The sequence below is a fragment of the Suncus etruscus genome, chromosome 6 (assembly GCF_024139225.1).
Source record: "Suncus etruscus isolate mSunEtr1 chromosome 6, mSunEtr1.pri.cur, whole genome shotgun sequence".
Classification (NCBI taxonomy): Eukaryota; Metazoa; Chordata; class Mammalia; order Eulipotyphla; family Soricidae; genus Suncus; species Suncus etruscus.
The window spans coordinates 58,337,603-58,409,691 of record NC_064853.1 but is presented as its reverse complement, the minus strand read 5'-3'; the positions used below and the strand labels follow the sequence as shown (position 1 = coordinate 58,409,691).

Sequence of the window (72,089 nt, the reverse complement as noted above, 5' to 3'; positions counted from 1 at the left end):
CCACACCCAGCGGTGCTTAGGGGCTACTCCTGGCTGTCTGCTCAGAAATAGATCCTGGTAGGCACGGGGGACCATATGGGACACCGGGATTCGAACCAACCACCTTAGGTCCTGGATCGGCTGCTTGCAAGGCAAACGCCGCTGTGCTATCTCTCCGGGCCCGAACGTGTGTTTCTTAACAAGAGATTGTGGAGGTTTCCACAAGAGCAATGTGGAGAATTCTTTGCTGACAATGTCCCTTCACTCTGCCTGAGCATAGATAGTTAACAGTGAGTGGGCTGGGGAGGAAATAGTTGTGGAACTGCGCATCTTGGAAAACCCTAGTCCTGGAAGCTGTCATACAGGTGCACTGAAGTTTTGAGACTCACCACCATGCACATCTGCTTTTTCCAGATCAGAATATGTTGAGTCTTTCCTCACACAGGTGGTGTGCCCAATGCATATTCATTCTCTCTTTTTGGGGTGGTTTGCTGCTTTGCTTATAACATCATGATGTCAGTGCAAGGGGTTGGGTATGGTCTTTGGTTGTTAGGGTCTAAACTAGTCTTATCTGACCCAGCTATCAAAGCTGAGATTATCAAATGAATGGTGTACTTAATGTGTGCCCCCCCCCCAAGTCCCGTCTCCATCCTGGTGGGGAACACCTGCTTCTCTGGCATGGCTAGGAAAGCATCCTCTGACTTCACTCTCAGATGCTGCTTCACACAGAAGTTGCTGTTGCTGCTAGTTCCTTTGCTTTTAATTTTCTACTATTGTTTATTTACTTGGGAGGAGTTTGGGCCATACTGGTGATACTTAGAGGCCACTCCTTGCTTTATACTAGTGGATGTTGAGGAGACCATGCAGTGCCAGGAAAGGAACAAAGGCTTCACACATGCCAAACTTGTATTCATTTTTTTGCATTCTCCCTCTGGTCCTTATTTATTTTTGCAGCATCAGGTATAAAATATAATTTTTTCTGTAGAGTAAAAATTTTGCCAAGTATAAATTGTCCAGTAAAGTAAAATAGTCCTATAAAGTAAGTTTAGTCGCATGATTCAAGAGGGTTTATAGTGAATATGTTTCACCTAGCCTATAAGTGCCTTCCTGGAGCAAGTGAATGTGTACATATATTCTTGCTCCTTCTTTCTATGCAAATGTTGATATACTATGTTGAGGAGGATTTTATTTAAAGAAGTATTACACTGTTGGGGCTGGAGAAATAGCATGGAGGTAAGACGTTTGCCTTGCATGCAGAAGGACGGTGGTTCGAATCACGGCATCTCATATGTTAGCTTCATAAAACTATTTGGGAGTAATTCAGTTTCTTCAAATTCCTGGAAGAGACTATAAAGGATTGGTAGTAGTACCTCTTGAAAGTTTTGAAAGAATTCATTATAATCAATCTGGGCTTTTGTTTTGGGAAAGACTTTTGATTACCATTTTAATTTACTCAATGGTGATGTGTCTGTTTAGATATGCTAGATCATTCTGGTTTAACCATGAAAGATTATAGAAGTCCAAGAACTTATCCATTTCTTCCAGATTCTCTTGTTTTGTGGCATAGTTTCTAAAGTAGTCTCTGATTACCTTTGAATCTCTGTAATATCTGTAGTGATCTCTCCCTTTTCATTTCAAATTTTGTTTATTAAGTTTCTCTTTCCCTTTTTTTTTGAGGGGGGAGGACACACCCGGCAGTGCTCAGGGGTTACTCCTGGCTCCACGCTCAGAAATCACTCCTGGCAGGCTCAGGAGACCATATGGGGTGCCGGGATTCAACCAATGACCTTTTGCATGAAAGGCAAAAGCCTTACCTGCATGCTAAAACTCTGGCCCCCTCTTTCCCTTTCTTTGTGAGTTTTGCTAGTGGTTCATTGATTTTGTTTATTATTTCAAAGAACCAACTTTTGCTTTCATTTATCTTTAGGTTTGTTCTTTGGACTTCCACTTCATTAATTTCTGCTTCAAGCTTGTTATTTCCTTCTGCTTATCTATTTTGTTCATTTTGTTGATCACTTTCTAATTTTATAAGCTGTATCATTAAGTTATTTATATATGACCTTTCTTCCTTTCTTCCTTCCTGATATGTGCTTGCAAAGCTATAAATTTTCCTCCTAGTACCTCTTTTGCTGTGTCCCACATATTCTATAATTTGTGTCCTCGTCTCCTTTGTTTCCAGAAATTTTTTGATTTCCTCTTTGATTTTATCTCTGACAAACTGGTTGTTCAGTAGTGAGCTATTTAATTTCCAGCTTTTAAAGTTTTTCCTCATGTCTGTAGTTCACTTCTAATTTCAGTGCATTATAATCTGAGAAGGTAGTTCGTACAATTTCTATCCTCTTGATTTTATGGAGATCTGTTTCTTGGGCCAGCATGTGGTCAGTTTTGGACACTGACCCATGTGCATTGGAGAAGAATGTGTATTCAGTTTTCTGGGAGTGGTGAGCCATATACATATGGCTACTATATATATACACATATGTATATGTATACACACACACGGCCACTTCCTTCCATTTCTCCTTTTAGAGCTAATATATTCTTGTTATGTTTTACCTATCAAGGTATGACAGGGCTGTATTAAGGTCTCCTACTATTACTGTGTTGCTATTGATGTCTTCTTTCAGATTTGTCAGCAATTGTTTAAATATTTTGCTGGTACCTCATTGTGTGCATATATGTTTTGGAGTATGATTTCTTTCTCTTGTACAATATCTCTTGATTAATATAAAATGTCCATCTTTGTCCCTTATAACTTTTTTAAATCTAAGGTTGTGTCATTACCTATTAATATGGCCACTCCAGCATTTTTTAGACAATTATTTGCTTGCATAATTGTTCTCAAACCTTTGATTTTAAGGCTATGCTTTTTTGACTATTCAGATGTGTTTCTTGTATTCAGCAGAATGTGGAATTCAGCTCTTTGATCCATGTTGACATTCTATATCTCTTAACTGGTGCATTTAGTCCACTGATGTAGGTTCTGGTGCCAGGTCCTCCGATGAGGCCAATACAAAAGTGTGTAAGGGTCTCTTTCAGCCCGTGGCCTCAAGGACGAACTCAGGAAAGAGAGGGAAGATTATGAGCCACAGACCACTCATAGGGAAGCATTGTCAGAGCATTAGACTTCATTTATTGAAGGTGGGGACAAGGCTTTTAAGGGTAAACTTTAGGTGGGAAACAGAATGTGGATAATACAGTTTAGACATTACAGCGACAAGATGGTATGCAGAGACAACAGTCACAAGATACATGGCATCATTGATTTGGATGGTATGCAAAGAGAGCAGTTTACAATGCCCATGGCATCATTAAATCAGGAAGTATGTAAATATAGTGGTTGCAATGCTTGTGGCACTATTAGCCTAGACTGTTTGTTTGACCTGGATGACTTTCTCCTGCACTCAAAATAGCAGGGACACAAGTCTCTAAACAGAAACTTTTTTTTACATTCATTTTTATTTATATTTTTATTTGTTTGTTTGTTTGTTTGTTTTTGGGTCTCTACGCTCAGAAATCGCCCCTGGCAGGCTAGGGGGGCCATATGGGATGCTGGGATTCGAACCACCGTCTTTCTGCAGGCAAGGCAAATGCCTTACTGCTGCGCTATCTCTCGGCCCCCATTTATATTTTTATAAGGATAAAAATGAAAGGAGGCGGCGAGGTGGTGCTAGAGGTAAGGTGTCTGCCTTGCAAGCACTAGCAAAGGAAGGACCGCAGTTCGATCCCCCAGCTTCCCATATGGTCCCCTCAAGCCAGGGGCAATTTCTGAGTGCTTAGCCAGGAGTAACCCTGAGCATCATATGGGTGTGACCCCCCCCCCAAAAAAAAGAATAAAAATAAGAAAAAATGCATGAAGTCAGGGAGTTTATAGTTTTGTGCCTGTTCCACTGTCCTTTATGTTCAATATTTATTGTTTACATGTCAAAAACCATTACAGGAGGAAAACAACATTCTTTGATATGCCTAACTATTTCTAAAGGTGTAAAACCCATTACTTATCAGAGGGTGTACTGGGAGAAACATCTTTGTTGTGTGCTAGTCTAAGGGGATTTTTTTTTTTTTTCAGGAAAAAACAGAGATAAGTAGTCACCAGGATCCTTGTTTACAATAAACCTTTAGAAAAGGCTTTCTCCCCCCACCCACCCACTTTTTTTTTTGTTTGTTTGTTTTGGGTCACACCTGGCAGTGTTCAGGGGTTACTCCTGGCTCTACGCTCAGAAATCGATCCTGGCAGGCTTAGGGGACCATATGGGATGCTGATATTCCAACCACTGGGATTTGAACCACAAATGCCCTACCTCCATGCTATCTCTCTGGCCCCTCTTCCTTTGATTAAGGGAAAATGCATCTTGAGGTTGCATTTAACTGAACATTGTTATCCCCAAACAAACTCATTTAGCTGGTGAAATAACTGGTCACTTATTTTCTAATCCATAAGGTTTTCTGTATACTGTTTTTTTCTTTTCTTTTCAGAGATCTGCATTATCAAATTAATACTTATAAACATTGTCCAACAGTGCCTCAGGCCAATGTAAGAAAAAAAAAAAGCAATAGAATTTTCTCTCCACCTCTGTATGAGGTCCAGATCTGGAAACTCTGAAGTGAGCCTATATTCTTTCCCCTTGTCATTCCTGTTTTCTCCCAGATAGATGCTATTTGCACAGAAAACTATTCTAGATAAGGTACTATGACCTTGAATTGCTTTTCTTTATCCAAAATATCTAATCTGGGAACTTAAGCATAGCTAAAGTTTCTATTCCCTTTCAAATTTCTGAGTTGGTGAGAGGTTGAAAGAGGAGGTTTTCAAGTATCTTTGTTCTTAAGTAAGCCTACACTTAAGGAAACGTGGAAAACTAATTTATAGTTGTTTTCTTGAAAAATGAAGTATTTCTTCAACCTCTAGAAAATTTTCTCTATGATGAAGGCCTTAGGATATATTGAGAACTTCTCAATATAATTTGATCTGCCTTTTTCGTTAGTTTGTTTTTGGTTTTTGGATCACATCTGGTGACACTCAGGAGTTACTCCTGGCTATGTGCTCAGAAATCGCTCCTGGCTAAGGGGACCTTACGGGATGCTGAGGATCAAATCAGGTTTGTCCTGGATCTGCCGCATGCAAGGCAAACACCCTACTGCTGTATTATTGCTCCGGTTCCTTGATCTGCTTTTTAGATATATTATTCTTGTTTATGAATGTTTGAGATACAGGAAAAAATATGTCATTTGTGCCACTCTTTAGTCACTCTGTTAACATCCATTGACTGAGCCAGGCATAGGACTCAACATTGAGAAAAGTGAATTATATCCCACTTGAAAATTTCATGGTCTGGTAAAAAAATAAAACAAGTTACCATGTAAATTAATATACTCTGGCTGTGACTGTGCAAATGGTTTTGTTTTATGACTATGTATAGCCCATAAAACTTGTGGAACTGGTGCAGTTTAAAATTGTGCCTGCTGAAAAGAAAATTCAAGGAAGGTTTCACAGAAAAGGTCACGTTACCTGATTCATAAAGATAAAATCAAGTAGGAAGGGAAAAAATAGGAAATGTGTGCATGACAGGGCCTGTGGTGGAATGGAGGAGCAGAAGTGTGGTCTCACAGTGCTCAAAAAAAGCAAGAAAGTAGGATGATTAAAGAAGACAAGCTTTGGCTATGGTCAACTGGCACACAGCAGAGAAGGGAGATCTAAAGTCTTTACTTCTCAGATTCCCTTTTGAGAGTTCAATTCTAATTCAGTTCCCTGTGAAGGTATTAGGAGAATGTGTGTGGTGAGAGACCATTTTTCAGCCTCTCACAATTAAGCTCATGCAGACACAGGGATTTTCTATGGCAGGGTTTCTATGTCCATCCTGAAGATAGGAGTTAGAAATCAGCTTGTAGCAGTGCTAGAAACAACTTCTGATCCTGGCTTCCTGACAGATGAAACCCCCCCCCCCCCATTATCCTGGTACTTTTCTGAATTCAGTGTTGCAGTTGTAGACTCCTGGATCCTCAAAAGTAGAGATAGAAAGAAATATTCAGGGGCCGAAGTGGTGGAGCAAGCAGTAAGGTGTTTGCCTTGCACATACTAGCCTAGGATTGACTGCAGTTCTATCCCCCGCCATCCCATATGGTCCCCCAAGCCAGGAGCAATTTCTGAGCGCAAAACCAAGTGTAACTCCTGAGTGTCACCAGGTGTGACCCAAAAACCAAAAAATATAAAATAAAATAAAGAAATATTCAGGGGCCAGAGCAATAGCACAGTGGTAGGGTGTTTGCCTTGCACGCGGCCAACCCAGGACAGACCCAGGTTCAATCCTCAGCATCGCAAATAGTCCCCCAAGCCTGGCAGGAGAGATTTCTGAATGCAGAGCCAGGAGTAACCCTGAGTGCTGCAGGATGTGGCCTAAAAACAAAACAAAATTTTTTAATTAATCAGTTAATAAAAATTTTCAATGGTGAAAACAAACATAAAAGCAAACCAATTTGCAAATAAAATTAGGCTTTATGAGACTAAATTTATTTGTCATTGTGGTGAATATTTTATCCACCCCTCCACTCCTCTATGTCTTCATTCCTCCCCTCCAACATGCCATCTCTTCTACTGATATTTTGTTGTGTTTCCTGGGTTTGTTGTGATAACTAAGATTTTCAGAAGGTCTGGTTGCAGTCATCACACAATGGCTGCAATCCTCACTAGGGATCATGTTCTATAGCTGTGGAGCCCAGCAGCTGCTCATGCGTGAGTTTGTTGGGGTGTTGCATGCCTGGTCACAGCGCTTACTCATCTTTTAAGTTGCAGTGCTTTGCACACATCTGAATATGGTGCAACAAGAAAAATTCTGGGATCATGCTTAGTGTGTACAGACAGGATTGTGAATTGACTTGAAGGCATGAACTTTAACTTTTGTGTCATCTTTTGGTTCACTCTGTGGTAACAGCTTTATGACATTGTTGAATGTCCATAGAAATATTTTTAAAGCTCAACCCCCTACATAGCCTGGTCATTATTCACTATTCTTCTCTGTATTTTTGTTTTGTTTTGTTTCGGGGCCACACACTTCCTGGCTCTGTGCTCATTGCTCCTGGCAGGCTTGGGGGATGCCAGGGATCAAACCTGGGTCCTTCCCAGGTAGTCCAGTGCAAGACAAATGCCCTACCGCTGTGCTATCATTCCAGACTGTATTTTTTTCCTTTTAATTTAGTCAAACACATATACGGCATATAATGTACATCTAGAGAAAGTGTTATCGAAAACAAAAAATGAATGCATCACTTTTCAGTGGAAATAATTTACACTATAATCCTCCATATGAATAAGAGCCAACCTAGAAAATTAAAATTTTCAAGTTCCTATGTATTTGTTAGTTGTCTAGAGAGGAGAGCCAGACTGGAAACCTTTGTTTACCAAAACATATTAATAAGTTTTTTTAAGTATATTCCCAGAGAAATCCAGTAAAATAAAGTTAAAAAGTCATTCTTGAGGCCGGAGAGAGCGCAGTGGTAAGATATTTTCCTTGCATGTGGCCAACCCAGAGAGACCCGATTCGATTCCTGGCATCCCATATACTCCCCCAGCCTGCCAGGGGTGATTTCTGAGTGTAGAGCCAGGAGTGACCCCTGAGCACTACTAGGTGTGGCCCCCAACCCCCAAAAAACAACCAATCAAATCAATCAATAAATAAAGTTTAAAAAAAAGTCAATTCTTTATAAAATAAGAGTTGTGGGGCCAGAGTGATAGTACAATAGGGATAGTACAGTGGGTATGGAGTTTGCTTTGCAAACAGCTGACCTAGGTTTGATCCCCAAATCCTATATGGTCCCCCAAGGTGGCCAGGGGTTACTCCTGAGTGCAGAGCCAGAAGTAAACCCTGAGCACCACATATTGAGCACCCCCCAAAAAGTAAAACAAGAATTCTAAATCTCAGAGGCAGATGGGAAACTGACAGAGTCCTGAAAAGAAGAGTTCTTTTTTTTTTCTTTTTGCTTTTTGGCCATACCCAGTGACACTCAGGAGTTACTCCTGGCAATGCGCTCAGAAATCACTCCTGGCTTGGCGGACCATATGAGATGCCAAGGGATTGAACTGCAGTCCATTCTAGGTTAGCATGTGCAAGGCAAAGGCCTTACCGCTTGCCACTTGCAACACCGCTCCGCTCCCCAAGAAAAGTTCTTTTTTGATTAAAAATAAAAAAGGATTCTCCTTATTTGAGAAAGACTAAAGAATACATGTGAGTTTGCAAATTCAATAGGAAATCATTTTATAAAGAGGCTAGAAGTTCTCCACTACCACTATCAAAGTTATAAATGGCATGCTGAGTTTCAGTCATAAAAAACTACATAAAAAGAAACCCAACTACAAAATGTTTGTAACATGGTGCTTAAATAAAGATATTTATAAAAAAATAAATAGGGGCCAGAGTGGTGACGCAAGCAGTAGGGCATTTGCCTTGCATGTGCTGACCAAGGACTGACCGCGATTCAATCCCCTGGCACCCCATATGATCACCCAAGAGAGATTTCTGAGTGCATTGCCTGGAGTAACCCTTGAGCATCACTGGGTATGGCCCAAAAAACAAACACAAAAAAGATATTAATAGAAATGCCATAGTGAGCTATTTTTATATGAATGCTATATATAAAGTTATTTTATGTCTTTATTAAATGGAAGAAGGATCCAAACCTGACAGGTTACTGAGGAAAAATACATAATTTTCAGTGTTAAACTGTGTTGAATGGTGTGTTGTGCATTCCACAATCCATAGAGAGGGAGAGAGATCCCCATGCTCCCTGTCCAGATAGAACAAGAGACGCAGGTCTGGCAACAATTCGATACAGGAAATAATCCACACACAGCTGGGAAGGAATAGCAGGCCAGAAATCACACTGCAAGCTGTTCACCCACAAGCCAGTTGCTCCACCACGTAGAACCACAAGCCAAGATGGCAGCTCCTCCTCTAGGCCTCCAATGCAGCCTTTATTGAGAAAACAAAGCCACCCTAAAGAAGAGGAGAAAAAGCCAGATGAGGAGGCAATAGGGAAACATCTTTTTAACATGTAAACCAAAGGAACCAGTTGAGAGACATCTAATTAGAAGGCAATCTGAGGACCAGTCCAAAGGCCTCTACCAATAACACTCAACTTAGGACAAATGCAGTGGAGGGTGTTAAGAGCATAAAGGGTGATCTAGTCAAAGTCAGAACATTAGGGCTGATGAAGAAGAGAAGGATTCCAAACATCTCAGTTGTAGAATTAATAAAATTAATTACTGATTGGCAGAGCTGCATGGTTGGGATACTTCAAAGATATTTCTAGCATGAGAAACTAAGTGACAAATGATGCTGTTATCAGTTTAAAATACTGTAAAAGAGACAGGACTAATGGGGGAAATAGTGACTTTAGTTGAATACTCCATGGAACCATCTAAACAAACAGCTGGAAATAATAATTTGTGCTGCTGTTTTGGAAACAAACTGTTAGCAGGGATAAGAATTCCCCCCAAATGCTTATAGAATGTTAATGAGCTAAACTCAGATGCAGGTGGATAGAAGTGTTTTAGAAAGCATATTTGAGAAGTGACAGAAGGACAGAATGATAGACATGGGCACTTTGGTGTGATAAAGATGCAAGTAAGTTTGCACATCTAACCCATAAATGTTAATACTATTGTCATCATATTATCTGCTCAATTATAAAAACTTAAAACAATTATAAAAAGTTAAAATTGAACTTTAAAAATAAGGAGGAATCAGAGATATCAGAATGAAGAAAGAAGTATCATCAATGCCAAAGGAGAAGAATAAGTGAATAGTTTAAGGCTCCACCCTTACACCAATCACACCCACTTTCATCCCTAAATATTGCTTCCATCCATGAATACCTGGTGCCTGTAATCCCTGTAACCAAATGACCTGGCCTGCCTACTTAGAGGAGAATCTTCTGGATGTCCCTTGGGAGACTCACTTCCGAAAAAAGAACTGGCTCATCAATTTTAGCATCAAATAAGATGCTGAAAATAAATTACTGGATTTTATGAGTTATGAATGAAGTAGAAGCAGCAGCCAAATTATTGTAATCAAAGAAAAAAAAGCTGGTAAGAATATATGGACAGTAAATTAAAGTGGCTTAGAGGGAGTTACTGTTACAAAGAATTTTCAGTTCCTGTCATAGGTCTAGTTTAGCGTTTTTTACATAGCATTCACTATTATGTGCAAAAATATTCTCATTTGTGCTAAGAGATAGTATAGCAGGTACTTGCTTTGCACATAGTTGACCTCCTGAGCACCACATGCAGTCCCCTAGATGGCCAGAATGACCCCTGAGCACAAATTCAGTAGTAATCCCTGAGCACAGCAGGGTGCAGGTTTCCTCTCCCCCGCAAAAAAAAAAATAAAAAAAAAATGGGGGAGGTGATGTTTTAATGTCCAACTCTCTCATAAAAAGAATTCAGTATTCTTTTTGTTTGTTTGTTTTGTTTTGGGACCACACCCAACAGCGCTCAAGGGTTACTCTTGGCTGTATCTCAGAAATAGCTCCTGGCAGGCTTTGGACCAGATGGGCTGCCAGGGATCCAACGCATAAGCCGAGTACACCCTAACCGCTGTGCAATCACTTAGGCCCCTGAACTGTGCTCTTGAAAGAAAACAGTGCAAAACAAGTCAATCTCTATTTGGAATGAAAAGATGGGAAATACATTTCATGTTCTTTGGGGTTGTTAAGAATCATCTTTTTTATCATCTTCTGACCACACAAACCCTAACTAAAGGTAATGAGATAAAATAAATAGCTTACTGATTTTGCCCCTCACTTCAGAGCAAAACAGCATAGCAAAAAAAAAAATAATAAAGTAGCTTATCTTTATTAAAATTAGGGATTAGGATGCCTCAATTTATGTTCTTTTAACTGTAATTAGGCTATATACGGGAACTCAAAGAATATTTAATATACAATAAATATCAACCTAGTTTCAAGTGAAAAAAGTGACTGTTAGAGTATGATCTTTTTTTTTTTTTGGTGGTGGTTTTTGGGTCACACCCGGCAGTGCTCAGGGGTTATTCCTGGCTCCACGCTCAGAAGTTTCTCCTGGCAGGCTTGGGGGACCATATGGGACGCCGGGATTCAAACCGATGACCTCCTGCATGAAAGGCAAACGCCTTACCTCCATGCTATCTCTCCGGCCCCTTAGAGTATGATCATATTTAAGAAAGAGGATCATGTCTGAATGTACAAACACACAAGATAGATTAGGGGGGGAAATTAAGATGGTAACAGCTCTTTGGATTATAAAAAATGTGGTCTTTCATGTCTCCCTAATTTTGTAGCACTAAAATGTTTTGAAGTCTCCAGGAAAGCACCTTTTTATTCAAAACACACTGGCCATCTAAATGGATTCTTTTTTGGTCTAAGTGGGTCTGAGCTAAGGGAAGTAAATTCACTGGACCTAGAAACTTCCAGCTTCTTAGAAAACACAAATGTGTATTTCTCTTGTTTACATGTCCTCGTTGCTCCTCTTTCCTTTGCATTCTGCCTGTCTGTCTCCCAATGTGAGCTGTGCGAGATGCAGCAGGCAAGACCCGCAGCTTAGACAGAGCAGCTCTGCAGCCCCCTACGTGGCGTGGCAACAGCCCATAGTACAGCCAGCTCATGTACTCCGCCGCATCCTGCGCGGGTCCGAGCTGTCCGTACATCTTTCGAACGGGGGTGGACCAGAAATCCGACGAGTGTCACGGGCCAAAGTCGGAAACGTCTAGAACCCGTCCGTCGGAGTCAGGCCCCGCCCCCAAACACGTCGCCTCGGAGAGTGGAGGAGAGAAGAGGCGGGGCCCGGGAATCGGTATTTCATCCAGGGGCATCCGAACGCTCGGTCAAGTTGGGACTAAACAAACCTTCCTGGACGACCCTTCGCCTCTCGACCTTCTACTGGAGAGAAGCTCGGCGAAATCCAGCAGCCATTTCCCATCCCGGCTCCCCCAACAGCGGCAGCGACTCAGGCCCACCCTCTCTGTCTCTCTGGTGCCGCTGCAAGAGTGGTCGGAGCCAGCCGGCGGGTTACATAACATAACGGGCCCCGCGGCGAGTTCTCGCGAGATTTCCGCCGCGAGATTTCCTCCGCTCAGCCCCCGTCTCCCCCCGCCCCCCCGCGCGGTCCACGTCAGAGAGAGCCGGGCTCAGCGGCCAACATGGCGGAACGCAGGCGGCACAAGAAGCGGATCCAGGTAGCCCAGCAGCCGAGCCCCGAGGGTTGGGGTGAAGCGGGGGGGTATTGAGGGTTCTCGAGAGGTGGAGAAGAAGGTGGAACTGGACGTGCTGGGCGGCGTGTGTGTGTGGGTTTGGAGGCGGCCGGGGCGGCGGTGGCGTGAGGAGGGGGGCCGCGGCGGGGGCCGCGCCCGGGGCTGCACCGTGCAATGTTCCGCGTTCCTTGCTCGGCTCCACTTCCCTCCCCGGGGCTCCCGGGGCCTCTCGCCCACCCTCGAGCCGAGGCGATGCAGCCTCGAAGGCAGTTGCAGCCGGCTGTGGAGCGGGACCCACCCGAGCCGCCTCCGTGCGTCCGGACGGCCTTTGTGCTGTGTCTGGCAGCGCCGACCCCGCGGGGAGCTAGCCCGCCTGTCTCTTGGTCTGGGGGTCTCTTCTCCGCGGAGATCTGGGGAGCCCGACGTTCCAGCCTCCTCGTCCTCCTCCTCCTCCTCTCCTTGCAGTTGCATTAACTTCATGTCCGGTGGATGCAGGCCCCAGCTTGGCTTTGCTTGGCTTTGCTTTGCTTTGCTTTCCTTCCAGCCACTCCGGGTAAATAAACAAACAAAACATCAGCCTCCCTTGGTGCTGCTGCTGCTGATGATGCTGCGAGGAGGAGGAGGAGGAGGTGGAGGAGGATCTATCCCTCTGGTCGCGCCCAGAAACATTTCACACACGCCAGTGTGTCATCCTCATAACCTACTTAACTGCCCGCCCTCCCTCCTTCCCTCCCTCATTCCACCACCATACGTGTCATCTCGGCACTGTGGGGCATCTTCTTGGGCGCGAGAAGATCCCATTTAAGATGCCACAGCCCAGATGCTAGATGGGCTCTAGAAAGCCCCCCGCTGCTTCTTTGCTTCTTAGCTGTCAGCCCCGACCCGGGTTTAGAACCCTGCAAACTGGGCATTCCCGATCATGGAACAGGTTGTGTGTGAGTGGTTACTAAAGCCCTGCATGGTTACAGGTTGTTTATTCTTTTGTTTCTGACCATAGCAGAACTCGGGATATGTTTGTTTATTTGTTTTGGGGAATGTTTTAGCCCCGCCTTTCACATTGAAAACAATAACGTAATTCACTCAGTTGACTTTCCCCACTGGCGCTTTTGAACTATGCAAGATAGAAAAATTTCTTGAAGCATTTGAAACACTAAAGAGGGATTTTGAGCTTTATAAATACGTAGTTGTTTTGTAGTTGTTAACAATTCGCAGCAGGCTGTCTGAAGACTGATACTCTCAAATTCTGACAGGTCAAAATTAGGGCATTCTGGAAGAAGTTTTTTGTTTTGGGACCACACCTGGCCATGCTCAGGATTCACTCCTGGCAGTGGCCAGGAATCCAGATGGGGTGCTGAGGATGGAACCTGGATAGGCCCTGTGCAAAGCAAGTGCCTTACCCACTGTACTATCCAGCTCCAGCTCCTGGATGAAGTTTTAATAATGCTGTTAGCAGTCTTTCAAGTTTTTGTTTTACTGATCGGGCTAGATATGTAAAACTTCTATTTCAGAATGTATTGAACTTACAGTCCCCTGAGCACATCTGGCACTTCCTTGATCTTCAGATCCAGGATTAAACCCTCTTCCTGAGGTGTTCCGGTTCATATCTTAGAAGTTGGCAAAGTTGTACTTTCTGCGTTCATACTTACACTTGTCATATTTTTTTATATTAAATACACATGCTTATAGCTATTTCAGCTGTTCTTTAGAAAGGTGAAGGTGAACATAAATCACCTTTTGAATAACTGCTTTTCTTTTAATTATGGTCTTATATTAAACAAAGTTAGAATTAGAGGCATGCTGTATAGTATTATTGGCATTATTATGTCATTATTGGGAGCTAAGACTTGTGACAGAGACTTCCTGTTTGTACTGTTTCACTAATTACTGGTTGTGTAACTTTGGACAAGTTACTTTTTACCACAATTTCTGAATCTGTAAAAAAGGATGTCTATTTCAAATAACAAACAGCAATTCACCCATGTAGGTTTTCAAAATGTAGGTGAGTCAGTAACTTTAAAGTTATTAAAACAGCACGTGGCATAAAATTTCTTTTTCTGCTTCTCAAGGATGAAGGATTTAAGCATGGGGGGGGACTGTAATGTACAGAAGAAAAATTGCTATTCAGTAAATATCAGGTGTAGTTATTTTTGAGTCTCACATAAATGTATGTGGATTTGATTGCTTAAAAATCAGTTTGGGGGTTGGAGAGAGTGCAGTGGATAGGGTTCTTGCCCTGCATTCAGAGTCCTATCTCTGGCATCCCATATGGTCGCCCCAAGCACTGCCAGGAATAATTCCTGAGTGCAGTGCCAGGAGTAATCCCTGAGCATTGCCAGGCATAGCTCCAAAACACAAATAAAAATAAATAAAAATCAGCTTGGATGAGGGCTAGAGCAATAGAACAGCAGAGTGGGCATTTGCATACCAGCCTACCAGGTTCATTCTCCGGAGTCTCATCAGGACGCCATCAGGAGTAATTCCTGAGCTCAGAGTCAGGAGTAAGCCCTGTGATACAGGGTTGGTGATACATTACCCTACAAAATTAGCTGGGGTGCTTTAAATAAAAATAAACAATTTTCATTTTCTATATCCTCTGCTTTTTATTGCAGTATATATTGAATGAAGGTTTTGGGAGTGTACTGTCACACAGTCTTAACCCAAATTCATAATATCTTGTTAATGTTTTAATTATCTTAAAATTTCTTGTGCCCCTCCTGGAATCAGAGACTATAATATTGGCACCACTTTAGAGAGAGAAAAAAATGAAATGTTCAGACTTTTTAAAAGAACAGAAGCATTCTATTGTAAAAGTTGTGGGCACAAATGTCTAATATCAACTGAGTTTCCTATTATTTGTTACTTGATGTTTCATGTTTCTAAAAGGTTTCTTTGTTTAATAGATCAAATCCCTTGAACTATACTTGAGAGAAATGCCTGATAAAAAACAAGTTTAGGTTTTTAATAGCTCATTCATTTACTTTAGTTTCTAGTGTAGCATACTTTCAGATTATGGTAGTCCATCAAAGTTGAGAACAAGAGGACTGTTTTGCCACATTTCCTTTTGAACTAATTTTACTGGACACTAAAAACCAAAAATTCTTAACATTATGTTTAAATATTTTTTATTTAAGAAGCATAATCATGTCAATTTTCAAAAACATCCAGAGGTTAATAAAGGGCATTTTACCAAAGAAAGGTTTAGAATCCTTGTTTCCTAACATTTTATAAGTAGGCAGAGTTTTAAGATAATTAGGTTTGCTTAGATTTCTTTTTAACAAATGGCAATTCTTGGGTGAAAAAAATGATTGGCCTGGGGCAGAGCCACAGTACAGTGAGTAGAGTAGAGCATTTTCCTTGCAGGTGGCTGCCTCAAGTTCAATCCCTAGTATCCCATAGGGTGCCCTCAGCTCAGAAGGGTCTCACTCAGCACTCCCCCTCAAAACTTGATTGGCCCACTACCTTATCCTTATCCCACTACTGCACTACATCCCATAGTTCTTTAGGTTTTTAGGACAGTATTATTCGCAGTCCACAGTGGTGCTGTGTATAGCCTGTTCACCTTATCTGTCATTTGGTACTCCTCCTCCCCACAGTACCTCTGGGTTCAAGCAGCACTATTGGGTCCTAGCATTGAGCCATTAGACCTACACAGCCAGGCCATCATGTATCACCATGAAAAATGACCTTGGATACTCAAATACTGCTAGAAATGACCCCTCAAATGTATGTATTACTAGTTTTAAAACTATCTAAATCATCACCCTCATTTTCCAGAGTCTTGATTCTCTAAGTAAAACGATCTTTTGACACAATCTTATTCCTAGCAAAATGTTTTTAATGTCACCATTGATGAGATTTAAAAAAAATCACCAAAATCTTGTTCTGATTTACTTTAATCCTACAAGTTTTATATTGTCAAGATTTAATATGACTTGCCCTGCCAAAGAAATTAGGCTGGGAGTGTGGAACAATAGTGTAGTATTTTTCTCCTGTGTGTGGGCAGGCGAAATAATAAAGAAAAAACAAAGAAAGAAAAAGGAAATACACAGAAACATTTCTTTTTTTTTAAATATATTTTTTATTTAAGTAACATGATCATAGTTGGGTTACAGTCATAACCAGAACACCCCCTCTTCACCAGTGTAACATGACCCCCTTCCCCCTTCCCATCCCCTACCTGTATTCGAGACAGGCATTCTACTACAGTTATTTGTTAGAAACATTTAAGTTTCCGTTTAAAGTCCAGTTGAAATTTAGGGCATTTAAAATGTTTTTTCTTGGAACTTCTGTAAACTATCCTGGATAATTTTGTTTCACCCATCTGTCTCCTGGCAATGAAATCCTGACACATCATAGGACTATATGTTTAGTGGGAAGAAATTAGAATGTTTGAGATTATACAGTTGAACTCTCTAGAGTCTAGGGCCTTCTGAAGAAAAGACAAAAGGAACCCAGAAAACCTAAACCTGATAGCTCCCCTCAGAAGCTTTCATGGAAGGTATGCAGTAGGCATGAAGTAGGGAGCAAGATAGCCACAGCTCTGGGTAAGATCCAGAATCCTTTAAAGTTTCTCAGTAACAATCTATGCAGCTTTAAGCATTGAATCTAATTAAGAGCGCTTCAGCTTCAATTCTGGTAATGTGCAGTTTTATAAATAAGTTATACTACTTCCATAAAGTTATAACATTCCCTCCCCTTTTTATCAATTGACAGATTAGGCTTATTTCTATGAAAAATAATAATTTTTCTAATTCTTCAGTTCTCTAAAGTAGCTTACTGATTCTAATTATTTTTTCAAAAAGATTATCTCAAGTATCATCCCAAATGTTATTTAATAATAACCCTATTTTGTTGTATTTTGAGTGTTAATATGTTTTAAAACATCTTTTTAAAGTAGTGGTTTTCACCCTTTTTCACACCTGAGGATCAGACCAGCAATTGTAAACCACTATTGCAAATAAAAGTGGTATTTGTTTTATCATTTTTCTATTGAAAATTTAAATAAATTTAAATAAGCTTGGGTTGTGAGTGCTGTAGCCAACACACTGAAATTTGGGTGCAACGATATTAGTTTAGCTTCATAATTTTTTGGTTCTTGCTTCCTCTTTCTGAAGCATTTGACATAATTCAATGAGCTGTTAAGCTTTTTTTATTTGAGGGTTGATTAGATAGCTTTTCTTTATTACTGAGTAGTAATTATTCTCATCCATTTTTGTTTAGATGTTTTAGGTAAAAATATGAATATATTCTAAAAAGTTGTTGACATCAAAAGGAATAAAGAGAGTGAGATACTATAGTTTTATTTATAAACAGGAAGAGAATAAGACTGTTCTATGATTTTTATTTTTTTTTTTTAGGTTGCAACAGGTAAGCAATGAGAATGAAGACTTCGTGGCAGGATTTTTAAATAATCAACTTCCTATGATCATGCTCTTTTGGTTCTCTTCAGCAGTCTTTCTGATGTCAAAGCCTCAGGAGATAACATAAATTAGAAAATTTTCCATTGAAAGTGATATACAGTATACTCACTCCATATCTACTTAAATGAACATTTCTCAATTTTAACAAAGAAAAATGAACACCTTTTAAGGATTTGTACTGAAATGGGGACAGTGAAGTTATATCTGTAATAGAATTCACTAATTTTCTAATCACAATTTCAAGGGAAGTAACCAATAAAGAAGATGTTATACTGGTTCTAGTTGAAAGAGATATCCAAGCACCTGTTTATCACGTGTCTTCTATGCATTGTTGCTTAGTAGTGCCCTTAACAAGGGAAATGACTGATCCAGATTGCATTAATCTATTTTGTAGTTGTAGAAAGAAAAACGTAGCCTTCATTTTTTAATATGCAGTGGACTAATATCAAATTTCCTATTGTGTAGTAAAGTGAACTTTTTAGATTTTTTTCCAATATTTTACATATGATTCATCTATCAGTGTTAGTACATTTATGCCTAAATGTAAATGGTTTGTTTGAATGTTAGTGTGGGTGTCAACTTGTCATCTAAAGTTAATATGATTGATTGTTTTCCCTCCAGAATCACTGTTCTTTCAAAAGTGGTTATTTCTGTTATTGAAAAATGATCAGTTGATCATATTCAAAGGTTGATTTTACTCATGCTTTGTGATTAATTTCTTTTTTTTTTTTTTTTTTTTTTGGTTTTTTTGGGTTTTTTGGGGCCACACCTGGCGTTGCTCAGGGGTCACTCCTGGCTGTCTGCTCAGAAATAGCTCCTGGCAGGCACGGGGGACCATATGGGACACCGGGATTCGAACCAACCATCTTTGGTCCTGAATCGGCTGCTTGCAAGGCAAACGCCGCTGTGCTATCTCTCCGGGCCCATTGTCATTAATTTCTAATTGTTCTACATTTAACACATTTTCAGATACGCAGATAATTCCAATCCTGATCCAATATCATATCATGTCTTCCTTGAATACTAGAGTAGTCTTCTAATTACTTTCTTGGCTCGTATTGATTCTGTTCCCGGTATCAAAATAGTATGTCAGGATAATTTCTTACAGCAATATCTGTTAGAGACAATTGTCTTTTTTGTTGTAGGACAGAGGTAGAAGAAGGAAAACAGGAGAAATAAAAGCAGTCTTTTTATCTGCCACTTCTTCAAATAAAATTGTATCTAGGATTTGTAACTGCAAAGGGAATTGAAATACAACAAATCTATATCTCAGAGTAGTTTTTATGATTGCCACACTGGGTCAGCTCTCTGAGAATTCCTCCTGTAGTCTATTGTCCATTATTCCTTATACATAGCTTTGGCTATTATTTAAGATATATTTATGGGTTCCGTTTCTATTTAATTTAACATTTGGGTTCTTATTATTGGCAAGCCTCTTTACTTACATTGATTACTGCTTTATGGTTTACTTAGAGAGTGTGCCAAAAGTGAAGATACAATGATAGAAATTTGTTGCTGGACTGGAAAAGCAGTTCAATATTTATTAAATATGAACTGAATATTAAATATTAATATTTAATAAGTTATTTATCTTATTAATAACTTATCAGTGTTTATTAAATAATCATTAATATCAGGGGCCGGAGAGGTGGTGCAAGCCATAAGGCATCTGCCTTGCGCATGCTAGCCTAGGACAGACCACAGTTCAATACCCCAGCGTCCCATATGGTCCCCCAAGCCAGCAGCAATTTCTGAGATTTCTGGGCACGTAGCCCAGCATAACCCCTGAGTATCATCGGCTGTGGCCGAAAAACCAAAAATAAATAAATAATCATTAATATCAACCTTGTAGCTGAGACCAAGAGGTCAGCAGGATTTGACCCTGTTAACTTGTATTTTAAAGTCATTTTTTAAAAATCTATTCTCTCTTGTATGCATTATCTGATCTGCTTAGAGAAAGTTCAAAAGACCCAAGATCACATAAAATAATATGTAAAAAATTACTTTTAATTATATGAACACTTTCTTTGTTTTTAGTTGTTTTTTACTTGTATATGAACATTATTACTAACTGATCACATTGATAATTTTACTTTGCAGGAAGTTGGTGAACCGTCTAAAGAAGAAAAAGCTGTAGCCAAATATCTTCGATTCAACTGTCCAACAAAGTCCACCAATATGATGGGTCACCGGGTTGATTATTTTATAGGTAAAATGATCAGTAAAATATTTATCTATCTTATAATAGTATCTACATTTAAACTGTAGCCCTTTAAAAAGTAATTTCCAGGGGCCAGAGCAGTGGCACGGAGTAGTAAGGAATTTGTCTGCCTTGCGGGTGCTAGCCTAGGACTGACCGTGGTTTGATGCCCTCGCATCCCATATGGTCCCCCAAGCCAGGAGCGATTTCTGAGCACATAGCCAGGAGTAACCTCTGAGCGTCACCAAGTGTGGCCCAAAACAAGCAGACAAACAAACAAAAAAAAAGTAGTTTCCAGTTGTTATTGATGAAACTAGGTTTAGGATACATAGAAATTATCTTACTCTTATATTTGTGCAGCTGTTAATAACAAAGGAATAAAAGTACTTTATAATAACTTTGTTAGAAATTTTATTTTATTTTATTTTATTTTGGTTTTTGGGCCACACCCTGTGACGCTAGGGGTTACTCCTGGCTATGCGCTCAGAAGTTGTTCCTGGCTTCTTGGGGGGACCATATGGGATGCCGGGGGATCGAACCGCGGTCCGTCCTAGGCTAGCGCAGGCAAGGCAGGCACCTTACCTCCAGCGCCACCGCCCGGCCCCAGAAATTTTTTAAATAGACTTTTTCAGTACTTTTACCACATGTTCAGGTAGTATACATACATACATACAGATAACCTTTTTTTGTAAAGCTCTGGACTAAAATTCAGTGTAAGCCAGGTGTTAGAACCAGCTCAGGGACTCTGGTTCTTTACATAATGCAGTCTCATCATATTTAAAGTCATCTATCACCTCGAGCTTACGGTGATTAAGATTACCTATCATCAGTTAAGATTGAATTGGCATTTGAGAAGAAATTTTTAACTTCTCTTTAATGTTATAATTTATGATTTCTAACTTTCACTAAAAATTTTTAAAATGCAGATATGAAAAAAATAAAGATATACTGTTTTCTTCAGAGGTAACATATATAGCTTCTTCCAGCGAAAGCAGCAGAATACATTATGCTTATTTGGTGGGTTACAAAAAGTCTTTTTTCCTTGTGATTCACCAAATAAGCATAATGTAACCCTTCATCTTATGTGCACAAAACATGTTCTTTTTGAGCTTTGTCCTTAGCCTTTATAATATAGTAATAGTTGATAAAAATTCTGTTACCCCGGTAGGAAGGAAGAGTTTGGCGGTTTGTATTACTACATCTAAATTGTGTTATCTTGATAAGAGTGATATTTACGTTGTAGTTTTAGAATACTTTTTGCATTAATTTCTCTTGCTTGAGTAAATGTTTTTAATGCCATTTATTTGCTAGCATTATATCACAGACCTAGTGTTTGTTGAAATTGATATTTTCATGTGAGAATATTAAAATTTGCCTTCTAAGATACTGTTTATAGATAGAAATCCCATGTATACTAACTTTAAATAACAAATTTCTTCTTTAGCTTCAAAAGCAGTGGATTGCCTTTTGGATTCAAAGTGGGCAAAGGCCAAGAAAGGAGAGGAAGCTTTATTTACAACAAGAGAGTCTGTGGTTGACTACTGCAACAGGTAGTATTTTAATTTTTTGTTTGTTTTTTAGTGAAGGGCATCATAAATAGGAAAAAAAAATTTTTTTGTTTTTGGGCCACACGCGGTGACACTTAGGGGTTACTCCTGGCTATGCGCTCAGAAATCGCTCCTGGCTTAGGGGACCATACGGGAGACCACAGGATTGAACTGCTGTCCATCCTAGGTTAGTGCATGCAAGGCAAATTCCTTACATCTTATGCCACTGCTCCGGCTCTCATAAATAGAAATAAATATTCTTGGTTTTGGTTTTGGTTTTGGTTTTTGGGTCACACCCGGCAGCACTCAGGGGTTACTCCTGGCTCCACGCTCAGAAATCGCTCCTGGCAGGCGCGGGGACCATATGGGATGCTGGGCTTTGAACCAATGACCTTCTGCATGAAAGGCAAACGCCTTACCTCCATATGTTATCTCTCTGGCCCCAGAAATTTTTAAATATTCTTAACAGTTCTAACCTTCTTACCCACTTTCATCATTAAATGTAGTGCTGTTACATCTTGGGTCAAATGTAGCTTTTATATGCAACCTGGCTTATTTGTCTCTGGACATAAGAATACCTTTTTTTTTTTTTATAGATTTCTTGTTTCTATTACATTGATACATTTCCCAGGCTAGTGATGGTTCAATAATAAACGCCATTTACTAAAAACTTATAGTGAGCAAAAAAAAAATTCATTCTTGTTCAAATATCTAGGGAGTCTTTTCCAAAGTTTTGCAGGGTTTCCTAAAATCCTGAGTTTTGTTTATTTTCCTTTGGATTTGCATTTGTACTAAGCCTTTAGCCTGGAATCCTTCCCTGTTTTATGTAGTGATTGCTAATAAATTCTTTACAATGTCAAGGCAGCAACTGTAATGTCTCTATTTTTTAATTCAAAGATGAAGTGTAGACAGTTCAGTAACATTTATATTTTTTCATGATAGGTACTTCATTTTTGGAAAAGCAGTGGTGGGTAGTGTTCAGAAATTTCTTTTTTTTTTGGGAAGTATTTCCATACTTTCTTTTGGTTTACTTATTACTTGAGTATATTAAGATATTTAATGAGTTTTTTAAACTAAATTTTGGTTTATGACACTACAGTTTAGTCAGAATTGTACGTTTGATGGTTTTTTATTTGATAGGAACAAATACTTAGCATTTGCTAATATATTGTTTAAATATGAGTTTAAAATATCAATCATGGGGCCGGTGAGGTGGCGCTAGAGGTAAGGTGTCTGCCTTGCAAGCACCAGCCAAGGAAGGACCGAGGTTCGATCCCCCGACGTCCCATATGTTTCCCCCAAGCCAGGGGCAATTTCTGAGCCCTTAGCCAGGAGTAATCCCTGAGCATCAAACGGGTGTGGCCCAAAAAAAAAACAAAAGAAAAAAAAGAAAAAAAATCAATCACATGAAATCCCTTTCAAAAACTATAATTTCATAACCTACGATTTTCTAAAGCTAAAGTTAGAGTCTTTTTTTCAGTTGTCCATTATGAGTGTCACTAGCATTATAGAAGCAATGAAAATTTCATTATTTAAAAGAGATGGTATGGGCTACCTTGTAGCTGGCTAACTGTTCAAATTTCTGGCACCACATATAATTTAACACCAGGAGTCCTGAGCACAGAATCAGGAATAGCCCCAGAGCATTACTATTGTGACCCAACCCCAAACCCCTTATGCCTCCCAAAAGAAAAACTTCGTTAGGGCAAGGATAATTAAACAGTGGTAAAGTAGGTACTTGCCTTAAAGTAAGTATTTGTGATTTTACTCCAAAGTGCAAATTTCCCTCCCTGACACAAAATGAAGTATACAAAAAAATTAGAGATGCTGTAAATTTCAAGGTCACTTTTTGACAAGTATTAGTCAATATTCTCCCTGATCTCCTGAGCCATGCTTTATTCTTAATTCTGATATACTGCATTGTATTGTCTTACCCAACAAGGATAGTTTGTTGGAATTTGATGTATTTAACTTAGCAAAAAATTACTCATCTGTCAATATACCTAATTATTATATTAAATATGTGAGTCAGAGCTCTGAGGAAATCAGCAAATATTAGTTAAGGTAGCTTTGTCTTTTAGGAGCCTCCATACCTGTTTGTAGGTAAAGTCCCTAACACCTAAGTACAAAGAATGTTCTAAAGATAATCTGTTCATTATATTTTATTCTTGTGTCAGTTTGCTTGTGTCCTGTGAACTAAAATAGAGAGGCATGACTACCAGCTCTTCAAAGCTATGTCTGCTACAACTATTAAGGTCTCATAATGACCACCTTCCATGGTTTCCAATCTGACGAAGAAAGAAACCACAAAAGGACTCACTCTGATCCAACAAATACAGAATATTAAAAGGGAATTATAGGAAAGCATATAAAGCTGTCTTTTCTAAAATGCAGGGACTCTTTATGTGTTTCAAGAAAAACTGTTCTTAACACCATCTAACTTTTCTTATGACTATCTTCAACCTCTAGTCCAATTTGGGTCTCTGTTGCTTTCATACTTATGCCTCATTTTTCTTTGATCATAATCTGCGACTGTCACCAAATGGTTCTTCTTTTTTCTTACCTGCTTCTCAACAGTTCAAGTATCCCTAATGCCCATCTCTACCATCTCTACCATTTGTCAGGCCTGCCTGACATTAATTTTTGTCTCCAGGTTCTACAGTTTACAAAGGCTTATCACACAGTTTAATTCTTAGCTATTTTTGAAAGGCTGCATATGTTAAGATTTAAAAAAAATTTTGTCGGGCCCGGAGAGATAGCACAGCGGTGTTTGCCTTGCAAGCAGCAGATCCAGGACCTAAGGTGGTTGGTTCGAATCCCGGTGTCCCATATGGTCCCCCGTGCCTGCCAGGAGCTATTTCTGAGCAGACAGCCAAGAGTAACCCCTGAGCACCGCCGGGTGTGGCCCAAAAACCAAAAAAAAAAAAAAAAAAAAAATTTTGTCAGCTATATCTCAAAGCAATTGTAGTTCTCTTTATATTGTATGCTAATTCCACAGCTATTAGCACAATAGGGGCATTTAATAAAACTCATTGTCATATTTTACATATTGTCATATTTACGACCATTGTCATATTTTAAAGATACGTATGCCTGGCATTTTGTAAATATTTGCTAGCAGAAAAAAATCATAGAAGCATGAAGACATTTAATAACTATTTCAAACTGCTTTTAATCCATGTGCATTAACATATTTATCAAATATCTATTATATGCCAGTTTCCAGAATACAAAGATATCATGATCCCCTCTGAAGTAAATGTTCTAGACTACTATAGAACATAATTATATAAGAACTTAATTTATACACACTGTTTTCCATAAGAAATAGAGAAGAGGGCCCAGAGAGATAGCACAGCGGTGTTTGACTTGCAAGCAGCCAACCCAGGACCAAAGGTGGTTGGTTCAAATCCCGGTGTCCTATATGGTCCCCCGTGCCTGCCAGGAGCTATTTCTGAGCAGACAGCCAGGAGTAACCCCTGAGCACCGCCGGGTGTGGCCCAAAAACCAAAAAAAAAAAAAAAAAAAAAAAGGAAATAGAGAAGCTTTAAGAATGAGTTCACAGGAAAAATGTCTTAATCCTGTTTTGAAACCAGTAAGTAATTAGCAAACAGGAAAAGATAGTGTTACAGAACACACTGAGATATGGAGCTCTGTGTTGTTCAGTGAAAAGGTTGTAAAGTTTTCTATGATTTGAACATAACGTTACAGTGAAATGCTGGCACTTATTTTATTGCAATAATATGTCATATCTCGCTTAAGATAGTTACAATAAAGGTTAACCAAAGAATAAATAAATACACCTGTTACTTAATAGAATAGTACCGTTGGGGAAATATTTAAGAAACTAAATGAGAGAATTTCACAACTAATTTTCACATTAAATAAAAACAATTTTCTTTTTTAATATTAAATGAAAATCAAGATTTTACTACAACAACAATAATAATAATTAACATTGAGTACAGATATTCCAGATAGCATGCTAAATAATCTGCATGACTCTTTTTTAGCCCTAGAATAACTCCTGTCAGGCCAGAGATAGCATGGAGGTAGGGTGTTTGCCTTGCATGCAGAAGGATGGTGGTTTGAATCCCGGCATCCCATATGGTTCCCTGTGCCTGCTAGGAGCGATTTCTGAGCATAGAGCCAGGAGTAACCCTGGAGCGCTGCTGGGTGTGACCCAAAAACCGAAAGAAAAAAAAAAAAAAAGAATAACTCCTGTTAGATACCTGGTCTTAGAAATAAACTTATATTAACTTACCACAATACAATTAGAAAAGTGCTATTTATACCATGTGCCTGAATTGGATCCTATCACCAGTTTGATTGGTCAATAATATACTCTCGTGTCAGTGAGTTTGGAGCTGTTGTTCAGTAAGGGTGACCAAAAATTTGGGCCTACAAGGTTGAGGTTTCTCTCATCATTTTTCTTCTAAAGTTTTATGGTGTTTTTTTTTAATTATTTATTAGGGACATTTTTAATTCTAAAGTAAATTTGAGAAAAATATAAAATCCAGATATATGGATATATCTGTTTCTCAGATAACAACATTAGTATTTGAGAATATAGCCGATCTTTTTTGTTTGTTTTGGGGTCACATCTGGCATTGCTCAGGGCTTGGGTCACCATATGTGAGTCTAAGATTGAAACTTAGTTAGCCACATTCAAGGAAAGTGCCCTACCTGCTGTACTAACTCTCTGGCCCTAAGAATATAATAACTTTGTTGAATAACATTTCTTTATAATGTTAATGGGGGGAAAAACAGCCAATAATGAATAAATGAGATGAATTTTCCTTATACTTTATTATCCTTAAATGAGTTTCAGTGAGGACTTTTTTATTTAAAGTATTAGTGTAATACATGTACTCTTAACATATTGAGATGTATATAAGCTGTAATATAAGATACTTGTTTTTCAGTGAACATATAATACATAGGATATATTCTCTATTTTACTTTTAAGTGATAATGTTCCTCAGGAAATGTGGAAACCGCATGTGTGCAAAAGTAAAATCAGAATATGTTAAAGTTTTTTGTGAAATATTAGGAAGTAGAGTAAAAGTAAAAGTTTCCCTTTATATACAGGTACCACAATTCTTTTATCTCACCATATACTCGTAAATAGCTCATTGTTAATATTTTATTTCATATTTTTGTTGATTCACATGTATATACATGTGACAGATATTAATGATAGAATTATTTGTTGCATTTGAAACAGTTGAATAGTTATGCTAAACAAATACATGTAGGGCCCTGAGAGATAAGTAAAGGTGAAGTCACTCATCTTGCTCATGGCTAATGATGCAGCTTTAGTCCCTGGCTCTGCGTATGATCCCCGGAGTACTGTGGGTAGGCCCCAAAATTTAAACAACTTTATGTACAAGTAGAATGAACCAAATGAAGAGACCTGTAGTTAGTTAGTTTTGTGGAGCATGTCATAGGCTGGACCTATTTACACAACAGAAAATACCATATTAGAAAGGTGAAAACAAACTCCAGAGGATACAATGTACCTGACCAGAAATAAATAGCCATTGGCAGAAAAAGATTATTGTTAACAAGTGGTATGATGTATTGGAGCAGGCACCAGTAAAGGTAGACATCTGGATAATCACGATGAACAGTCATAGATGGTGGCAGTGAGACCTATCTTCAAGGTTGTGATTTGGTAATCATACATAATCAAGGCAGGAATGAAGAAGGAATAAGGAATTCTGAAACTGGAGCATAAGATTTGAAAAGCTGATTTTCGGATGATAAAGGTAAGGGCAACCCATTTTCACGATAGGGTTTTATAATTGGAAAGAACGGCCATCAAGAATGACTTAATTTGGGGGTCAGCTGAGCTCAACAGATAAATTAATAAAGCAAGAATTTCACTAAGTTTGTAACCTACTAAAGGAGCAAAGAAATCTAATATAAATTGTGAATTACTAGAAGATAAATGCTTTGACTAGGATAGCAAGAAAAGAGGTAGAATGGATTTTGGGTTTATAAAAAATTTTATTTTGGGGATCTGGAGCAATGGCACACCGGTCGGCTGTTTGCCTTGCACATGGCTGACCCAGGATAGACTGCAGTTCAATCCCCAGCATCCCATATGGTCCCCCAAGCCAGGAGCTATTTCTGAGCACTTAGCCAGGAGTAACCCCTGAGCATCACTGGGTGTAGCCCAAAAAATCTTTTTTTGTTTTGGTTGAGGGTGGCACTTGGGTCTGGCAGCCACTCCTAGTGACTCTTGGCCAAAGGAGCAGAAAGGGGGTATTCAAGGTGACTGATGGGGATTGATTAAAAGAGTCACCTAGTGGTGCTAGAACCTTTAGGCTACAGGTACCTTGCATTGCCTAGGATCAAACTCGAGTTGACTACATGTAAAATATATACCCTTCTTTTTTACCTTTTGGTTTTGTTTTATTTGATTTTTTTTGTTTAGGAGCCACATTTTGTGTTGTTAAGGGGGGTTACTCTGGCTCTGCACTCAGGAATTACTTCTGGCCATGCTTGGGAGACCAAATGGGTTGCCATGTCAGCCATAAGCAAGGCAAATGCCCTACCCATTTTACTGTTGCTTAAGCCCCAAGGCATGCATCTTAATCTCCCAGCTATCTCCCCTAGTTTTGGGTTCATAATTTAAAATAGGATATATATAATGAGACGTAAACATTTATAGGAAAGTAATGAATGAACCCAAATGATAGGCTTAAGAGTTAGGACTTTGTCTTCCACACTCCACAAAAGCACCAAGGGGAGAGAGAGTAAATTAACTTGAAAGGAGTCTATAGTTAATCCCATGACAGTATACTTCAAGGGTGGAGAAACCCTATATTTCTTAGGCCAAGGGAATTCCTGTTCAAATGACCCCAATGTTTACTGTGCCTATGCAGGAGGGGGGAAAAAAAGGACAAAAAGCACAAAATAATCTTTTTATTTATCTATCTAGTTTTTGTCGATTTCTTTGATTGACGTGGATATTGAACTTGTCTCCATTTTTTTTTTATTTATTTATTTTCTTTCTTCTTTTCTCTTCTTTTTCCGTTTTGTGCTCTGTCGTGTTTTTTATTTCAAGACCATGGCTATTATGTGGTGCCTATCTTTATTGCTGTAGTGCTCACTGGATATTTTATTTGATACTTCTTTATATACTGTTGTGGTGTTTCACCTTCTTTTTCCCCTTCATCTCTCAAACTGAGGATGAGAGCCTCTAGAAGGACTCCGCCCATTGTCGGCATATTTGATTTTTACCTCATTTTATTACTTTTCTCTTCTTCAAACAAAACCACATAACTTGAACTATCTAGTCCTGCCTCCCAATTAGAGGGGAATATAATGGAGGTACCATGACCAAACAGTTGCAAGATCACTAAGTAGTAAGCTAGGCACAGAGGGGACCACTCATTCTAGCAGCTCCAGGGGTGAGGGTGGAGGATATGGGAGGCAGGACGATTCGGTGATGGGAATTCCCCTGATTTAGTGTTAATATGTACCTAAAATATTACTGTGAACGATATGTAAGCCACTATGATTCAAATAAAAATTATATTAAAAAAAAGAAAGGTGGCTTTTTGTCCTGGACCTATTCTTAGGCCTTTTGGCTTTGGCCTCTTCACGGAATAAAGAGCTGTTTTCTTCGGAAAAAAAAAAAAAAAAGAAAGAAAGGTATACAGATATAGGTAGATTCCTGATTCCTATAGAATGTATGCATAATGTCATATCACATCTATCTTGCACATAATCTAAAGATTTTATGTAATATTGATCCTGCTTTTTCTTTTTAATTTACTATTCGCAAAATTTGAAATAGTTACACAAATGGTAATGAGAATGAATGTGTTAAAATAACAAGAATGCAAAAAAAAAGAGTTAGGACTTTGAAAAACAATAAAACTTAATAGAGGGAAGAATGATATTATTGATAAAAAGGAGTAAAATAGATGTATAGTTTTGTTATAGTACAGATTCAGTTTGGTATTGAGAGTTCAGTTGTTTCAGAGCATGGAAGCCTTGCCTTACCATATTTAGTTGTTCATTATTTAATTATTTTATAGTGGCAGGCTGAATATCAGCAAAGAGTGGAAGAGAAAGAAAATGAATCAAAGACATGATTTAGATCAGTTTAATCAGATATTGGGGTTGGAGTTAAGTGTGATGGGGCCTTAGACCCACCCGGCAGTGCTCGGGGCTTATTCCTGACTTTGCTCTCAGAGATCACTCTTACTGTGGCTCAGAGACCATACTTAGTGCTGGTCAACTCTGGGCAAAACAAGTCCCTTCCTCACTGTACTACCTCTCTAGTCCCCAAATACATCTTTAACCTATTAACATTTCTTAAATAATTACGTTTATTTTTAGTTTCTTATGTCCTCTTACATTTAAGATTTAACACTAAGTAACATGTCTTGATTACTCATACTTAACCTAAAAAAGGTGTTGTGTGGGTATGTGCAAACCTGTAATTTCTTTTTTGGTAATTGTTTTAGGACTACATTTGGCAGTGCTCAAGGGTTACTCCTGGCTCTGCACTCAGAAATGCTGGCAGAGCTGGGGAGATCTGGGTTTAAACTTGGGTAGAGCATATATAAGGCTAACACCCTACCTGCTGTACTATTGCTCTGGTCCAACAAACCTGTAATTTCTTACACATAAACTATCATTTAAAATTTTAAATTAGGGGGTTGGAGCAGTAGCACAGTGGTAGGGCGTTTGCCTTGCACGCAGCTGACCCAGGTCGGACCCAGGTTCTATCCCTGGCATCCCATATGGTCCCCTGGGTCAGGAGCGATTTCTGAGTTCAGAGCCAGGAGTAATCCCTGAGCACCACCAGGTGTGACCCAAAAAACAAAACAAAAATAAAAATTTTAATTAGGAGCCAGAGTGATAGAACAGTGAGATAGGAAGCTTGTCTTACACTCAGCCAACCAGGGTTTAATCCCCAGCATCCCTATGTTTCTTCAAGCTCTGTAAAGATCAGGTCTGAGAGCAGAGCCAGGAGTAACCCCTGAGCATTGCAAGGTGTGGCACAAAATCAAAAAAAGAAAATTAGATGGCCTCTTTATGCAATCAAAGTAGTTGAACATTTTTCAATAAAGGTAATATTTTTCTCTGAACTTACTGGTTGTAATTTCTCTTGTGACAGCAATTCGTGTCTTTGTTCATTTTTATCAGATTGTTATAGCTTAACATTTTAATCTATTTCTTTATAACAAATAGGAAATATAATGTCATACCTTTTTTTCTAAAGGCTATTAAAGAAGCAATTTTTTCACCGGGCGCTGAAAGTAATGAAACTGAAGTATGACAAAGACATCAAAAAAGAAAAAGAAAAAGGAAAAATTGAAAGTGGAAAGGAAGAAGATAAAAAGAATAAGAAAGAAAATCTAAAGGATGAAAAGACAAAGAAAGAGAAAGAGAAAAAAAAAGATGGTGAAAAGGAAGAATCCAAAAAGGTTATTTAAACTAAAAATTGTGTTCACATGACAGTTGGCATATGAACACTTAAAATAAAAAACTTTTTACCTTATGAATGCCATATTTTACTTGTGTGTGTTTTTTAACTTGTGTTTTTTTTGTTTACCTTCCATTCAATTTGGGATTTTTTAGGAAGAAACTCCAGGAACTCCCAAAAAGAAGGAAACTAAGAAAAAATTCAAACTTGAACCACATGATGATCAAGTTTTTCTGGATGGAAATGAGGTAAGAATATCAAGCCTATAATTAGAAATCCAGTTTTTTCTAGATTTCTATGGAATTCTAGTTCCATATCTTTGATTCCTTAAACAAACAAAAAAAAAAGATAGAATTTAAATTTAACAGTATAATAATGAGTCTACTTCTTTTAGATTTCTCTGAATTAAGAATTACAGAACATTTTAAAAAGTAGTCAGGGGTCATAAAGGTAGTATTGGAGGTAAGGCTCTTTTGCCTTGTTTATGGCCAACCTGGGTTCAAATTTCTGCACTGCCTATGGCCCCAGGCATTGCATGGAGTGACGTTGAGCACCAATCCGGAAATAGTTGTTGTTCCTACTTGCAAAAAAGTCTTAGGAATGTATTTTAATACTGGTAGTATTTTGCCTTCTAAAATATAGAATTTCCATTACTACCAGAAAATAAAAGGTAGGGTGGTTAATAGGAATAGACCTAATTGCTATCTTATACTATAAGTCAGTCACACATATTGTGAGCCTACTTTGTTCAGCTTTTGTTTTACTCAAGGATATCATTTTTATTACTTTTGTAATAGGAGATAAGCTGCTTTAAAATTCAGTTATTTAGGGCCGGAGCGATAACACAGCGGTAAGGCATTGGCTTTGCATGTGGCCAATACAGGACAGATAGATCCCGGTTCAAGTCCCAGCATCCCTTATGACCCCTCGACCCAGGAGCGACTTCTGAGCTCAGTGTCAGGAGTAACTCCTGAGCACCACTGGGTGTGACCCAAAAACCAAAACCAAAACAGTTATTTAACAAATTAACCCTCTCCAACAGAAGAATAAATGTAGTGACCATTGAACTGTGAATTCCAAGAGATCCTTTTTTTTTTTTTTAATTAATTTGAGATATACATTTTCTATCACACCTAGTATATTATATATAGTGGTCCCTTAAGCTCTAAATTTGAAATTCTGAAGTGTTCTTTAAAACTTTATCTGGGGCCTAAGAGATAATACAAGGGTTATGTCACTTCCTTGGCCTTGCATGAAGCTGCCCCCAGTTCCAAGCCTAGCACCATGTGTAGTCAGTCTCCTGAGTCATACCAGGAGTGTCCCCTGGGCAATGCTGTGTGTGGCCCTAAAACAAGCAAACAAACATTTGACCCCCAGTAGATAGCTCAGTGAGATAAAAATAGTTTGTTTTTTCCCTTAGGATCTGAGTTCTAGAATAAATGTGCAAAGTGGAAGAGACCTATCTTCTACTGGTATTGATAAAATCAAATCAAAACGACAAAGTTTTGGTCAGAGTTTAACAATGATAAACAAGGACTTTTATGTATGATGCCTCAGCAGAGCTTGGATTGTCTGAATGATGAAGTAAATTTATTTTATGTAAAATAAATTAGACTTTAAAATAGTCGTTCCCAAGTTACATGCAGACCCTTTATGAGAGAGTTGACATTGAAATTATTGTGAATCATGAATCTTTATATTCATCTGAACATGATCTTTTATAACGATTCTTGGCTTTTTATCAGAGGAAAAGAACAGGGTGGAGTTGCAAACTGATATGTTAATAGCACCTGACTAGTCTGTATCTTAATGGTGCTTTTAACACAGATTATCTGGGTGCATGTTCCTGCATTTCTTTTAGAGGCAAGGAGTTGGTCTTTGGGTTCAGTAAATGTTTCTCACCATTGAATAGTTTACAGTTTGAACAGATTTTAAATTCTTTAAAGTCCATAGAAATCATTTAGCTTTAAAAGAAAATTTTTAGGGGACCGGAGAGATAGCATGGAGGCAGGAGGTTTGCCTTGCACACAGAAGGACAGTGGTTCGAATCTCAGCATCCCGTATGGTCCCCCAAGCCTGCCAGGAGCAATTTCTGAGCGTAGAGCCAGGAGTAACCCCTGAGCACTGCCATGTGTGACCTTAAAAACCAATTAAAAAAATTAAAAAATGTTTTTTAAGTAGGAGCTGAAGCAATAATACAGTTGGTAGGATTCTTGCCCTGCATGTGGCAGACCTGTGTTTGACCCTTGGTACCTCAGGTGACCTCTGAGCCCACCAGAAATAAACCTTGAATGCAGAGCTAGGAGTAAGCCTTGAGTATCATCACATGTGTCCCTAAAACAACAACAACCACCTTTTTTTTTTTTTTGGAATTTTGGACCACACCTGGTGATGCTCAGGTGTTTCTCCTGGCTATGCACTCAGAAATCACTCCTGGCTTGGGGGACCATATGGGACACTGGGGAATCGAACTGAACTCTGTCCTGGGTCAGTCACGTGCAAGGCACATGCCCTACTACTGACCCAACAACAAACTTTTTAATTAAATAAATGCTTTGTAATTGGTTAACCTTAGAAAGTAGTTCTTGTATTAACATGTTGGACAGGACTGTTGTAGATCTAAAGTATACTATTAAGCTTAAGTCTCTAGTGTGACTTAAAAATGTAAGCACTGGGTTTCTTGATTCTTCTAGGTGTTTGTGTGGATCTATGACCCAGTTCACTTTAAAACATTTGTCATGGGATTAATTCTTGGTAAGTAATTTGTAAAATCTAGAAAGGCAAGTAAAAAGCAAGACTACAAAGGAAAAAGAAATGGTTGTTTTTAAAAATCATTCTTTTCATTTAAAAGATAATAAGTTGATGGAAACATTTGAAACACATTAAAAAGGAAAGATCTTTGGGGCCAGAGAGATAGCACAGTGGTAGGGTGTTTGCCTTGTACGCAGACAATCCAGGATGGACTGTGATTCTAAACCCAGCATCCCATATGGTCCCCTATGCCTGCCAGGAGTGATTTCTGAGCGCAGAGCCAGGAGTAACCCTGGAGCACCACCATGTGTGACCTAAAAACAAAAAGGAAAAATCTTTTCTTTTTCCCTTGGCTTGAGTGACCATATGGGACACCAGGGGATCGAACCACTGTCCATCCTAGGCTAGTATGTGCAGGCAGATGCCTTACCACTTACACCACCACTCTGGCCCCCATAAAGGAAAGAGCGTTATAGTATTAGCAACTTATAGAAAATGGTTAGAGTGTCTCACCTAATTTCTTATAAGAAATATAGTGACCAGTAATTATTAATGATGCTTGAATATAATTTATATTTTGTATAAATATATATTATACTTATAAAATAAATTAATACGATCATGAATAAAAGAATTATAAAATTTGATAGTCTCCTCCTAGTCTTAGTAGCAATATTTTTAATATTTTAAATATAAACACTATGCCCAGCTATTTCTCTTAAATTTGTCCTATGACTTTTTGTTCAATTCTTTTTTTAAAACTTGATTGATTGATTGGTTTTTTGGGCCACACACAGCGGCACTCAGGGGTTACTCCCAGCAGGCTGGCGGACCATATGGGATGCCAGGAATCCAACCGGGTCCCTCCTGGGTTTTCCATGTGCAAGATAAATGCCCTACCTCTATGCTATCTCTCCAGCTCCTTTTTGTTCAATTCTTAATACAGAAAGTATCTGTTTAAGGAGTAAGCATTAACTTAACAATTATGGCCCAAAATTTTTAGTCTGATTTAAGATTCTAATTTTTCAAATGTTAATTGTATCTGACACTTGAATACATGTGTATGTGTGTGTATATTTTTAAATTTTATTATGGATATATATTCTTGAAAGTACAGGGCAGAGGATAGTCTCAGAAAAAATATAAAGTGTAAAAGATAGCAGTTAACAAGAACCACATTCAGAATAACTTTAAAGTAGAGAAGCTCACTGGTGATGGGAGTGGTATTGGAATGATCTGTTCATGAAAGCCTGGTTAATAGTATTATAAATTCCAGTACTTTAAAGAAATTGTTGAAAATAATAGGGGTTGGAGTGATAGCATAGTGGGTAGGGCACTGTCTTCACTGCAACTAACCTGGGTTTGATTCTTGGCATTCCCTATAGCCCCCTAGACATTACCAGGAGTGATTCCAAAGCACAGAGCCAAGACTAACCCCTTAACATTGCTGGGTGTGGTCTAGAAATCAAAATAATAACAATAATAATAATTAAATAGAGAGGGCTAGCTGAAGAAATGACTCATCAGGCTCAGCGTTGCTTTGCATGTGGTAAGCCCAGGTTCTGTTCCTAGTATTCGATGGTCCTTGAGAATATGGTAATTCTCAACACCAATATGGTGTTGAGCACAGTGGTAACATCAATATGGTAATTGAACACAATTGAGTATGGCCCCCCCCAAAATAAAAAATTTGATTATTCAGAAACTAGTTGGTTTGTTAGCTGATAATCACTTACTGTTTACTAGTTACTTTGCTAAATATTTTACATATATTGTCTCATTTTTCCTTAAAACCTGTTTATTTAAAAAATGGGAATGGTGGAATGGGGGGAAAGCTAGTAGTACATCTAGTAAGGTGCTTGCATAGTACGCACCAAGCCCAGGTTCAGTCTTCAGCATCACATCTGGTTCCCTACACTCCTTTATGGGTGATCCCTGAGCATAAATCCAGGAGTAAGTCCTGCTGAGTGTCCTCATCCCCCGAAAAGTTTGAAATGGTATATATATAATTAACTGAGCCTGGGTTTGATTCCTGGCTCTTTATGGTCCCTGAACATTGCCAGATGCAGCTTTAGAGGCCCCAGCACCAATGGGATGGCTTGGATATGAATCCCTGATACTCCAGGGCCAGAACAGCATCCCATCCTCGGGCCCTTATGCTAAAACGATGGTCTGCCCAATTAAGTATCACTCGTGTCCCCCTCTCCAAAATTCCTCCTGCTGATTACCACTTGAGAGGGCCCTACCCCCATAAAAAGATTAGTTACATAATTTGCTTAGGTTATTTTGCTTATAAATGACAGAACTTGAATTTGAATCCTGGTCTTTCTTACTCTAAAGATTACCTAATTACAACAGTTCTCATTTCTTCTGATTGGCTCATGTGGTCCTAGCCTACTTAGGAAAAAGTTTGAGATGTTGAATATAATTATCAAATTAACCATCAAATAAGTGTAACTGTCAAATTACTAGCCAGAATCATAAGATAAACTTCTCTAGTCTCTAGATGTCAGAGATCCACCCCAGAATCAGAATCTCTAAGGTTTCCTTAGAATTGGGATTTTTTTGTTGTTGTTAGGTTAGTTGTTGTTTTCTTCGAGCTCCCTATCAACAGGTATCTTACCTTAAAATAGAAAATGGATCCAGAGATGTTTCAGCAACAGAAGTACCTGCCTTGCCAGGGGCGTGCTATGAATTTGATCACAGTTGCCACTCAAGCTGTCTGTCGAGCATGGTCCCCAGAAGCTTTGAGGTCTGAGAGCTCTGATGCATGGCACCTGGGAGTGCTATCCTTCCACCACACAGCCAGGTGTTTGTGAGCATCACTACTAAAACGAGCCCGAGGGGAATACCACAACCAAAAACACTGCAAGTGCTGCAGCCATGTTGAACTCCAAGAACAGTTGTGTAAGGACACTAACCCCTGTACTAACCCCAGTACAGCCAGAATGCAGGATGCTCAAGTGCTATAGCTAAAAGTGTTACTCTCCCTTAACCACAGCAAAGTATGCAGAACAACCATATATAAGACACCTAATAAGCACCAAACTGTGTAGCCAAATAGCCCAATGTGTCTAAACAGAGAGAAGTGAAGGGAGGAAAAGCAGTGAGCAAATAAAAGAGAATTTACTTGAAAATACCAGCAATTGATAATTTAATGAGCTCACAGTTGCATTTTTTTAGATAACACTTCTAATTATATGTAATTTATGCTAGAAAATTCAAGAACAATAATTAGTGTTAGGTTGAATTATGTGAAATCTATGATTTTTTTATCTATTTAAAAAATAACAATTTTGTATCTTAGTGTTTCAGTTTGATGGATAGTATATGTTCACTGTTAATGCACAGTTTAAATGCACATTTAAAATTGTATTGTCATTTCTTTGTTCATAACTTTGTCATTTCTTGTTCAGTGATTGCAGTCATTGCAGCCACCCTCTTCCCTCTTTGGCCGGCAGAGATGAGAGTAGGTGTTTATTACCTCAGCGTGGGTGCAGGCTGTTTTGTAGCCAGCATTCTTCTCCTTGCTATTGGTGAGTATTATTAAACTAACTTCAGTAATGCTCATAACTGAGCACTTTAGACCACCTTCTGAAATTTCAGTAAAGCCTATTAACAAAATTATGTAGCAAATTAAGGCCTTCTTTTAAAACTGGGTCACAATCCCAAAACCATCTGAGGCTTGAAAAAATAGTGTATGTGCTTGATTAGATTTGACCCGTTTAGAAGAAAGGGATTAATATATCTGGATCTGCATTGCACATCAATAGACTTTAATAAGGTATATTCAGAATCCTACCAAAAGAATTCTAATATTTCTACAGTGGTTGATCATTAGTAGACATTTTGTTAAAACATTTTTAGCTCAAGAAATTTTAAATATTTAAATTCTGTTTATTCAATAAATGATTCTAGAATATTTTTTTAATCACCATGAATTACAAAGTTGCAAAGTTATTTGTGATTAATGTCTGAACATCAATCCTTTCACTGGTGTCCACTTCCCTCCACTAGTATTTTAGTCTCTTCCCTCTCTCCTTTCCTCTCTCCTTCTCTCCCTCTCCCCCCTTCCAACTGCCCCTGTCAGGTACTTTTTTCCCTCCATAATTGTTCCACTGCTCCCTTCCCTAAGTTATCCCCCCCCCACCAGTTCTCCTGCTCTTTGTTTCTACTTCCTTTACTAAGTTTCTTTACATCTGTATACAAGAGATCATGCTGTGTCACTCTCTTTCTGACTTACTTCATCATGATAGTCTCCAGATCCATTCTTGTATCCCCAAACAAGGCCCACTTGTTTCTCTTCTGTTCACTCAAGCTTTCTAAGCAGGAGGCCCAGATTCCTTCCTTTGTTTGAAAGGACTGCCCTGCTGGCGTTCCCAGGAACCATTTCCACCATCCTCAAGTTCTGAACTGAGGGGAGCTCCTGGGTTCAGTCAACTGCGGGCGAACATAGGCAAGGCCCTGAGTTTGACCTCTCAGTAGTAGATATCCCCCCCCCAGCCTGGAGAAGCTCCCGTAGCTAATTAAGTATAGTGTTTCTTCAAGAATGCTTCTATAATTCTTCGTATTAAATATACTGTAGATTTAAATACACTATTTGTGACTCAAATTGTCTTGTGAGCTAAACCAGAAAATATTTTGTTTCAGTGGATTTTTTTGTTGTTGTTTGAAAATGCAGGGTTTTTTTTAAATCTGTTGTCTACTTGTAAATTGAATATTTCTTTTACATTCTCTGAAGTATTATATATTGCTTAAAATCATATTTGGTTGTTGGGGCCGGAGCAGTGGTGGTGCAAGTTGTAGGGCATTCACCTTGCACGCACTAACCTAGGACAAACCACGGTTCGATCCCCCGGCGTCTCATATGGTCCCCCAAGCAAGGAACAATTTCTGGGCACAAAGCTAGGAGTAACCTCTAAGTGTCATCAGGTGTGGCCCCAAAAAAAACAAAAAAAAATTATATTTGGTTATCACTCTAATTCGTATTGCTAATATTGTCATTTATGATGAGAACTTAATCATTTTCTAGTTGCACTTTTTATACAAAAATAGTGACAAGTACATGTCATGGTTAGAATTTAAATTTTATTGCACCATTTCTGTATTTTTCCTTGAATTTGCTACAGAGTTTCATATGAACTATCTTAAAAACTGTAGAACTTACTGCATCATCATGATTCTTTTTGAAGTAAAAAGTGCGTACTTCCTTGGGGGGCCCAACCCCAACAGTGTTCAGGTATTACTTCTGGCTCTGTACTCAAAAATTACTCCTGGCAAGCTCAGGGGAGCATATGGAATGCTTATCAATTCTATATCAGTTGAATTTATTATAAAGCCCTAATTTTAAAAATATTTGCCTATGCTGTTTATAGCACTAATGATGGTTATATATAGAATCATTCAGAATATTAATATATTTTTGAAAATAGTAATTGTCACTTTGGTTTTGGGAGGTACTTTTTGGCTACATTCATCAATATTCTGGGGTTTCTCTCCTGGCTCTGCTCTCAAAAACTACTCCTAGCTGGGCATGTGGAATCTGCAAGGGGCCAATCCTGGGTTGGTTGTGTGCAAAGCAAGTGCCCTACCAGTTATACAATCATTCTGGCTCCCAAATAATTGCTACTTTATAAAACTTATGATAACTATAATATTTTACTTTCATTTATTCAAAGCAAATTAATGATAAAATTTAGGCAGGCCTTTTTTTATGCTTTAAATGAAAATAGTGATATAATTGTTTATAAGAAAAGTAAAAACTGGGGCCAGAGAGATAGCATGGAGGTAAGGCGTTTGCCTTTCATGCAGAAGATCATCAGTTCGAATCCCAGTGTCTCATATGGTCCCCCGTGCTTGCCAGGAGCATTTCTGAGCATGGAGCCAGGAGTAACCCCTGAGCACTGCCGGGTGAGACCCAAAAACCAAAAAAAAAAAAACCAAGTAAAAACTACCTGTTATCAAGTTCAAACATTTGCAATCATTATGACCTTTAAAACTAAGCCCTCTGTAAATAAATAAAGAGAAAAAGTTATGAGAAATACTTGGGTTTCTGATAGCCCATGTCCCATCTTCCATTTTTTAACCACAATTTTATATATTACTTTAATAACTTCAAGAAATCTTTGTATAATAAACAATTTGATTTTAATTAGCATTGTTATTTTTTAAATATTTATTGTGACCATTGTTATTTTCAGATATTGAGAATTGATCCTTTAAGCAGAAATTTGATAGTTAACAAAACTTTGACTTTTATTAAAATGTTGTCTTATGGTTAGAAATTTTTTTTACTCAGATTTAATTCTTTTAAGCAGAATAGGTAACCATACTTTAGAATTCATAAAGAAATGTTCTCATTTTCATTTATTTTAAAATCAGAAGTAAAAATATTTTACATGATAATATATGTATATATACATATATATGTGTATATATATATATATATATATATAGAGAGAGAGAGAGAGAGAGAGAGAGAGAGAGAGAGAGAGAGAGATTGCTCTACAAAAGCAAAACTGCTTAGGGAAGCCATGATTTTTTTTAACTTAATTTGGGGGTCACTTTTTTAATATTTATAAATTTTTAATATATATATGAAGAAATTGCTCTACAAAGGCAAAAGTGCTTAGGGAAGCTATGATTTTTTAAACTTAATTTGGCGGTCACTGGGGTACCAGGGCCTCTCCTGGTGATAATAGGCCCTGCTTTGGTACTTGGACCTGGCAGTGTGATGCTGTTTTATCTGAAGGTGCCAGAGCTGGGGAAGGAAGACATACAGTGTAGGGGATTGAACTTGAAGAAATGGACTTATTTAAAGGCTTATTAAGGCACTCTCTCTCTCTTACTTATATTCATTTCCTTATCGCATGGTTCCATATCTGTTTGAATTTCTGAGTTTAAATATGCCTATTGAGCCATCATACAGTTCAGCATCTAACCATAAGTGCATTATTTCTTGAGTATGAAAAGGATCATATGTATATTTCAATTATGGGTAGCATGCAGATAATAACTTGATGAGTTTCTTAACGAGTATTTCCTGCTGAATCAGTGCTTGATTTGATTCACTCAGACATCTTTCCACAGCTCGTTGCATTCTGTTTCTCATCATTTGGCTCATAACTGGAGGAAGGCACCACTTCTGGTTCTTACCAAACCTGACTGCTGATGTGGGCTTCATTGACTCCTTCAGGCCTCTGTACACACATGAATATAAAGGACCAAAAGCAGACTTAAAGAAAGATGAGAAATCTGAAGCCAAAAAACAGCAGAAGTCTGACAGCGAGGAAAAGTCAGACAGTGAGAAAAAGGAAGAAGAAGAGGGCAAAGTAGGACCAGGAAATCATGGAGCAGAAGGCTCAGGTGGAGAACGGCATTCGGACACAGACAGTGACAGGAGAGAGGATGACCGATCCCAACACAGTAGTGGAAATGGGAATGATTTTGAAATGATCACGAAAGAGGAACTGGAACAGCAAACAGATGGGGATTGTGAAGAGGAGGAAGAAGACAATGATGGAGAAACAGTTCAATCTTCTCATGAAAAGTCATAATCTAACTAATTTTGGGACTAAATAAGTGCAAAATGTTGGGTTTTCTATGTTGGCTGGTGATCATAATTACATATGACATTTGTAGCATTCTTTCAATTCATTTACTGAAGTAGATTTGACATCCAACCAGTTACATTGAGTTCTTCATTTCATAGAACACTTTGGTACATTTTAATGCCATTTATAAATTTTATCCATTTGATAATTTTACAGTAACTAGGTTTTATTCATTTTGATAGTTGGAATTACTTTCCACAATGAGATTTAGATTAATGACATTTTTGACAGTTGTACTGTTAAACAAAACTAAAAGGGATTAAAACCAACATTTTAGCTTATGCCTAATTATGTAGCCATTTCACAATTTCTTTAAGGTGATGCTTAAACTCATTTTGGATAGTTCAGTTTTGTTGGTTATACAGTCATACCAAGACATTTCTAAGCCAGTTAGCAAGGTTCACAAACATTTTGTGGAAATAAGCCAACTAGATATAATGCTACACTTTTAGTTTAGCTACAAATTCTCCTTTTCCAACTTAGGAAATCCAAACTGATTTGTGCATCTAATTCAAAGAGAGACACAGTCATCCCCAACAAGAAGCAGTAGCATTGGTTGGAAGGTGATGACTCTTCCTCCTCCTTCCCTATTTCCTTGTTATAAAGTAAAAAATGTATTCTGTACATAATTTACAAATAAACATTTTATTTTAATTGTTACTTATTATTTAGACATTTTCTCAACACTTAAATTTGTAAAATTAAGTCCTGTAAGAGTATGTTTTTAGAGAAATGAACGTTTCAGTAACCCACAGAACATCTGTGATCTTTCTAGAGCAGCTTCAGTTTTGTGCCAACATTCCATGTATTTGAGTAAGTTAAAATGGTCCTTCTGAAGAGAACAGACTTAAGTAGCTGTTTGTATGCCTTAATGTTCATTTTGATTTATCATAAATCTCTACATTCAGAAATGGGGTATTGTTTTATCAGACCAGGAGGCACTGCTATGAAAGATAATTTACTGTTCTAAAATATAAATTTAAAATAAAGAGCATAAAAATAAGAGAACCATTGGACTCTAATTACTTCACACCAGTGTGCAGTTTGATTTTATGCTTTGCATACCTTAATGACAGATCTTTCAGGAAAATACTACATTTATTTATGAACACATCATTATCACATCATTCCTTGGAGTTATACTCTTAAAAATGGAAATGAATATTACATTTTTCTTCAGCTACAGTGAAAGCATTTGCTTTAAAATTCAAATAGGTTATGTGTGTGTAGTTCTACATTTTGAGCTGTTTTCCATCTAGTGTTTGAAGATGTTAAATTTCTAATTGTGTAAAGATACACTTCTGTATACTGACACGTTTCATTAAACATGGCTTGATTGCTGCTTTATAGTATTTGTATAAAAATTGTGGCTATTTGATGTTAATAGTATGAACTATCCAGCTGAACTCAGTTTATTTTAAAGGTTTTCTCCTAGAAAATATTTATTAATTTAGGTGCCCAGATATTTACCTCTTATATTTTCCATTTTTATTTGTTTTTTTTTTGTTTTTTTTTTTTGCTTTACTTACATGATTAAAAAAAAAGTATGTATAATTAGAGCTTCTGAGCTGCTTAATCATCCGTGGTATTAATAGCTTTCTTATGATATGATAATGGCACCAACAGTGTTCTTAAATAAAAATGAGTTTATCTTTATTACTGTGATAATACGAGGGTACTCTATCTTAAAGCTTCTTATTAGAATATAACATATCTGGTCTTAAAGATATTTGGGATGTGGAAAGAAAGTTAAATGTTTGTGTGGATTCTTAGAGGATTCAGTGCACTGTTTTTTAATTTGATGGTCCCAAAGGGGTGGGGGGATGTCATTTTTACCATGGTTAAGAAGTGAGTTTGATTTTATTTTCAGTTTAGTGGCTTTTAAATTATTATATGTACTTCCAGAAAAGAAATAAAAAAGAATCCTAAGGCTCTTATATCTAATATCATATTCCCATATCCCTTAGAAATGCTACTATCTTTGTTGGCTAACATAGTCAGTTATTGGAGGATTGTTTAAATTAGACAAAGAATGAGGAGTTTGGGTTGCGGCATTTTTCCCCCTACAGGCATCTAAATTTTTGTACTATATAACTAGAACAAAGCTTGAATAATGTAGCATTTACTATGAAGTTGACTTAAATTGGCCCAACTATGCAAGATTGAGTTAAGCAGCTAATTCCATTTGATAAGAATAATGCAGTTGGTTGTTCTTAAGGTCTCTATTAGAGTCTTTTCTCTTCCATTAATTTCTCTTGTTTTTAAACTAGCCTAAACAACTTCTAATTAAAATAGTTTGGGATAAATCAAATACTACTCAAATAATAAATTCTAAAATATTACATGGAAACTGTAGTGGGTTTTAATGTTTTTTCTCTTTTTTGGATTTACATTATGAATATCAATTAGCTACTGACTAGAAAAATCACCTTGTGTCTTTAATAAATCGGATTTATTTTTTTAAGTAAAGAACTAGAAATAAGCATGGTTGATGTTATTTGTGGTATTAGCATGTACAGAGTTACTGCTTACATTGTTTTATGAACACAGTCATTCTAAGGGAGATTCAGGACAATTATTCTATGAGCTGCTTGTCACATTTTCATCTACCAAAAACTCATTTAGTACTTTTCTGTTTTGTTGACTTATATTGAATTTAGGCACTAATTCATGTCTAACAAACATCTATTATGCCTTTTCTTCATAGGGATTAGAATTTTCTACTGTACAGCATTTCACACTATGGATGTGGTCACTTTAAACAATATAAAGCATAAAATGAAATATTGTGGTACTAAATAAAATGGAAAATACTTGTTTACAATGTGAGAACTGAAACAAGAAAGCAAGTCACTGTTCAGCCTCAAATGGGAAGAAGCATTGGACAGGTCACTGTGTGGCACACAAGAGTGAAAGTGGAAATTTCAGGTAGAGAAATTTTCAAATGTGTGATCCACAGAGAAGTAGGATTGTGCATATCTATATGTATAGCATAAAATAAGCCTGTGACATACTAATTAGGGTAGAATTCATTGCTGAATCATTCTAGTTACCAGCAACATTCTAAATATCCACTAAGAGTAACTAATATTTAGCGTTATTTCAATCTTTCATTAATACTGACACTTGCTACATGCTAAAATCTTACTAGACACAAACATAAGTGAAAAATTCAGTTTTTAAACTCTTGGACTAGCAAATAGTATGAAAAGTGCTATAGTGTGGTTTGGCCAGGTTTCTGGATGTTTGCCCTGAAGTTTCTGCTTTCTAATGCATGAAACAACACATCAATGGGCCCTTGTGCCATCTGGCTTCTTTGTGTGGATAGTCATGGTGTCTAATCTTTTGTCTCACAGAAGTATTGCCACGGTTGTCAAATGCTTCTTCAAAATGTTCCCTCGGGGCCGGAGAGATAGCATGGAGGTAAGGCGTTTGCCTTTCATGCAGGAGGTCATCGGTTCGAATCCCGGAGCCCCATATGGTCCCCCGTGCCTGCCAGGAGCAATTTCTGAGCCTGGAGCCAGGAAAAACCCCTGAGCGCTGCCGGGTGTGACCCAAAATCCAAAAAAAAAAAAAAATGTTCCCTCGATATTTTGAGTCACCTCTGTTTTTGGCTACTGAAGTTACAGAAGCATCCAAGCTTCCTCCTGGGACCTCTCACACCCTACCCTTGGTTCTACACCCATATCTTTGTGTAGTATCATATTGAAGTATATTAATTTAAGAACCATCTACTTCCTGTTGAATCCCACATGAAAAACTAGCCAAGGAAACGAGTACAGTTCTAACAATTACTTTGTAGGGACTGGTGAAATAGTACTTCAGCAAATAGTTTGTGCCTTGCACATTGCCAACCCAGGTTCAATTCAAGCACTACTTATGGTCCTAGGAGCCCTGACGGAATGAACTCCTGAGCACAGAGCCAGAAGTAACCCAAGACAGACCCGAAAAGTAGCTTGCTGCTTTGAAAAGTCCATGAATTATTAGTATGATGTATTCCTACAAAATCTTAGGTCCATACTGAGATTATCTTCCAATCATTCAAACATTTGTGTGAATGCTATGTACCATTCATTGTACAATCACAACTCAAGGAGCTGGCTTAGTGAAGCAGAAACATGTACTTAATAGTTGTAATAATGTTGTGTAATATCAGGAGTGTCTGACATGTTTATGAATACCAGCCCATATAGAGAGGACCAGGAAAGGCTTCCCAGGGAAGCCATAAGAATTAATCTCAAAGAATGGCTTGACCTTAGAAATAGAGAAAGTGTGTTGGTGACTAATAGGTATGCAAGGTAAGAAACAGCTGAGTAAGTCTGGTGCATTCTTGGAACTGAAAAATAGTTCAGGATCAGGTTTGGAATTGATAAATGCCAAAGACCCCAGAGTCCCTTGTTGGACTTTCAACCCTGATGAGAAGTGATTAATCCAGTAGACTTTCTCCAGCAACCAGATTGTCAGCAACAAGTGGGGAGTTGGCTTGCAGCTGCTGAGGCTGATTAATTAATGGAGGATTCTTTGAAGGCCAGGAGCCAGAAGCACAGGTGGCCATGAATGAGAAGTTGCTGAAGAAGGTACTCCTGGAGAAGTCCATTTGCATATTCTCAATGCCCATCACAGAGGCAGTGTCAGTTCAAAGTTGAGTGGACCTGCTCTTTAAGGAAGCATCCAGTTAAAGTCTTTGCAGAGACAGAGGAGTTAGACAAGTCTCTAGAGTAGGTGGGAGGGGCTTTTCTGCCAAAGGCCATCTGGATAGAACAGCATTTTAGGGTCAAACAGTATAGGCAGATGAGCCACAAAAGCATAATTACTAGTCCTGTTATTTACCAGAGTCAGACCACAGGCCAGTATTTCCCCAACACCTTCTTTCTACAGAGGAATACAGCCAGTTCAGGCAAGTCATGATTTGCTTAGAATTTCTTTGATCAACCACCTTCCACTTTAGTAGTACTCATTCCATTTCAGGGTGTCTGGCTCCCAAAGCAGAATACATGACATAATCCAAGTCAACTCAAGTCCTCTCACCTCCATTTACTCAGGCATGGCCTCAAGGAAGGACTATGTGGGCCTGATGAGGTCAACGATTATGGTATATTGCTTTCACAGGGACAAAGCCTGTTAAAATTAAAACTAATATGAAAAAAAACGCAGAACTAGGAACCACAGGTCTACTAACCTTGAATTCAGTCCAACTTTACCTAAGCTGATTTTTTAGTTACATGAGCCAGCATTTTCTCACTGGTCATTGTTAGTGGGGACTGAAAGATGAATAACACAATAAGTATGAACAGTGATACATATTTATTAATGGTATTGACTCAAAGCCAGTAAGTGACACATCCACATTTGTATTTAAGACTGTATTAACCAGAGCCAGAGAGATAGCACAGCAGTAGGCCATTTGCCTTGCAAGTGATAACCTGGAACGGACCCCAAGTTCAATTCCTGGCATCCCCTGTGGTCCCCTGAGCCTGCCAGGAGCGAGTTCTGAGCATAGAGCCAGGAGTAACCCCTGAGCATCACCAGGTGTGGCCCAAAAACCAATCAATCAATCAATAAACTGCTTTAAAAAAAAAAAAAAGACTACTAATCACATGGGATATGGGCTGGTGAAAGATGACCTAGAGAACCCCACCATAGCCACCAAATCTTCCTGGCTGAAAAATGGCCCTGTTTCTTCACCAAGCTCCAAAAGAAAATAATGGCCACCGATACTTTCCAGGTAGCCCAATCTTGGCTGATACCTCTGAGGTCCTTTCTGAAAGGGAGAAGTCAGATTCACCTTTCTGCATGCACTACAATAGCCCAATGTCACCCCCTACAGAACCAGGGGTCGGCAACCCGCAGTTCTTGTGAAGCTTTGCTGCAGCTCCTACAGCAGAGCCGATGGGGTGGGAGTGGGGGAGTGGTAATAAAAATCAGTCATGCCTCATAGATGATAGCTTACAAGCCTGTGTGAAAATGAAGGTAACGTCTTACAGCCCTGAGGTGCAGACACTGCACTGAGGTTCAGGAGCAAAAATCTCATTAAACAGGTAAATTAAATATTTTACTTGGCTATTAATTTGCACAAATATATTTTACATTGTTAAGTGAAAAGGTTCTTTTTTTCTTCAGATTGACAGCTAACTGCATGATCCTGTATATAGCATTAAGATAAGAAGCAATGTATACAGTGCTATATTTGTTTTAAATGACCAAATGTGTTGTGGCTTCCAGGTTTTTTTCCTTCGGAAACAAGTCCAAGTAGCTTATTATGTCTTAAAGGTTGCAGACCCCTGCACATCCTCCAATAGGAAAGGCCCAGCTCCACAACTGAAATCAAGTAATAGGAGCAGCTAAATTCTCTCAGGTGAGATACGTCTACCATGTCTTTCCTTCTGAAATGGGGTTGATTCCAGCACCTGCACCCATCACATCACTGGAAAATCCAGCAACACTACCCACAACCATCATCTTCCTGACAGAAAAATGACCCAGTTCCTCCTCCAAGCTTCCAAAGAAAATAAAGGTTGCCCAGGTAGCTGGTTCCAAGTAGATACCTCTGTGGCATTCTCAGAAAGGGCAAGCAAGTGGTAGGGTATTTGCCTTGCACAAGGCAGACCCAGGATGAAGTACTGTTCAATCCCCGGGTGTCTTATATAGTCCCCCAAGCCAGGCGCGATTTCTGAGCACATAGCCAGGAATAACCCCTGAACATCACTGGGTGTGGTCCAAAAAAGCAAAAATAAATAAATAAATAGAAGATAAAGGCTGCCAATATTGCCGAGGTAGCCAGTTCCAAGTTGATAACTCTGTGGCATTCTCAGAAAGGGCAAAGAGGAAGCTTGTCCCCCTCCCCTTTTTCTTTTGGTTTTGGGGCCGCACCTGGTGATGCTCAGGGATTACTCCTGGCTATGCGCTCAGAAATCACTCCTGGCTTGGGAGACCATATGGAATGCCAGGGGATTAACCGCAGCCCATCCTAGACTACCACCAGCAAGGCAGATACCTTACCACTTGTGCCACTGCTTCGGCCCTGGCTTGTTCATTTTTATGTCTGAGCTACAGCAACTAAACACCACACCCTAAATCCTCCAACAGAAATTTCCCAGCTCCTCAACCTGACCTTATTAAATTTTTAAGTCACCAAATTGATTTTATATTTATAAATCGTAGGCCTCACAGCTGCCTAGGGCCACACCACACCTCAATATCTTATTGTAGTGATAGTGCTAGAATCCAGACTTGAAGGACAAAGCCACACAACTGGAATAAAGCTTAATGCTGTGATCCATCTTCCAAAAAGGCCCCACACTGGCTAGCCAAGGTTGTCTCCTGAAGGAAATGAACCCCAACCAAGGTCATGAAGAAGATTATATAGGGGAGATATACAAGGAGGTTCCAGCTTTCTGATGATCTTTAAAATGATAGGCTATTGTCTAGGAATACTTTCCTACTGTTCCCTGGGCCTTCCCTGATGGGCTACCTGGAATGACCAGGTAGCTTGGAACAGTCTTAATGGAAATAGGCTTATATAGACCTAGCATGTGGCTTACATGTGGTTCTTACAAAATGGCTTCTCTCCCTGCTCAGAACCAGAGAAGAAGCCTGCCACGTGGCCTTTACAAAATAGCGTCCCTTCTTGTTCAAAACCCAGGTCCCAACAATAGCCCAGCGGGATCACAGGAAATCTGATGGGAAAGTTGCATAAAAATCTGGCAACTTCAGTGAGCCTAAAAACTAACACAGAAGGCTCAACTAGTGCCAAACATAAATCCTTAGACACTGACTGTTAGTAACATCACTTTGTGTTTTAACAGTGACTACATTTTTGGAATGGTCATTACATTCTCTGATTATTTCTAATAGTTCTTAGATTTCTATTTTCTACCACAATTTCCTCATTTTTTAAAATTATTTAAGCACCAGAGTTACAAACATGTTCATATTTGGGATTCAGTCATAAAATGTACACCCCCCCTTCACCAGTGTAACTTTCCCACCACCAATGTCCCCTCCTCATTGTTTTCAAATACCAAATTTTTCTTACTATAAATAATTCAGAAAAATACATTTTATTTATTAATTGATTGATTGATTGGTTTTTGGACCACACCCAGCAGTGCTCAATGGTCACTCTTGGCTTTACATTTAGAAATCACCCCTGGCAGGCTAGGGACCACATGGGATGCCAGGAATTGAACTGGTCCCTCCCAGGTCAGTCGCATGCAAGGCAAATGCCCTACCGCTGTACTATCTCCTTGGCCCCTAACTCAGAAAATAAAAACAAAAACAAGGAAAGAAGAACCTTTAAGACAGTTACTGATTGTAATTGAAAAAAAATCTATCCATATATCAGAATATTTACCTATCTTATTATATGTTGTGCGTATTTTGATTCACTTAAGAGAGCAAAGACAAGTAATAAGTGGGATTATTTACTATGTTGTACTATGTACATAGTATTATGGACTTAGAACATACAGAAACTGATGACCTGGGAAAAGATCATGATGTCAAAACCAAAGACATTTTTCTAAAATAAAAAATCATTTATAATCTTATTTTAAATTGTATTTCTGTTCATCAACTTAAAATTTTGAAATGTGGACTTGCAGTAATTTAGGAATAAGAATATACCATGTGCCATTTGTAGACTAAGAACAATTACATGTTATAATGTGTTTGATACACAGTATCAGATTAAAAGGCAAATGTAATGATTAATTTTTCCAGGCCTTCCAATACCCCATTTCACCTTTTACAATTATGGCACTTTGCATTGCTAAGCAAAGATTGCCCTCAAGCAAGTTAGACTGAACTGAGGGCAAAGATGATGTGTAGAAATTGGTCTGCATTTATATAGATCCTACAACCTCTATCAGGCTTCAAGACTGCTGGGTATTACATAAAGTAAAAAGATGGCACCTCTTTCCCTTCTATAACTGCAAATATTCCACAGGTGTTACAAGATTAAAATCCTGCCTTTTGGGCCGGAGTGATAGGGTGTTTGCCTTGCATGCTGTTGACCCAAGATGGACATGGGTTCAATCCCCAGCATTCCATATGGTCCCCTGAGCCAGGAGCCATTTCTGAGTGTATAGCAAGGAATAACCCCTGAGGGTCACCTGGTGTGGGCAAAAAAAAATAACGAAAAATAAATAAATAAAATCCTGCCTTTTAAAAAATTTAATTTGTTTAAAGAGCATGTAACACATAGTTGACATAGTTATTCATAATACATTTGTTTCCAGGTAAGTGAGAGGGAAATTACTAGAAAAGAAAGAAAGAAAAAGAAGGAAGAGGGGGAAAATAGAGTACAGCAATAAGCAAATTTGTGAAAATTATCGTATCTCCAATGCAGCCATTAAGTTATTGCCATAAGGTTAAATTACTAGTTGACCATTCTGTTACTCATTTGATTATGAATATTCAGATACCATATTTTCTGGCGTATAAGACGACTTTTGAAACAAAAAAAAGTCAACTGAAAATCGGGGGTCATCTTATACGCCGAATATATCCCGAAAAATGTTTCAATATGCCGCTAAACGAAAATTGTCTGAATATAGCCACAAAACGAATTTTCCAACTTGATCCTGCACCAATCACTGCAAGGCTGCTCGGACCACCTCTTTAACTCAGCCAATCCAAGCAGGCTTTTGATGCATGCAAATTAGACAATGTTCTGGACCCGAATCTACACTGTAAAAAGCCTGCTCAGATTGGCCAGAGTCAGAGAGGAAGTCTATTACAGTAGAACCTTTGAACCTTTGCTTGTTGTGATTGGTTCACTGTGGTACATACAGTTGCAGCACAGGAACGTTCTGTCTAATACAGCAAATATAGGCATAAACCTATGTTTTAACTGAAAAATTAGGGGGTCGTCTTATACGCCGGAAAATACGGTACATATCGGTATCTAAATTGTTGTGTTCCTATGGGACGACAGTATTAAACAAAAATGAAGCAGTCACACAACCATGAAAACAACTGTTTCAGGGTTCCAAGAATTCCAAGCACTATTGCAGATACTGCAGCATTTGTGAGACATGTTTTCAGCTACCAAGTCTTCTGGAAGTATGAGAAGTCATGAGGAAGGTGCCTGCGCTCACTACAAAAAAATCCCTAATGATATCAACCCAAATACTGTCAGACTTGGAGTTTTGGTCAGATTGGTGTCTCTGTAGAGAGCCTTAGAGGAGTTGTAAAGCAGGGCCATTGGTAAAGCAGCAATTGTGGGTGGCGGTAAAACTCTGCTTTAAAAAAATTATTTATTTAAACTCTGTTGTTTATATAGTTGCTTATAATACATTTGTTTCTGCCATTCTATTCCAACACCAATCCCATCACCACCAGTACAAAATTTTATCTCCATCATTGTCCAGGATTCCTACTCACCTCAAGCAGGCCCCTTGGTATGTAAAAAATAATTTATTTTACATTGCTTTTTTACAGCTAAGTGGTAAATTATTGGGGGAAAATATACAGCAAGGAAAAATTTTTGAATATTGTATCTCACAATGGGGTCAATAAGTCATTGTCTGACGGTTTACTAAGCTCTTTGTTGCTATTTGATCATTCTTAAAACCCCTTTCTTTTTTATTAGCTTATTGTAAATATTTTTATTTAAAGCATTGTGATTTACATAGTTATTCATAGTTAAAATATAGACATACAATGTTTCAGCACCGTTCCCACTACCTCTACCCAAGAGCTGCCTCCAGAGATTCTCTAGTATGTGCAAGTCTTCCTGGCTAATAAAGAAAAAAGCAACTGGAAGGCTGAGCCTGTCATAAGACAAAATATGATGCCTTTGGGCTTTCTTTGATAAAGATGATGAAGATGAGATTGGAAAAAAAAAAAAAACCCCTAAGCAAGGACTCACAACTGCCATCACTCATTTCCTAGGATTCATTTTGTCAGCAAATGCTTTGGAATATTGGAAATATTACCCACCAAGCATTCATAGATTCAAGTGAAAAATAACCACAAACAGACTAGAAAAGGAAGAAACTAACAGATAGTTCCTTGACCTCTTTGGACACAACCCAAACATCTGGGAAAATAGTGAAGAATAGTTCCTTTGATCTAAATAGCTGGTGCATATACTTAAAGTGAAACCTGCTTAAAATGAAATCCACCAGAAGCTTTGTTTTTTTTCTTTCAGAATCCTACCTCGACCTACCATAATATTACAAAGAGGAAACAGCATAAAACATTGTTCTGAGTTGCTGAGAACAATTGCATTCCCTTCCTGTTGGCTGTTCATTTTTTCCTTGCCACATGTAATTACCATGTATTTTTTTCAAGCTGATTTATGTTGTAATCCTCGCCTCCTGCTATAATGAAATAGAATTCCCCTGCAGTTCAAGGTAGATATAATCGTGCATTTATTGCCTTTTAAAGTTTCATAGCTAGAACAGATTAATGAGTACTGGGTGATTAACCTATACAAATATGTCTGTATGTATGGTGCTGATTTTGTTTCATTTAAACATTCACACTTCATACTTAAGTATGGAGGGGCCAGAGAGCTAGAACAACAGTTAAAGCTTTGCACAAGGTTGACCCACGGTCCTTTCCCAGGCACCATACATTGACCCTTACACTATCAGTACCTGAGTATTATGGGGGTGAAGAGAGGAATAGACAGTGGCCCTAAAATAAAAACTAAAATTAAGCATATAAAATATCTCACTTTCTTTTGTTCTCACTACACAATTTTAGGACATGATATATAAAGTGTTTTCTTTTAAAGCAGACTTTTAAAATAAAATCTGAAATAAGTCAGAGGGAGAGAGATAGACATAGAATAGTCTCACTCATCTATGGGTTTTAAGAAAAATAAAAGACATTTTTGCAATAATTCTCAGAGACAAAAGAGAGGAGGCTGGAAGGTCCAGCTCATGACATGAAGTTCACCACAAAGAGTGATGGGTGCAGTTAGAGAAATAATTACATACGAATGAATGAGAGAAGCGGAAAACCTGTCTCCAGTACAGGCGGGGGGGGGGAGGGGGAAGGGGGAGAGAGGAGGAGTGGGAGGAGGGAGATTTAGGACACTGGTGATGGAAATGTTGCACTGATGAAGGGGGGTTCTTTACATGACTGAAACCCAACTACAATCATATTTATAATCAAGGTGTTTAAATAAAGATATAAAAAAGAATAACTCCCCCAAAATAAATAAAATTTAAAAAATCATTATTTTTAATTAAAAAATTTACACACACCTTTATTTTTTATTTTATTTCTTATATTTTAAATAAGGGGCCCTCCACCTTTTTCATAGAACCTTGGAACACAGATTACTTTGTTTTACCACATATTTCTGCATTTTTCTATAAAACTAAGAAAGAAGGAAATAAAGGCTGGGGCCAAGTGGTCTCAGATGCATTGATGGGGGAAAAAAAAAAGGTCAGAATTAAATATCCAAGCCAAAGTCAATGACAATAGAATCAAGGGACCTAAACTTTAATAATCTAAACTTAAATGGGCCTGTCATACTGACTAGCCGGGGGTCAAAGGGTGGTGGTATAGGATGCACTCTAGGAACATTGGTGGAAGGAGGTTGACACTCGGGTGGAAATGGCCCTGACTCACTGTATATCTGAAAGTCAACTATGAAGGATCACAATTGTTTCAATAAAATAAAATTTAGGGGCCGGGCGGTGGCGCTGGAGGTAAGGTGCCTGCCTTGCCTGCGCTAGCCTAGGACGGACCGCGGTTCGATCCCCCGGCGTCCCATATGGTCCCCCAAGAAGCCAGGAGCAACTTCTGAGCGCATAGCCAGGTGTAACCCCTGAGCGTCACAGGGTGTGGCCCAAAAACCAAAAAAAAAAATAAATAAATAAAAATAAAAAAATAAAAAAAATAAAATTTAAATTAAATTAAATAGGGTCCGAAGCAATAGCACAGCAGTAGGGCATTTGCCTGGCATGCCGCTAACCCAGGACAGACCTTGGTTTGATTCTAGCATCCCATATGGTCCCCCAAGCCTACCAGGAGCGATTTCTGAGCGCTGCCAGGTGTAGCCAAAACCCATAAATAAATAATTAAATAAATAATAAATAAATAAATAATAGCCAATCATTTTAGAGATCATCAGAAAACTGGAACCTTATATAATCTTCCTTATTTATATATATATATATATATATATATATATATATATATAAAATCTTCCCCATGACCTTGGGTGGGGCTCATCTCCTTCTGGGGATGGCACTGACTGGCCAGCGGGTTGTGTGGTCTCTTCCTTCTACTCCAACCCGAGCAAGCTAGTTGGCCTTCATGCTACTTTCCCATCTAATTTTAATGTGCTCCACTGGGGTGCCAGTATTGAGGAGTTTGGAGGTATTCATGGCAATGTATGCAGCTTCAAGCTCCAGGAACACATGGTTCTGTAGAATTGAACCAATGAATTTATATGATGTGTGATGTGGGTGTAGCTGCTGGGACTTCGGGCAGTAGGCAGGGACAAGGAGGAGGCAAGGGGGGAGGCTGCCCATCTCCATGCTGGAAAAACCCCAGACTTTTCAGCCCAAAATTGTGTACCTGGAATTTTTTGTTGCTTTGGTATCTCAACAGATATTAGTCTTGAAGCAGTGAAGTTGGGCCATTGGCATGTTTGGCACGATGGCGGCTATAGGGCATGAATGCAGCTACTGTGTGATGAATTCAAGGACTCAGTCCATTCTCCTCTTGAGAGTGCCCCAGAGTTTTTAACTAGAAGACCAGTGAAGCCATGAATTTTAGTGGCTTGGCTTGCAATGCTTTTGGGAGTGGTTGTGAATTTGTGGAGCTGAAACAATCAGCTTACAACGCAGGGCCTATAGGATGTGGCTGTGGCTGCCATGGCTTCCAGCAATATTGGGGACAAGGACTGGAGAGGTTTTCCACTCCACTCTGAGAAGACCCCAGGTTTTCAGTGCTTGAAAATTTTTTAGGTTAGAGAAAACTAAACTCATTGGAGGGATCTATAAAAGATTTTGACTGCAAGTTTGAACCTTGAATGACTGATGGAATCAATATTACATGATCTGTAAAAATATTCCATCCAAAGATTTTTTTTGAGAAAAATAAACAACCAAATAAAAAAGGTTGATAATGAAGTATTTGGTTAATATAACAAGTGAATGAATCATCTTAATCATGGAGTATATTGGTTATTGAGAGTAAGAAGTTTACAGGAATCATATAGTGCAGGGTAGAAGAAACATGTACCGGTAGGTAATGAACAAATCTCCCTAGTGATTTTTTTCCTCAGGAGTTGACCCAGACAACATTCCCACCAGCAGTGGGTGAGAGTTCCTTTTTCTTGGGTGAATACATTTATTTCTTTGTCTTCAAATATTATCTTAAAGTGTAAACTCCTGCCTTGATTTTGAACCCAGGCTTAAATTACATGGACAAGATTTATCAAGCACTCGTGAAGTTTAACAACAAACATTCCAATAGTCCATGCAAAAATGGAGAGAAATATGGGGCCGGAGCGATGTCATAGTGGTAGGGCATTTGCCTTGCATGCAGATGACCCAGGACGGACCCTGGCTATTCCATATGGTCCCCCAAGCCAGGAGCGATTTCTGAATGCATAGTCAGAAATAACCCCTGAGCATCACTGGGTGTGGCCCAAAAATAAAAAAAAATGGGAGAGATAAAACTATACTCCCTAAAGAAAACAAATGGATAGTTCACAGACATATGAAAAAGCTCATTATCACTTATTTGGAAAATGAAAATCAAAATGACAATGAGATATCATCTCATACCAGCAAGAATGACATCTATAAAAAGGACTGGAAACAATAGTGTTGGTGGAGAGAGGGTAAAAAGGAACTTTCTTTTTTTTTTCATATAACTAAAACCCAACTACAAATATGTTTGTAGTTATTAGAATCATTATGCTTAAATAAAAATATTAGTATTTTTAAAAATGGACTCCTACAAACTTTTGTTGGGAATGTCATCTGAAGAACTGAACCTCTACAGAAAGCAATATAATTTTTTTCAAAAAAAAAAAGACTAGAACTCTCATATAACCATGGCATATATTCCCAAAATACAAAAAATAATTAATTTGAAAGGGTCTTTCTTTCTTATGCTCATTGCAGCACTCAGTATAGTAGCCAGGATCAAAATAACTCAAATGTGGGCCAGAGCAGTGGTACAGCAGTAGGGCATTTGCCTTGCAAGTGGCTGACATAGGATAGACCTCGGTTCAATCCCCTGGTGTCCCATATGGTTCCCCAAGCCAGGAGCAATTTCTGAGCACATAGCCTGGAGTAACCCTTGAGCATCACCCGGTGTGACCCAAAAAGCAATAAAACAAAACAAAACAAAACAAAAACCCAAACCCAAATGTCAACTTAACATATAAATGATCAAGAAGATGTCGTATTTATACACAGTGTAATACTATGTAGATATCAAAATGAAATCATTTTGATTTGTTATTTAGAAGCTTTATGGAGAGAACTGGAGAATTTCATGGTGAGTGAAGTCTCTCAGTAGAAAGGGATAGATGCAGAATGATGTTTCTTATATGTGGGATATATAGATATATAGTAATACAGTAAGATAACAACAAATGGTCAAAAGCAGCAGAACTAGAGTTCACAGAACTGAGCTTCTCTTGGAAGAAGGTAGATGGAACTCGCCTTTGGGACATTGATGGAGGAAAGCAGAAGCTTTGGTGGTAGATACCAAGTGTTCATGAAACTATCATTAGCAAAATTGTAAATTATGGTACCTTAATTTAAAAAATAGGGGAAAAAAACCATTGGACACCTCAATAGCAGCAGGTTCCAAATGGAAACGGCACTTTTTTTTAAAATGTTTTGTTTTGGTGATATACCCAGAGGCACTAAGGGATTACTCCTGGCTCTGTGCTCAGAAATTGCTTCTGCTAGCTTCAAGGGACCATATGGGATGTCAGGAATTGAACCCAGGTCCGTTGCAGGTTGGCCAAATGCAAGGCAAATGCCCTACTGCTGTGCTATCTCTCCAGCCCCTGAAAACATCACCCTTTTAGGATTATCCCTGAGTCACCTTAAGTGACATCTCACCCAGGTGGAAATTCAATCAAACCTCAGTAAACAAATTCCACTCATTCTAATTTTAAAATTTCCTTCCTGGTGCTAGAGCAATAGTGCAGTCAGTGGGTAGGGCTTTTCCCTTGTATGCTGCTAACCCAAATTTAATTCCCAGCAGCCCAGATGAGCCCCCTAGCCTGCCAGGAGTGGTTCCTTAGTGCAAAGCCAGGAATAAGCCCTGAGCACTTCTGGGTGTGCCCCACCCCAAATAAAAGCCCTCCCTTTAATTACCCAAGTCTTTAAATGTTCTCTAGACTCTGGTACACTGCTTCCCAATTATCTCAAGCTATTATAATCTCAAGCCTAGGTGAGGGTGGCGGTATATAAAAGTTGTGATGAGCTAGATATGAGGATGCTATTAGATAAGTACTGCAAAGATAGTGTGTGTAGAAGAAAAAGGAAAGAATCTAAGATGAGTTCAGTTTCTAATATGAAAAATTAGATAAGCCCAAGAAAACAGTAAGACTTTAGAAGTGTTTAGAAGATAGGGTAAGATAGTGCAGTTTTGAACTGTTTGTATCAGGGTGGAGATCATTAGTAGGTTATCATTGTCATGTGAAGTCTGGGAGAAAGAGCAGCTTTAAAGCCCTGATTTTTGGAGTCAACAGGTCAACCATCTGCTTATGGTTAAAATAATGAGATTGGGAGTGATTAATAAGAGGGAACCAAAAGGCCGGCATGGTGGTGCTAGAGGTAAGGTGCCTGCCTGCCTTGCCTGCGCTAGTCTAGGACAGACGGTGGTTCGATCCCCTGGTGTCCCATATGGTCCCCCAAGCCAGGAGCGATTTCTGAGCGCATAGCCAGGACTAACCCCTGAGCATCAAACGGGTGTGGCCCAAAAACAAAACAAAAAAAAAAGAGGGAACCAAAAGAGAGAATGGAGATCTGGGGTGGGACTCTGGGGACATCACCGTTCAGAGAAAGAAACCACTTACCTAAGTGCAGCAGAGGCGGCACTCCTATGGCATATGGAGCTCAGAGTGACACTTCTAAGAATTATTTCTTCAGAAACTGGAGAAGAATCAGACTGCAGTGAACATTAGAGAGAAGAAATAGCAAGTGGTGAAGAATGAGTGGTATCTTTCAAAAGGAAATAATGACTAAGGAAGTAATGAGGGCAAAAAGGGGGGGATTTTTAACATATTTTACTCAAGAACAAAAGATTTGAATTTGTTCAGAGGTGATTAAAGCATGGTGCATGAGAGGATAAAAAGAAACTTTGATTACATGACTGAAATTATACAACCACAATCATATTTGTAATCAGGTGTTTAAATAAAGATTTTTTAAAAAAGAAAAAAACTTTGAAAGAGACATTGTGAACATGGAAAGATTCAACATAAAACTAAATACAGGAAGCTCCAAGAAATGAGGGCCCATGGAAAGCTCTATTTTTTATTTATCCTTCATTGCTTCTCTGTTACAGAAATCTTTAAGAGCCACTTTCCTTTTATTCTCTTTTTAAGAGTAATCATTTTCTTTTTGTTTGAGGGGGTACCCCAAGCAATATTCAGGGAGCCTAAGGGTCAATCCTGGTGATGCCTGGCCAAATCTTCTTGATGGTCCAATGCTCAAACCTGTTAATCCAGTACCATATGGGCTCAGCAGTACTAGGTGCCCCCAGGGCCACCAATGCCTGGAGCTTGAGGGGTTGGGCAGCATCAGGAATTGGACTTGGGTTCTAGCACATGCAAGACATGAATCACTGACCCCTAGCTATCTATCTGGCTCTCAGGTTTTTTTTTTTATTATATTTACATTGTTCCAAAATAAAAACAAGCCATTCTTTTCATTGGCTGCATGCTCTAGCCTTTGTTGTCTTTGAAAGAACACAATAGTATTTACTGTTCTGAAGCTCACTTTACATCATTTCAGAATATGTCTTGGTGAGTTTCCTTTCCACTTCATTGCCCAGCAAACTGTGATAGTTCAAAAGCATTTTTTAGCATGCTGGTGTCATAAGTACCTAAAAGTTGGTTATGCATAAGGGCTGGAGCAATAGCACAGTGGATAGGGTGTTTGCCTTGCACACTGCCGACATAGGTTTGATCCTTGGCATCCAAGCCTACCAGGAGTAATTCCTGAGAGCAGAACCAAGAGTAACACTTGAGCCCCACTGGGGAATAGCCTCCTCACAAAAAAAGTTGGTTATGCATGTCTGTTTATCTGGTGGAACTGCCTGTCAACCAGAATATTCAGACACTTCAGTTTTTTTCTTTTTTAATATCTTTATTTAAACACCTTGATTACAAATATGATTATGGTTGGGTTTCAGTCATAAAAAACACCCCCTTCACCAGTGCAACATTCCCATCCCCAATGTCCCAAATCTCCCTCCTCCCCACCCCGCCTCCACCTGTCCTCTAGACAGGCTTTCCACTTCCCTCATTCATTCACATTGTTAGGATAGTTCTCAATGTAGTTATTTCTCTAACTTCACTCATCACTCTTTGTGGTGAACTTCATGAAGTGAGCTGGAACTTCCAACCCTCATAGTTGGGTTACAGTTACAAACAGAACACCCCCCTTCACCAGAGTTAACATTCCCCCCCACCTTCCCATCCCCTGCCTGTATTCGAGACAGGCATTCTACTACAGTTATTTGTTTTTAAGTTCAGTAAATTGTATTTTTTCCCTTAAAAGATAAGAGTAAAAAAATATAGTAAAGGTGTGATAGTGGCAATTACCATTGTTTGCATAGGTCCAGAAAAATGGGGAAAATGGAAAAAAAATCCTTGACCTGATTACAAAAATTCCTCACCTCAGAAGTTTATTGGCATAAGACCTACTCTAGGTTCCAGGCATAATAGTCTGTCCAACCGAGTCATTCTCCGTGGTCTCAGTGAAACTTTTTCACACTTTAGCTATTGTTGGTATCAGATTCTTATATTTGAAGATTCTGGATTCTGTGTATTTCTTTCATCGATGTCAGGTTGATGTGGAGCATCCTCTAGTTTCAGCATACAATTAAATGCGGAGCAATCTGCCCTGCAAGCAGGCTGTTGCTGAGTTGTCTGAGTGTTGAGAGCACTCTTTGGAGTAAGTCAATGCAAAAGCAGTGGTAGGTCATCACTGGTAGAGTCTTGGATACTGGTAATGTTATAGACAATTGTGGTTGTTTCCATAGATGGTATCCATTGTTCAGGTGTGTATGAGCGATGCCCATTCTTCTGAGGCCTAAGCCAAATCATTATGCCAATGTTCAGAGGATAATGCCTAACTGCATTACCAAATTTGTGTTCTCATCTCTATTAGATAAGAACTTGTTTGCATATGTATTATTTTCCCATTTTAATGTGCCTATGCAAAAGAGAAGCAATGCCAAAGATATTGTTGGTGCATCTGGGGGCTGACGAATAAAGTTCAACATTCCCCGTAACTTGGTTCAAACATGAAATCTATACAGAGATACTCTTCTACCAGTATAGCTTATAAAACAGATCTTAAAGGGGGAAAATCAAACAATCAAATAACAAAACCAGTGGGCAAAATTGTCACTATATGAGGATGTTCAAAAAGAGTTATAAATGTTAAGGGAATACATCTGAGATATACAAAAGAGATACACGTGTCCCTTTTGTGTTTTAGAAATAGTCAAGAGGGGGGCCTGGAAGGTGGTGCTAGAGATAAGGTGTCTGCCTTGCAAGTGCTAGCGTAGGACAGACCTCCGTTGGATCCTCCGGCGTAACCATATGGTCCCCTCAAGCCAGGAGGGATTTCTGAGCGCATAGCCAGGAGTAACCCCTGAGCGTCAGACGGATGTGGCCCAAAAACAAACAAACAAAAAAAGAAATAGTAAACCAGGAGGGTGTTGTTTCCAAGACACCACTTTGGTCTGTGATTTGGAGAAGCGAAGAGCACATGGAGCCATGTCCTCCCTGTGGTGCTTGCTGAAGCTTCCGACTCCCCGAGGGCGTTTGCTTCCTAATTGCTGGAAGTTGGAAGTTTACCAGTCCCCTCCCAGCCTCTTGCAGGAATAGGAAGCCTGGGGTCTCTTTTAAATTGCTCCTTGCTGGAACCCACTTGCTGGGACCCTGAGCAGGTCAGGCACTTCAGTTTTTGAGTAGAGCAGTTTCTGAGAACAATTTGCTGGAACTGTTAACTAGTTTTAATCTTTTCTATATTCCAACGAGAGTTATTAGAATTTACACAAACAGGAAAGATTATTACTACGCATGAGAATACAAGATAGTGTCACATTACATAATGTGGGTAGGTAAAGCAAAGAGTAAAGAGGTCTGTATATTTTGGACCTAGCCACAGGGAATCAGAAAACTACAAAACAGAGAGAGGTTAAAAATTTGGGAACTCAGAAGTGACAGCTGAGTCAGGCTGAGAGACAGAAAATGCCAATGTCAGCAGAAGGAATGGAGAGTAAGGGGAAGGTCAGAGCTGCCAACCATGTCATCTTTCACCTCCTAGATGGACAATGTGAAGTGACTGCCTTGAAATACGATAAACAGAAGCATTAGTTCTCTCTCCTAAAAGTTTACATGGGAGAAGATCATTTTGAATTGGAATTTGAATACATTTTGAATGACACTTTGTAGACATTTTTCCTTTTCTTTCGCCTATTTGAAGGCCAGCCCTTTAAATAGGCCACACTCTACTGCTAGCTCAATGCTCGAGTAACTTGTTTAATGCTTAGACGATCTTTTTGATGCCACAGATGGAACCCTGGTCTCCCTCATGCAAAATATATGCACTAGCCCATTGAGCTATTTTATCTGCTCTCCCATTCATTTTAGTTATTTTAACAATAATACTGCATAACACATGACTCTGAATTCAATGCTTTTTAAAAAATAACGTGGACCTTGGATTTAGCAGTGAGCATATACATACCATACCAAAAGCACAACTCATTAGTAAATTTTTGCTTAATAATAAAAATGTTTTATCTACAACAAATACTATTAAGAGAGGGAAAATACAAGTAGAGTCTAGGAGAAAATACTTGTGAAGTATTTATATGACAAAGGTTTTATATCCAAAGCATACAGGGAAGTCTTAAACCTCATAAGAATAAAATTAATGTCCCAATTTTAAAAACTAGAGAAGGCACACCAAAGCAAATAGTACTATAAAAAAGATACTTCAAATCATATGTCACTGAAAAAATATAATTTAAAAATAAAGAGTTGTGACTGCCTACATTTTAGTAGGAGTTACACCCAGGTCACTTACAATGGCCAATGCTGGTGATAACATAGATAATGTACTATTCTCCAGCCCTTCTCTCCTCATTTTTTGATTGGGATTTTAGATTTTGAAATGTTAATCTTTGTGAGTAGTTTGTATATCCTGGATATGAATGCATTATCTCATGTGTTGAGTGCAAATATTTTCTCCCACTCTAGTTACTAACTCTAGTTAGTTGTCTTTTAGTTTTTACCATGTAGAAACTTTTAAGTTTGATGGAGTCCCATTTTTTCTGTTTTGAGTATGTAGCCTTTGTATCATATCATTGACAATTCCTTTGAGACCTAAGTCTTGGAGCATTCTATATTTTCCTCAATGTACTTTATAGATTCAGGTCTGATTTAACATCTTTGATTCACTTTGAGTTGATTTATGTATAAGGTATGAGATATGGGTCCAGCTTTAATCTCTTATAGATGGTTATTTAATTATACCAATACCATTTGTTGAAGAGGCTGAACATTTCATGTTCTTGATTCCTTTGTCAAAAATTACTTGACCATGGGGCCAGAGAGATACATAGTGATAGGGTGTTTGCCTTGCACACAGCCGACCCAGGACGGGAGGCGGTTCAAATCCTGGCATCCCATATGGTCCCCCGAGCCTGCCAGGAGCAACTTCTGAGCTCAGAGCCAGGACTAACCCCTGAGCGCCACCAGGTGTGACCCAAAAATCCCCCCCAAAAAATTAGGTGACCATGTATTTGGAATATATTGTTGGATATCCTGTTCTGACCCATTAGTCAGAAAGTCTTCCTTTGTCCCATATCATGTTGTTTTGTTCGTTGAGGTTTTTTATTTTTATATCTTTATTTAAGCACCATTATTACAACATGTTTGTAGTTGGGTTTTAGTTATAAAAAAAACACCTCCTTCACCAATGCAACATTCCCACCACCAATGCCCCCCAACTTTCTCCTCCCCCACCTGTATTCGAGCCTCAAGTTAGTTAATGGGCTGCCTCTTAGTTTTTTTGTTTTTCAGTATAGTTTTGAATATACAACAGGGTCTTTTATGATCCCACACAAATTTTATAATTGGCTGTCTTAAGTGCTTATAGAATGTTGTTTGAATTTGAACAGGGTTTGCAGGCTGGAGAGATAGCACAGCAGTAGGGCATCTGCCTTGCATGCAGCTGATCCAGGACAGACTGTGGTTCAAATCCTAGCATCCCGGCATCCCATATAGTCCTCCATGCCTGCCAGGAGCAATTTCTGAGCACAGAACTTTAAGCACCTCCGGGTGTGACCCCCCAAGACAAAACAATAACAACAACAAAAAAGAACACCAGGGATTGCATTGAATCTATATAGTAGTCTAGGTAAGATGGTCATTTTGATATTGAATCTTTCTATCCATGAACATGGAATGTTTATTCATTTCCTAAGTGCTTTGAATTTTTCATAGTTTTTTGAAGTTTTCATAGTATTGTATAGGTCTCTCACTTCTTCTATTAAGTTGACTCCTAGGTACTTGATAGTTTTTGACACTATTTTAAATAGTATAGACTCTGATATTTTTCTCCTATGATACATTATTTGTAAAAAATGAAAGCAACCAATTTTGGTACATTGACTTTATAGCCAGCCACTTTGCTGTATTGGTTAATTGTTTCTAGAAACAATTGTGTTTTTGTTTGTTTGTTTTTGTGGACTCTTTAGAGTCTTCAATATATATCATGATGCCATTTGCAAATAGAGATAATTTGGTTTTCTCCTTTCCAATTTGGGTACTTTGACTTTCTTCTCTTACCTTATTGTTGTTGTTAGCCTTCTAATGTGATTTTGAGTAAGAGTGGAGAAAATGTACATTCTGCCTATGCCTGACCTCAGTGGGAAGGATTTCAGATTCATCAATTCTTTGTTGTTATTTCTTGTTTGTTTGTTTTAGGTTTTTGGGTCACACCTGGCGGCGCTCAGGGGTTACTCCTCGCTCTGTGCTCAGAAATTGCTCCTGGCAGGCCTGGGGGACCACATGGGATGCCGGGAATCGAACCAGAATCTGTCTGGTGTTGGCTGCATGCAAGGAAAATGCCCTACTGCTGTGTTATCGCTCTGCCTCTCATCAATTCTTTGTATTGCATTTTTGTTTCTGCTCTGATTTTTATTATTTCTTTTTTTCTACTAGTATTTGGGTTCCTTTTGTTGTTGGTTCTCCAAATATTTAAGGTATGTGTTTAGGCTATTGAGTTTATCTTTTTCATTTTTCCTTATGTTTGCTTGACTCACTATGAGTTTCCACCTAATTATAACTTTTGCTGTATCCCATAGATTTTGGTACTTTATCTCTTCATTATCATTAGTATGAAGGAATCATTTTATTTCTTTTTTTATTTTCTCTTTGATTTAGCTATTAGTAAGTAGCATATTGTTCAGTCTCCAAGTGTTAAGAATTCTCCACATCTTTTTATGATCTATTTATTTATTTATTTATTTATTTTTGGTTTTTGGGCCACACCCGGCAGAGCTCAGGGGTCACTCCTGGCTGTCTGCTCAGAAATAGCTCCTGGCAGGCATGGGGGACCATATGGGACACCGGGATTCGAACCAACCACCTTTGGTCTGGATCGGCTGCTTGCAAGGCAAACGCCGCTGTGCTATCTCTCCGGGCCCTTATGATCAATTTCTATCTCTGTGGCATTGTGGTCTGATTGGATGCTTGCTATGATTCATATGTTTTTGAATTTATGTAAGTTAGACTTAATGTCATAAAGTGTGATCTATACTGGAGAATGTTTCATGTGCTTTAAAGAATGTATGTTCAGTTATTTAAGAATGGAAGAAAGCTCTGTATAAATTCATTAGTCCCATCTTTTCTAGTTTCTCAGACAAGAAAATGGATTATTTCATATGAAAAATCTGTTGTGGTTCTTATGTTTTTTATTTTTTCTTTATTTTAAAACTAATTGTTTAGTTGAATTACAGTGAGATACACAGTTACAAGGTTGTTCATGATTGAGTTCCATGAATGAGTTCATGAATGAGTTTCAGTCATCCAATATCCAACACCCTACTTATGATCTCTTCTTACTGCTTTAAGAAGTCCATTTCTTGGGGTCGGGGAGAAACAAAAAAAAGTTAATCTCTTTGGTTTTTGCCTTTTTAATTACTACATATGTCTTAGTGTTGTTATGCTTTAGTCTATTTTGTTTGGTACTCTTTTGGCCTCTAGAATTTCTGCAGCTACATCCTTCCAGAGAGTGAGGTGGTTCTCTGCAATGATCTCTTTTACCACATGTTTTTCCCCTTTGTCTTTCTCATCTTCTGGTATTCTTATAAATCAGAGATTATTCCTCTTGTCTTTGTTCATTAAGTACCTTAAATTTTCCTCCATCCTTTTGTCTTTATTTTTATTTTTGGCTTCCCTACAATGTTGGCTTGTAACTTGTTTTCAAGTTCATCTATATAATTCTCCTCCTGTGAGATTCTGTTTACTACCATGCTCTTTAGCTGCTTCAATTTCATTTGTATGAATTCTCTTATCCTCTAAAAAAGTTCTTTGAGTTGTTTGGATTTCTTATCTATAAATGTCTTAAGTTCCTTGGCTAGTGTTTTCTTAATTTCTGTTGCCAGTGCATTAAAAAATTGATTTTTAGTTCCTCATCAACCAAACTCAAGCATTTTGATGGGCTTGCAGATTAACCTAGGCTTCTCTCCTTATCCGCAGCCACTGTTGAGCTCCTTAGTTTTTTTCCCTTTGTTCTTCCTGGTTTTGTGAGTGTTAATGGTGGAGTTTTAGACTGCCCATTACTTGAGCAATGATCTATTGAATTATTTATACTAAATAACAACTAAAATATATCTGCTTTTCTGGTTAATTTTTTTTACCATACAGAGTTATTTGAGTATGCTAAGAAAATTGTCTTCTAGTTACTCCATTAGGTTAACTGACTTTTGAGGCTGTATACCAGGTTGTCTCAAACTCAATTTACCTGGGGGCTGCGGGATGCAAAGTCAGGGTGAGGCAGGGCTGCATAAGGGATTTCACACAAAAAATAAGTCCTCAAACGTCATTATTAACAGTTTTAATTATTTCTTCTGAACATGAATAGAACATTGAGTGAAGATCATGAACAGTTCTTCTGAACATAGCATCTTTTGCCTATTCCTTGCTGCCAGAGACTTGACAGCGCTTCTTCTCACAAATCTGAACCACATTTGGCTTTAGAGAGGAAGCAGTTGAGACCCTCAGTATGGCTTGAAGATGATCATTATTAAGTCTAGACCTGTACTTTGACTTTTTGAAGTTCAATAGCTTTTCACACAAATTTGTGCTCCCAAAAAGGCACATGGTGCGCTTGAACATTCGGGAAAGCTCGGGGAAGCTGGGGGGCAATTATCTCAAAAATTGCCCATGCGTGTCTGCTTTTCCACTAATCTCTCTGAACTTGGCTTTGAGATCAGAGTTGCATTGCAGGTCAATGAGCTCCATTTGAAGCACAGGAGGGGCATCTAGCACATCACAGGAAAAGGGGTCCACAAAAATTTGGAAAGTGGTTCTGTGCTTTTTGAAGTCTGTAAATCTGTGATCAAATTCCTTCTCTAGCTTAAAAATAGCATCAACATATTTCTCACCACTGAATGGTATGCCTGCATCCACAAGTTCCTTGCATGGCAAAGGATTGTCTGAGAGAGCTGGGATTTTCATAACACAAGTTTTGTGGAGAATGCTCTCACATTGTCATAGGCAGCACTGATAAGCTGCCCCCGGCCTGTAACGTCTTGTTTAGTACATTCAGCTTTTGTGTGATGTCAACAAGAAAAGCTAAGTCCATGAGTCATTTGTGATCACTCAACTCAGAAACAGCATTTTCATCCTTCTTCATGAAGGCTTTCACTTCTTCTCTCAACTCAAAAAATCTTTTCAGGACATTTCCCCTGCTGAGCCAACGTACCTCAGTAAAATAGAGCACATCTCCATATTCTGACTCCATTTCCTCTAAAAAAGCATGGAACCTCCTGTGCTTTAAGCCCCTGGATCTGATTTGGTTGATGCATTTCACAACAACAGACATCACATTGTCACACAGCAGGCATTTACTGCAAAGGGCCTGCTGATGGATAATGCAGTGAAGAGCAATGGCCTTCTCTACACCCTCCTCTTCAAGTTTTTTTTTTTTTTGAACAAGTGCCACCAGTACTTTTTCCTCCCTGTCATCAATGGCACTCCATCGGTTATTATTCCAACAAACCTCTTCCATGGCAAACCTGCATTCTCAATAGCATCACACAGATGCCGAAATACTCATTAGCGTTGGTCTGGCCATGCATTGGAATTATTGTGAGCAGCTCCTCTGTCAATTCAAAATTGTAATCAAGACCATGGTCATAAATTGTGAGGTGTGCAGTGTTTGTTATATCTGTGCCCTCGTCAAGAGCAACTGAGTATGCATCAAAACATTTGGCTTTCTCACACAGTTGATGATAAATGTCACTTGACATGTCAGAAATGCGCTCTGCCACAGTGTTGGCAGAAAGGCTGATTTTGCTAAACTGACCTTTCTTTTCCAGACAGATAATACTTGCAGCCTGTAACATGCATTTTTTTAACAAACTCTCCTTCTGTGAATAGCTTCCCTGCCTTAGCAATCATCACACTAACCATGTAACTAGCTTTGACTGATGCAACATTCTCTTTGGTTGCTTTCTTGAAGAAATCTTGTTGCCTCATTAAACATGCTTTAAGATTGGCAACCCACTTGGCTCTCTCATTTCCTTGATATTTTGCACATTCCTCAGCATGTTTAGTTGAATAATGGCGTTTGAAGTTGTATTCCTTGTGCACTGCAACTTTCTCTGAGCAAATAAGACATTTGGGGATGCCCCTGTGCTCAACAAAGAAATACTGCGTCTCCCACTTTTCCTGAAATTGTCTGTGCTCGTCATCAGTCTTTCTCTTCACTGCAGGCCTTGATGAAGTTATGATGAAGGTATGACAAAATCTAATTCTGCAATAAACTTCTCTCCCATTTCTCCCTTAGGCCTCCGATAATGCAAGGGACAGTAGGCAAGAGCAGCGAAAATGACGTCTGCGCTAGGCGCAAAGTATTCGTGATTATTCGCTTACTGAATATTCGCAATAAAAAATCGCGTTAGTAAGAATGGAACTGCTCGGGGTATGCGAATGTTTAATGCGATTTTTTTTCTTACTATTGTGATTATTCGGTAAGCCAATAATCGCGAATACTGCGATATTTGAAGGCCAGCCGCAGGCCACATAATGTTGTACGGAGGGCCGCGAGTTTGAGACCCCTGCTGTATACTGTCTGAGAAATAGGAGTGTCACGTCCCACCTACCCCCAAATAAGGGATATATTTAGGACTGTCTAAGTGCAAATACACTGTCCATGAGATTTAGAAGTTAAAAAGGCTGAAGATCTGACCACTTTCTGGCCAAGAGATTTGGGTGAGGGCAGCTCTGATAAGGAGCCTGAGGTCTCAAATTATATCAACAACATTTTTTTTTTTTTAGTTTTTGGGCCACACCCGTTTGATGCTCAGGGGTTACTCCTGGCTATGAGCTCAGAAATCGCCCCTGGCTTGGGGAGACCATATGGGACACCGGGGGATAGAACCGCGGTCCGTCCTACGCTAGCGCTTGTAAGGCAGACACCTTACCTCTAGCGCCACCTTCCCGGCCCCTCAACAACATATTTTTAATAATTTTTATTGTGACCAAAGTGAATTACGAATCTTTTACAATAATATTTAAGGTACATAGTGACATTGAATCACGGGCATTTCCCCCACTAGTGTTGTCCTCCCTCCACCCCTGTTCCCAGCATGCATTTAATGTCCCCCTACTTAGCCCCCCAGACTGCTAATATAACTGGTCTCCACTTTGTCTAGCCTGTAGTAGATTGGATATTGATTCTGTTGTCATTGACTTTGGGTTTGGTGTTTAAGTCTGATCATTTTTATTTCTAATCGATGTTCATATGCCTGTTTGTTCCTGTTCCCATCCATTTCCCCCCTCAATTTGAGGCAGAACAAGATGATTCAAGTTATGTGGTTCTGTTTGAAAGAAAAGAAAAGAACCAGGATGAGTTCTTCCAGAGGTTATCAATATCAATATAAAAGAAGAAAGGAAAAAAAAAGAAGAAAACCCACAAAAAAATCAAACAAAAAAACCAAAACCAGCAATTACAAAAAAGCACCACAGCAACAAAGATAACAACCAAACACTAACCACAAGAACAGGAAAAAAAGAAAAAAAGAACAAAGGAAGGAGAGCTTGTGTGTGGTAAGGTTTTGTGCTTCTTCTTCTTCTTCTTCTTCTTCTTCTTCTTCTTCTTCTTCTTCTTCTTCTTCTTCTTCTTCTTCTTCTCCTTCTTCTTCTTTTCTTCTTCTTCCTTCTTCTTCCTTCTTCTTTCTTCTTTCTTCTTCTTCTTCTTCTTCTTCTTCTTCTTCTTCTTCTTTCTGTTTCTTTCTCTTTTTTGCATAGACACCATAAATATTGGGGAAATTAGAAAGGGAATTCCCTTGGCCTAAAAGATACAGGGTTTCTTTGCCCTTGAAGCATACTGTCATGGGAATAACTACAGGCTTTGTCCATGCTCATTTTCACACACCAAGGTCTTTACATAGTGCCAGGAGACTTCCCGCTCAGTTGTGGATGATAAAATCAGGCCTCTGTAATTAGATCTTGGTATTTAGACAGGCCACAGGATGAAGCATAAGATAGAGTCCTTCTCTATGGTTCTGGAACTTCTGTTTCATCACTGTTGTTATAATCATTCTTCTGTAATTGGTGGTCTTGGTTTTTGCACAGATCCTAGGACAAAGCCTAGGATAGAGTCTTTCATTATGTTTCCAGAAGTTCTGCTCAGTCCCAGGTGTCAAAGTCAGACCTCTGGAATTAGAGATCTTGGTTATTGCATGAATTCTAAGACAAAGCCTAACCTAGGGTCTTACTTATTGGTCCCAGGCTAAGTTCTGCCCAGTCATGGTTGTCAAAGTCAGTCTTCTTCTTCTGTGGTTAGTGCTCTTGGTTTTTGCACAGATCAAAAGACAACATGTCTTCTGATTTCATCTTAACATTAAGTGTTGAGATAGGACAACCTACTCTTAGATCAAATTGTTGCCGGTTCCTCATTGTCAGGATGTCATATCAAAACTGGAGCAAGTTGGTGCTAGAGCAATATTGGGAATTTCTAGGGGTCGCTTGGTTCCTGGTGTTGTTGCAGTGAACTGTGTTGGTTCTATGACTGGGATCTAGGGCTTGAGATTAGATGGTCCCTGTCTGATCACATGGTATCTCAACAACTTTTTAACTCTGTATTTCATAGTGATAAATAAAATAGAGGTAAGTTGGAGGCAGGCGGTCAGGGGCGAGTGTTGGGTCTCTTGGGTGGGTTGGGTAGCGGGTGTGACAGGTCAGGGATCCCCTGCCCCCTTGTGCAGTCCCTCCGTGAGCCCGCGGTATTTTCCTTATATGATTCGGCCCCACTGCAGGACTGGAGAGGATTAGGACGCGTCTGGCCCAGAGGGGCGCGGGGCTGGGTGGAGGGCGGGCTAGCAGGGAGGCCTCTGCCCCGCGTCTTCGATGATGACAAGACCACTGCACAATCTGAGTTCTCGGGAAACCCAATGATGGAGCTCTGAGAAAGGACTGAGACTGTGTGTGTGTGGGGGGGGGGGGGGGGGAACAAAGAGGTAAGCTAAGGTAAATTATACATTGTCTGCAGAATTCTGTACTTGGAATTAATACCTATGGGTCAGTTTGGCAATCTCCTTTACCAGAGCTGTCCTTCTGTGTCAGTTTGCAATGATTGTTGTCACAAATTACCACAGACTTGCTGGTACTACAGAAAGGTATTGAATCACAATGCTGAATGCTACAAGTCCCAACCCAAGTTGGAAAGTGTTAGTTCCTTCTGAAGGAAGGAAAATCAGTCATTGAGGCCAGAGCAATAGCACAGTGGGGATGGCATTTGCTTGCACGCAGCTGACTTGGGTTTGATCCCTGGCATCCTATACTGTCCCTCAAGAGTGATTCTTGAGCATAGAGCCAGGAGCAACCCCTGAACATCATTGGATGGAACCCAAACTTCACCCTCCCCTCCTCTTAAATGAAGAAAAGATATAAAAATCAGTCCTAGGTCATCAACCTGGCTTCTGGATGCTGGCTTGAAGAATGCTTCTAGGTTTTCCCAATCTTTGTTCATACAGTGTTCTATTTGTGAGGGTGTCTGCATCTGAATTTCTTGGTGAGATGATTATCAGACCTATTGGATTAGGGTTCACCCAACATCACTTAGCTCATCTGTCCTATCTTAACTTATTAAATACTTAATAATCTTATTCCCCCAGTAAGGCCATGGTTTGAGGCACTGCAGGTTTAGACTTCAACATGTATTTGGAGGGGACACAATTCCACCATAACATTTCCTGGTCACCTTTTCTACTGCCCCAACTGATGTTTTCTAACACCATTGCCAACTAAAGTTCATGAACTCAGATGCTTTTCTCTGAGCCTGCTTCTAGGGATGTCAAAGCCAAGACAAATAGGGCCTTGCTAAGTTTAAAGCAAACATCTTTCAGATGTCCTCTGATTTCCTCCTCCCCAAAGGTAAAAACTTCAACAACGTGCTTCCTTTCTAAAAGCAAGAATTAGACCTGTAAATAC

At 38.8% G+C, this 72,089-nt stretch overlaps 1 protein-coding gene and 1 non-coding gene across 2 annotated transcripts; both read left to right on the top strand.

Annotated features, from left to right (window-relative positions):
• Positions 1-11,991: 11,991 nt before the first annotated feature.
• SEC62 (SEC62 homolog, preprotein translocation factor) lies at positions 11,992-42,832 on the top strand. Its single transcript, XM_049774466.1, has 8 exons — positions 11,992-12,179; positions 19,715-19,823; positions 21,259-21,364; positions 30,609-30,813; positions 30,968-31,060; positions 33,506-33,566; positions 36,980-37,099; positions 40,653-42,832. The coding sequence occupies exons 1-8, from the start codon at positions 12,144-12,146 to the stop codon at positions 41,117-41,119; spliced, it is 1,197 nt and encodes a 398-aa protein (XP_049630423.1). The 5' UTR covers positions 11,992-12,143; the 3' UTR covers positions 41,120-42,832.
• Positions 42,833-71,000: 28,168 nt separating this feature from the next.
• LOC126012474 (small Cajal body-specific RNA 18) lies at positions 71,001-71,081 on the top strand. Its single transcript, XR_007496939.1, has one exon. It is a non-coding gene; the product is annotated as a small Cajal body-specific RNA 18 (non-coding RNA).
• The last annotated feature ends 1,008 nt before the right edge of the window (positions 71,082-72,089 follow it).

Excerpts from the sequence above, each read along its gene's own strand:
- SEC62 (XM_049774466.1), top strand. The coding sequence starts at position 12,144 with ATGGCGGAACGCAGGCGGCACAAGAAGCGGATCCAG. Across the intron at positions 12,180-19,714 it reads GGCACAAGAAGCGGATCCAG|GAAGTTGGTGAACCGTCTAA; the intron begins GTAGCCCAGCAG and ends TTTACTTTGCAG. Across the intron at positions 19,824-21,258 it reads CCGGGTTGATTATTTTATAG|CTTCAAAAGCAGTGGATTGC; the intron begins GTAAAATGATCA and ends TTTCTTCTTTAG.